General features: G+C 45.2%; 1 protein-coding gene across 1 annotated transcript; it reads left to right on the forward strand.

Moving 5' to 3' along the window:
• Positions 1 to 27,061: 27,061 nt before the first annotated feature.
• Positions 27,062 to 58,666, forward strand: LOC107540843 (myosin-16-like). Its single transcript, XM_016217692.2, is given in 28 exon segments — positions 27,062 to 27,224; positions 27,227 to 27,270; positions 30,296 to 30,439; positions 32,719 to 32,875; positions 33,506 to 33,533; positions 33,815 to 33,911; positions 34,505 to 34,531; positions 34,533 to 34,598; positions 35,139 to 35,202; positions 35,592 to 35,690; positions 37,134 to 37,237; positions 37,987 to 38,125; positions 38,495 to 38,614; positions 38,617 to 38,762; positions 39,635 to 39,805; positions 41,242 to 41,421; positions 42,995 to 43,121; positions 43,862 to 43,920; positions 44,243 to 44,330; positions 44,703 to 44,820; positions 46,008 to 46,128; positions 49,468 to 49,604; positions 50,975 to 51,056; positions 53,097 to 53,270; positions 54,615 to 54,842; positions 56,430 to 56,600; positions 57,201 to 57,401; positions 58,466 to 58,666. Coding segments are annotated over 28 exon segments (3,456 nt in total).
• Positions 58,667 to 65,174: the final 6,508 nt, after the last annotated feature.

The raw sequence follows: 65,174 nt of genomic DNA on the forward strand, positions 1-65,174 counted from the left end.
GTAACCAAAAAACTCCCCCCAAAAAACAAAACTCCTGGGCCAGAAGGTTTCAGAGGTGAGTTTTACAAAACAAAGAAGAATTAATACCTGTCTTTCTCAAACTATTCCAAAAAACTGAAAAGGAGGGAAAGCTCTGAAACTCATTTTATGAGGCCAGCATTGCCCTGATAGCAAAACCAGACAAAAACACTACAATAAGAGAAAATAGGCCTGATGAACATAGATGCAAAAAGCCTCAACAAAATACCCTGTAAGAAGCAAACAAAATTCAGCAATACATTAAAAAGATAACGCCTTGTGACTCAGTAATTCCACTTCTGGGTATATATCCGAAGAAACCCAAAACACTAATTCAAAAAAATATATGCACACCTATGTTCATTGCAGCATTATTTACAATAGCCAAGGTATGGAAGGAACCCAAGTGCCATCAGTAGATGGCGTTGTTGATCATATCAATAGATGCAGAAAAAGTATTTGACAAGACCCACCACCCATTTATGATACAAATTCACAGTAAAGTAGGAAAAGAGGGAACATACCACAAGGTAATAAAGGCCACATATGACAAACCCACTCCTGACATCACACTCAACAGGGAAAAACTAAAAGCTTTTCCCTTAAGACATGGATATCCACTTTCACCACTCTTATTCAACCTAGTACTGAAAGTCCTAGCCACAGCAATCAGTCAATAAGAAGAAATAAAAGGCATCCAAATTGGAAAGAAAGAAGTAAAACTGTTATTATTTGCAGATGACAGGATACTGTATATAGAGAACCCTAAAGATTCCCTCCAGAAACTACTAGAACTGATAAATTCAATAAAGAAGCAGGATAAAAAAATAAATGTTCAGAAATAGGTTGCATTTTTGTACACCAATAATGAACTATCAGGCGGGGAAACTACAAAAACAATCCTATTCATAATTGCATTAAAAATACCTAGGAATAAATTTAATCAAAGATGTAAGAGACCTGTACTGGGAATATTATAAGACACTAAAGAAACAAACTGAAGAATATACAAATAAATGGAAGAATATACTATGCTCATAGATAGGAAGAATTAACATCATTAAAATGTCCATACTACCTAAAGCAATCTACAGATTCAATGCAATCCCTATCTAAATACTAATAGCATTTTTCACAGAACTAGAACAAATAACCTTAAAATTTATATAGAACCACAAAAGGCCCCAAATAGCCAAAGCATTCTTGAGAAAAAAGAACAAAGTTGGAAGTATCACACTACCTGATATCAAACTATACTACAAGGCTATAGCAATCAAAGCAGCACAGTACCAGCATAAAAACAGGTTAAGGGAACTCAACAGAAAGCCCTAAAATAAACCCACATTCATGTAGTCAATTAATCTTTGACCAAGGAGGCAAGAATATACCATGGTGTAAAAACAGTCCCTTCAATAAGTGGTTTTGGGAAAATTAGAGAGATACATGCAAAAAGAGAAGAGGAGAGGAGAGGAGAGGAGAGGGGAGAGAGGAGGGAGGGGGGAGGGGAGGGGAGGGGAGGGGAGGGGAGGGGAGGGGAGGGGAGGGGAGGGGAGGGGAGGGGAGGGGAGGGGAGGGGAGGGGAGGGGAGGGGAGGGGAGGGGAGGGGAGGGGAGGGGAGGGGAGGGGAGGGGAGGAGAGGGGAGGAGAGGAGAGGAGAGGAGAGGAGAGGAGAGGAGAGGAGAGGAGAGGAGAGGAGAGGAGAGGAGAGGAGAGGAGAGGAGAGGAGAGGAGAGGAGAGGAGAGGAGAGGAGAGGAGAGGAGAGGAGAGGAGAGGAGAGGAGAGGAGAGGAGAGGGAAAAGAAACTAGACCACTTTTTTACACCATATATAAAAATAAACTCAAACTTGATTAAAGACTTAAATATAAGACCTGAAAATATAAAACGCCTAGAGAAAAACATAGGCAGCGAACACTTTGACTTCACGCTTAGCAACAGTTATTTTTTTATTGATTTTAGAGAGAAAGGAAGGGAGAGGGAGAGAGAGAAACGTCGATGTGAGAGTGATACATCTACATCAATTGGTTGCCTTTCGTATGCACTCTGACTGGGGATTGAACCCACAATCTGGGTATGTGCCCTGTTGGGGAATCAGTGCATGGAACAACACTCAACCAACTGAGCCACACCAGCCAGGGCTCTTAGCAATAGTTTTTATGGATATGTCTCGTCAGGCAAGGAAAACCAAAGGAAAAAAATGAACAAATGGGACTATGTACATCAAACTAAAAAGGTTTTCATAGCAAATAAAACCATCAAGAAAATGACAAGACAGCTCACTAAATGTGAGAAGATGTTCACCAAAGACACATCTGATAAAGGATTTGTATCCTAATCTACAAAGAACTCATACAACACCAAAAAAAAAACAACAATACAGTTTTAAAAATGGACAGAGGACCTTAACAGATATTTCTCCAAAGATACACAGATGACCAACAGAAATAAAAAGATGCTCAACATCACTAATATTCAGGGAAATGCAGGTTAAAACCACAATGACATATCACCTCATACCTGTCAGAATGGCTGTCATCAATAAATCAACAAAGTGTTGGCAAGGATGTAGAAAAAAGGTAACTCTTGTGCACTGTTAGTAGGATTGTAAATTAGTGCAGCCTCCAGGGGAAACAGTATGGCAGTTCTTTAAAAAGATAAAAATAAAACTGCCATATGACCCAGCAGTCGCACTTGGATAAATACCAAAGTGCAACTTTGGTATTTATCCAAAGAAATCTCAAATACTAATTTGAAGATATATACTCACTGTGTTCATCACAGCATTATTTACAATAGCCAAATTACAGAAGCAACCTAAGTGTCCATCAACAGACAATTTGATAAAGAAGTGTGGTACATGCCCGGCCGGGCGTGGCTCAGCGGTTGAGTGTCGACCTAGGATCCAGGCGATCGGGGTTCGATTCCCGGTCAGGGTACATGCCCGGTTGCGGGCTCGATCAATGACTCTCTCACCATTGGCGTTTCTATCTCTCTCTCTCTCTCCTTTCCTCACTCTGAAATCAATAAAGATATATTTAAAAAAAAAAAAAGAAGCATGGTACATATATACAACAGAGTACTACTGAGCCCCAAAAAAGGATGAAATCTTGCAATTTAAAACAACATGGATGGACCTCAAGGATATTATACTAAGTGAAATAAGTCAGAGAAAGGCAAACACCATATGATTCCACCTATATATGGAATCTAAAAAATAAAATAGAAACAAACTCATAGATACAGGAAACAAATTAATAGTTGCCAAACAGCAGCGAGTTTGGGGAGATGAGTGAAAAAGGTGAGGGGATTAAGAAGTACAAATTGCCAGCTATAAAAATAGTTACAAGTATGTAAAGTTCAGCATAGGAAATAGTCAATAATATTGCAAAAATGATGTGTGGTGTCAGATGAGCACTAGACTTATCAGGGTGATCACTTTATAAGTTATATAAATGTCTAATCACTATGTTGTACACCTAAAACTAATATTATATGTCAACTGTAATTAAAAAATAAAATTTTAAATATATATACAAATGTTTTATTGTAACTTTCTTACATCTGATTTAAAAGACAATGGCATAAAGCAATAATTATAAATTTTATATAGATGGGCACACAATTTATAAAGGGGTAGCTTGTCTGAAAATAAGAGCAAAAGGAAGTGGTAAGGAAACAAAGCTATGCAGCATGGACAAACGATAGCATGGGGAAGGCTTGGGGAGGGGGCTGGAGCAGGTTGCAGGGGGGTCAAGGGGAGCGGGGAAAGGGGGACATCTGTAATACTTTCAACAATAAAGACTGAACCTATTTCAAAAACTGCAAAAAAACAACAACAAAGCTATGCAGGAGCAAAGTTTTGTGTACCTTTTATTGTATATATTGAAATTAGGTTATTATTACTCCAAACTAATTTGTTATTAGATATTAACTATCCCCAAAACAAAAACTAAGAAAGTAATTAAAAATATATGGTAAAAGAAACAAGAAAATTAGAATATTAAACTAGAAAATATCCATTTAATACAAAAGAAGATAGTAATGGAGGAACAGAGGCACAAAAAGGACATCAAACATGTAGGTAACAAGTAGCAAAATGGCCAACGTAAATCGTATTTTATTAGTAATTATAGTAAATGTAAATACATTAAATACTCCCCATAAAAAGCAAGGATTGGCAGGATGGATTCTGAAAACATGATCCAACCATATGCAGTCTACAAGAGACACACTTTAGATTCAAAGGCACAAATGAAGTGAAAATAAAACAGTAATCAAAGAAACCTGGAGTATTCTAATATTAGACAAAACAAACTTTAAGACAAAAGTTGTTACTAAAGACAAAGAAAGGCATTTTATAATACAGTCAATTTATCCACCAAAAAAATATAATTATAAACATATACGCACCTAACAGCCACCCCCAAAATACATGCAGCAAAGTTGACAGAGTTTAACATTAACAGTTGGAGATATTAAACCCCACACTCAGTAATGATGGAACAATTATATAGAATGTCAACAAGGTAATAGAAGACTTGAAAACACTAAAATAAAATCAACCAGATCTAACAGACATTTACACAAAGCAACAGCAGAATACTACACATTCTTTTCAAGAGCACATGGAATGTTCTCCATGACAGACCATATGTTAGGCCATAAAACATGTCTCAACAAATTTAAAAGGACTGAAATTATTAGTGTTCCAAACCAGTTTGTTATTAGATATTAACTATCCCGGGACAAAAAACTAAGAAAGTAATTTTAAAATATAGAGAGTAAAAGAAAAAACAAGGAAATTAAAATATTAAAGTAAAAAAATATCCATTTAACACAAAAGAAGATAGTAGTGGAGGAGTAGAGGCAAAGTATGTTCTTCAACCACAATTGAATGAAATTAGAAACTAATAAGAGGAGAAAATTTGGGAAATGCACAAATGTGTAGAAATTAAATAACACACTCTTGAATAACCAATGGGTCAAAGAAGAAATCGCAAGGGAAATTAGAAAATACTTTGAGATGAGTGAAAAAAACCACAACATACCAAAACATGAGATGAAGCTTAAGCAGAGCTTAGAGGGAAATATAAAGCCTTAAATGCATACATTAGAAAAGTAGAAATATCTCAACTTCATAATCTAACTTTACTTCATCTAGTCTCTAATCGTTTTTATCTCTGTAAGCTTAGTAGTCACGCTCCCACTTTCATTCCTAGTTTTAATACCTTTAGTCTTCTCTTTTTCTCTGTGTTAGCCTAGCTAAAGATTTGTTATTTTTGTTGATCTTTAGAACTACTTTTTGGTGTCGTTGATTCTCCCCGCTGTATTTTTCCATTCTCTGTTTTATTTATTTCCGCTCTATTATTTAATATTTCCTTTCTTGTCCTTGTTTTGGGTTTAGTTTGCTCTTATATTTCTGACTCCCGCTGCACCTCCCCTCCACGCAGCAGGTCCTGCAGCACAATGGCCATCCCCAGCGGGACACTGCCCTCGCCCTGAAAGGCCGGCAAGTCCTGCAGACACAGGCTCACCACCCGCTGGTGGGGGCTGTGGCTTGGCATCAATGGTGCCCAGAGGCCCATTCTGCAGTCCCAGTCGGTGCTGTTCACCTTGCAACTCCTTTGAAGGCGGAGAACAGGAAGAACACGCGCTCCTCACCCTCCTCCTCCTTGGGGACAGTAGGCCCCCAGGGCCTCCCCAGCCCCAGTCTAGGCCTTCCACTCCATGGGCCACATCAGAACCCCAGCCCCTCCACAGCTTCTAACACAACCCTGGCCCCTTATCTATGATCTTTTAAAGAATAGAACCTGATTTTGTGATTTCCCCCACTTAAAAACCTTCCACTGGCTGCCCATTGATCTTAGAAGTCCCTGTGATGCCCTGAGTGAGCCCACCCCAGCCCACTTCATCTCCAACAACTCTTTCCTAAGAATATCTTTACAATCATCTTTGTAAATTGTAAATATCTTTACAATCATCTGTTTTATTTTCTCCATAGCTTTTACCACCACCCAATACTTTCTTGTTTGTGCCTCCTACTCCCATTGACAATGGGTCCATGTTTGTCTTAGGTGTGATTCCTCAGCCTTCACAATGCGTGGAGTATATAGTAAGTACTCAAATATTTGTTGCATGTGGGTGGTGGGTAATAATAAAAAAGGGAGTTGGCTCTCAACTAGAAAAGGTTATTCAAATCAGGCTGTTTGAACTTTCTACAAGACAGCAGATAATGATATTTCTTACAAGTCTTCAATGAATATCCATCTGTTTCCAAGTACACAGGATGGAGCCAAGTAGGGGAAAGCTGGATAAAGAAGACCAAGGTCTACTGACTCTATTCTTAAGTGTATAAGAGATGGAAATAATTTTGGTAGGAAAGACTAATTTAGACATATCAATTTGGGAGGAATAGTGTAGAGAAGTGTAGTGTAGAGGGATAGTGTAAAGTTGGAGAATTCCTATTTTACCATTTACCATTGCAGTCCATTTACCATTGCAAATCAATCCCATTTACCATTGCAAGATATAAATTAGTAGCAAGCTAAGACTGATGTCTTAAGAAGAGAGATAAACTGCCCTGGCCAGGTAGCTCAGTTGGTTCGAGTGTCATCCTGATATACCAAGGTTGCAAGTTCAATCCCCAGTCTGGACACATACAAGAATCAACCAATGAATACATAAATAAGTGGAACAACAAATTGATGTGTGTCTCTCCCCCCCTTTCCAAAATCTATAAATTAAAAAATAAGTTTAAAAAAAGAGAGATGAACTTTATGTGAGAACAGAGTAAGAACTGAATCTTGGTAACGTATTAGGGCCCAAGAGAAGGAGGAACCAGCAGGAAACCAGGAAAAAGAAGGGAACTTGAGACAAAACAGAGTGATAGAGTCAGAGGCACTCACCTAACAGCAGCTACCAGGCCAAGGACAAGTTCCTAACCCAAAGTGCTACCAGCTGACCACAGCAAGACAGGAGAACAAGTCAGCTGAGGCTCAGAGCACAGGCTTCATTACGGTGACTCTAAAGTATTTCAAAGTATTAGTTTCCTTAGGAGCTTGGGCAAGAATAGCCTACAACTTATCTGCAATTCTGAGAATGGGAAATGCAAATTACTTCTGGGCATTGACCAAACTGCCCTATCACCCTCAGGGCAGCCAGAGGTGGAGAGGTGGAGAGTGACACCCAGAAATCAATGGCATTTTTACACACCAATAGTGATTTCACAGAAAGGGAAACTAAAAATCAATCCCATTTACCATTACAACAAAACAATTAAGATACTTAGGAATAAACCTAACCAAGGAGGTAAAAGACCTGTACCCAGAAAACTACAGGACAATGAAAAAAGAGATAGAGGAAGATATAAACAACTGGAAGAATATACTGTGTTTGTGGATTGGTAGAATCAACATCATTAAAATGTCCATACTACCCAAAGCAATCTATACATTCAATACAAACCCTATTAAAATACCAACAGCATATTTCACAGATCTAGAACAAACACTCCAAAAATTTACATGGACCACAAAAGACCCCGAATAGCCACTGCAATCTTGAGAAAGAAGAACAAAATTGGAGGGATCACAATACCAGATATCAAGTTATATTACAAAGCCACTGTAATCAAAACAGCCTGGTACCGGCACAAGAACAGGCATATAGATCAATGGAACAGAACAGAGAACCCAGAAATAGAACCAAGCCGTTACGCTCAATTACTATTTGACAAAGGAGGCAAGAGCATACCATGGAATAAAGACAGTCTCTTCAATAAATGGCATTAGAAAAACTGGACAGGTACATACAAAAAAAAGAAGTTAGCCTGGCCAGGCGTGGCTCAGTGGCTGAGCACCAACCTAGGATCCAGGAGATCACAGTTCAATTCCCAGTCAGGGCACATGCCCGGGTCGCAGGCTCGATCCCCAGTCGGGGCCATGCAGGAGGCAGTTGATCAATGGCTCTCTCATCTTTGATGTTTCTCTCTCTCCCCCTCTCCCTTCCTCTCTCTGAAATCAATAAAGATACATTAAAAAAAAAAAAAAAAAAGCTAAACCATCAACTCACACCATACACAAGAATAAAATGGATAAAAGACTTAAATGTAAGTCATGAAACCATAATAATCCTAGAAGAAAACATACGCAGCAACATCTCAGACATCTCTCATAGCAATATATTTGCCGATACATCGCCTAGAGCAAGAGAAACAGGATAAAATAAACAAGTGGGACTACATCAAAAGCTCTTGCACAGCAAAAGAAACCATCAACAAAATGAAAAGAGAGCCCACTGTATGGGAGAAATTATTTGCCAATGACACATCTGATAAAGGGTTAATATCCAAAAAATATAAAAAACTCACACAACTTAACAAAAAGATGACAAACAATCCAATTTAAAAATGGGCAAAGGACCTGCATAGACACTTCTCCAAAGTGGAAATACAGATGACCAAGAGATATATGAAAAAATGCTCAAAGTCACTAATCATCAGAGAGATGCAAATTAAAACCACAATGAGGTCTCACCTCACACCTGTCAGAATGGCTCCATCAACAATTCAACGAATGGCAAGTGCTGGCGAGGGTGTGGAGAAAGGGGAGCCCTAGTACTGCTGGTGGGGATGCAGATTGGTGCAGCCACTGTGGAAAATAGTGTGGAATTTCCTCAAAAAATTAAAAATGGAACTGCCATTTGACCCAGTGATCCCATTTCTAGATATATCCTAAGAATTCCAAAACACCAATCAGAAAGAATCTATGCATCCCTATGTTCATAGCAGCACAGTTTACAATAGCTAAGATCTGGAAACAGCCCAAGGACACATCAGTAGATGAGTGGATAAAAAAGCGGTGGGACATTTACACCATGGAACACTATGCAGCTGTAAAGAAGAAGGATCTCGTACCCTTTGGGATAGCATGGATGGATCTGGAGAGTATTATGCTAAGCGAAATAAGCCAGGCAGAGAAAGACAAGTATCATATGATCTCACTCATATGTAGAATCTAATAAACAAAATAAACGAACAAAATAGATCTAGAGACGTAGAAGCATGGAGCAGTCTGAGGAATTTCAGAGAGAAGGTGGGGGTGGGGAGTGGGTGGGGAGAGATAAATCAAAGAATGTATATGCGCCCAGCTGGGCGTGGCTCAGCGGTTGAGCGTTGACCTAGGATCCAGGAGATCACGGTTTGATTCCTGGTCAGGGCACATGCCCAGGTTGCGGGCCTGATCCCCAGTCGGGGGCGTGCAGGAGGCAGCCGGTCTATGACTCTCTTGTCATTGATGTTTCTATCTCTCTCTCCCTCTCCTTTCCTCTCTCTGAAATCAATAAAGATATATTTTTTTAAAAAAAGAATGTATATGCATATATGCATAACCTATGGACACAAACAATAGTGTGGAGAAGGCCTGGGGTATGGGGAGCAGGAGTGGATGCAGAGTGGAGGGGATGGGGGGGGGGGAGGGAAAATCTGTAATACTTTCAACAATAAAGATAAATTTAAAACATAAAAAATAATGAAGACACATGCTTACAGATAAACCTTGAAAACACTGCCCTAAGTGATAGAAACCAGGTGCAAAAGGTAACGCTTTGTATGATTCCATTTATATGAAACTCCAGAATAGAAAGAAATTAGTGGTTCCTAGTGACGGGAGGGAGGGTGGGACTGGTAATGATTACTAATGGGTACAGGGCTTCTTTATGGGGTGATGAAATGTTATAAAATTATGTAGTAGTGATGATGGCATAATTCTGTGAATATCCTACAAACTACTGAGTTGTACACTTTAAATGGGTGAATTATGTGAATTATATCTCCATAAAGCTGTTAAAAAAATTTTTTTTAAAGACACAATGGTTTAAAGGAACATTAAGAAGTTCCTAACCATTGTTAACAAAGTCCTGTTGGCCACCTTCCTCCCCGCCCCCACCCCCAGTGTAGAGGAGAGGGGGCCTCTGTGACATCCATAGTCCTTCAGTTACTGTGTATTTACCAGTGAGGAGAAGAACCTCACAGAAGTTGGCTTAAGACAACCACAGGCTTAGATTAATTCAGTTAAAAGTTCAAACTGGAGGTAACTTTACCTCCAGCAACACATCAGAAGCCAAGACATCAGGAAGAGGAGAGAATTGTATTGCAGGACAATCTCAGCCCTGAAAACTCTGGCCAGAGAATAACCATGTCCTATTCTTCCATCTACTTTTAAGAAACCTCATATTGTGCCCCATAAGAAAGAAAAAGAGTTGCTTTTTGTGACAGAAAGGTAAATCACGGCTATTAATTACAACAACCTTTAAAACACCTTCTCAAAAGAGTTTTCTAGTTGCTGTAATAACCAGAGTCAAGGGAACTATCAGTTGGATTCTGAGATTTGCATTTAAATAAGAAGCTATATCCTATATCTTAAGAGATAAGATGTAAGATATTTTATAAGTCTGGAATAAACTAGTATCATAGGCCTATTTCAGGAAGCAATGACCAAGACACTTTGATAATGTGACAAGAATATTAGACATTTAGGATTAAATGAAGCAACATTAATAACAAGGTAGAGTTTGCTACATTTTGCAGGTGGGGAAACCTCCTCAGGCATCATTTCCCACAGAAACCGAGAGTTCCCACAGTTGTTATATCAGAGCCAGGGCTTCAGTCTAGATCTGACTCCTGTGTCCATGCTTTGGATCACTAAGCTTTGCAACCAACAACCTATAACAAGATCTGATTAGGAAAACACCAAGTCACCACCATGAGTGGCACTTAACACATGGGGTGAGACGCTGGAAGCTAGGAGGCACATGTGTTAGGCGATGGAAACCGTGGAGTCCACCTCAAATACTCTGCTGTCTGTTGCCACCTCATTGTTGTCTCAGCCCCTGTTGTAAGTCGCCCAAGCAGCTGTTTGTGAGACTGTCTGAATGTATGTAAGAGGCCAGTTTGGCACCAAGGGATAAAACGATTTGCTTCTGGGGAGACCCAAGGCAGTGTCTAATTCTAGAAAACTGTTGCCATGGGAACCATACAGCCTTCTGCCACATCCCAAAAAGATAGCCATGAAGAGCCTTGGAAGTGGATCCAGCCAGGGGGTCAGAGGAGCACCTCTGTGGAAGGCCTGAGATGGTGTAAGCAGAGAAAGCTCAACTTCAGATGGGGCAAGGTCCTCCTCCCTCCCTGAGGTGTCTTGAGGGAGCAGTTTAAAAGTCACAGGCTTGGCCAAACCACTTCACTGGGGGACAGTCTGCAAAGCCAACTGCAAAGCAAATCCTCTGGCTTTCACAGGCTTCTCTTGTCACAGCTCAGAGCACATCCTTCCTCTCATGTTGCTATTGGTAGCACCCAGGAGAGCCGGCTGCCTGGTCATCCTGTACCAGGAGTTTCTCTGAGTTCAGAAAAAGCCAAACTGGGTCTTCAGACAAACGTCAACAACTTAGGGGCTTTACTGCACACACATGCACACAGGCTCAGGCCAGCTCTGCTGGGTCTCCACTCACAGTGAGACCTCTGCCCTGGTGTCAGGAGGCAGAGGCCCAGTCATGGGCCCCTGGCCCAGCCTTGCTAATGGCACTGAGTCACTTCCTCTGCCTAGGGCATCAAAGGCCATTTTGGTTTCTCTGTTTTTCCAGATCTATCAGATCTTTGTGTGCATCATTCATGAACTGTGTTAAATTAAGATATTTAAGATATATCTCAGCATCCCAGAGTTGCCTTCTCTAAAGCAGTATTTTCCTGATTTAAAAGGAACACATACAGCTTAAGAAAATTAAATCCTTCAGAAGTGTTTTGAGCATTAACTCTCAATAACCTCACCCCACCCTCCACTCGCCCTAGCCTCTCTGCACGTGTGCGAGGGGCTAATTACAGGAGAGGAGCTTGATACATGGTTTTGGGACATGTTTTTCAGCTACACCTATACTGTGGGCATCCTTTGATGTTAGTATGTTCAGACCTACATCACTAACCAGTCATTTCTTCAAACAAAGTGGGACTTGTTTTAAGTTACTTTAACTACACATGGAGTTGGAGTGAGCAAGGCTTACTCCAAGGGGCATAGGTCAGCAAGCAGGAGGCACCCCTGGGGCTAGGGTGGGACCCCAGGGAAGGGGGAGGAGTAGCAGACCCCAGGAATGGGGCCCCATCTCGGCATTCTTTGGCTCCCCAAAGGGTTTTACCACCATGGACAAGACATGTCCAGACACCACGTTTGATGCAGGGGGACACACAGCCAGGCCTCCCTTCAGGGCTCACGCTGGCCCAGAGGGGAGGCAGGTGTCACAGCAAAGAAGGAGGCAGGAGACCAGGCTTTGGGGGGGGGGGGGGGGGGCAGAATCGGCGGACAGTCCCACAGGTGAAAATGTCCGAAGGGATATTTCAGAGAGAGGGAACCCAAGTGGAGGCAGAGGGCACCCAGATCCACAGGCTGCTCCACACACCCTGCAAGGCCCCACCTGGGCTGTGCAGGGCAAACAGAGACACCCCAGGTCCGCCACATCCTCCTTACCCATCCGGAGACAAACCAAGGGCCACTGAGCACAGTTCCTGTGAACTAAGGCAGAGATCAACAGGAGAGGCCAGGCCCAGGCCCTCGGGGAGCCACCCCTCCTCACAGCCTGCCCCGCTTTCGGGGAGGGGAGGGGAAGACCACAGCAGCCTTCCCCGGCCCCCCAACAGCTCTGTGGCTCACTACCTGAACAAGAGCAGGGTGCCTGGTCAATACCCAGACAGAGAGCTGGGGGAGGACACACCAGGGGTCCCCAGCACCCTCATACACAGGCCGCCGCCCTCTCCTCACTTACCTGGCAGGGAGCCATGGCCTCCAGCCCGAAGGTCGGCGTTAAGTGCCCCAGGGAGGTGCAGGTGTCTTAGGGCACTTGGCCCTTCCCCACAGGGCTGGTGTCGACCCAAATCAACCGCTCTTAGCCCGATGCCCACGGGAATCGCGTGAGGAGCTCTGAACACCCTGCACCTGAGCCCGGCCCAGGCACTGAGTAGGTCTAGGGGGAGGCCCAGGTCTGCAGGTGATTCTCATGCCCCAAAGCGGGAGCCTCAGAGGCACCACGTGCCTCCAGGCTCTGCAGCTGCAGCCTTTTGAGACTTTCAGATGAACCATTGGAAGGCGAGGGGCGGGGGCTTCTCCCTCCGGGGAAGGGTTTGCCTCCTGCGTGTGTACGGCTTCTGAGATCTGGCGAGATTGAGAGGCCTCATCCTAAAATGGAGTATTAAGCTTAAAGCTGCTGTTGAACAGTTAACAAAAGTCTATTCTCCAGGCAGGCAAGACAATGGGGTGGCGGTGAGAATGGGTCTGCTTCCTGTCGAAATGGGAATAGGAACAAAATTTCATGTATTCAACAAATATTTATTGAGTTCCCACCTCCACCTAGTCCCAGGCCCAATGGTGTCCTGCTCACCATGTCACAGCTATCCCCGCTTTGGCTCGAGGTCCTTCAGGACTTTCCCCACATACAGCTGGAGGGCTCTTTTTTTTTTTTTTTAATATATCTTTATTGATTTCAGAGAGACGAAAGGAGGGAAGAGAGACAGAAACATCAATAATGAGAGAGTCATTGATCGAGCCTGCAACCCGGGTATGTGCCCTGACCGGGAATTGAACCCCGATCACCTGGATCCTAGGTCGAAGCTCAACCGCTGAGCCCCGCCGGGCCGGGCTGGAGGGCTCCTTTAAATGCTTTGCTGCTCAAAAACTCCAGTGCTTCTCAACATCCCCACAACTGCCTGTGAGGCCCTTCATGCTCTGCCTCGCCCCAGCTCTGTTCCTTCTGGCCTCACCACTGCCGCCCTCCTGCTCAAGCCTCCTCACTATGCCTCAGACATATCAGGCCCATACTGGCCTCAGGACCTTTGCACCTGCTATTCCCTGTGCCTCTCTCCCTTCAGTCTCTGTTCTGAGAGACCATTCCTGGTCACTCCTAAAAGCGAGCTTCGCCCCAGTCGTGTACTCCCGTCTGGGTTACTTCACTTTATGCTGCTCCCAGCAGCACCTGTTAACGTGTAACATGCAGTACACTCACTCGCATATTTTCCAACACCCTCCCCCAACAAAAAGAACATAAGTTCCATGAGGGCAGGGGTTTCGCTCACACTCTATCCCCGGGAAGAGTCCTTGATGCAGAGTGGGCATGCTGGCACCAAAGCCAGGCCCTCCCCCTGCCCCTCACTGTGTTGAGGGTGTCCCTCCCGCATCACCCAGGATGTTCCCAGGACACACGGTGGGCAGTGCTCAGACCCTTCCCAAACCAAGCATCCAGCCAGCATCCTGTGAATAAATCTAATCAGCTCACCACAGTTGCTACACCAAGGTCATGGAAAAGCACTTTGGATGGAATCCGAGAAGTCAAATGGAAGTCACTGCGTCCTGCCCTGCTTCCAAGCCCAGTCATGCCTAAGGGCCCCACCACCCATCCAGGCTGGGAGCCTGACGTTGGCCTCCCCTTTCCCATCTCCTTCCTCCATCAGCCCTACCCTCCGCTGAGCTCTGCTCCTCCACCCTCCCAACCCCTGCTCGCGCTGATCCCTGGGGGCCACTGGCCCAGCTGCACTCTCCTATAATGACATTCCAACAAACTCTTAAATTCTTGTGATTGATTTACCTGGATGGGTTTATTACCCGATCTGTTTAAGCTGCCTTGACTCTTCTGATGCTGTAGTAGGAATTACCAATCCTATTTCACAGTTAGGGAAACTGAGGCTGACTTGCCCAAGGTTACATGACGGGGCAAGGCCAGGCCTGTTTAGCCCCGTCTTTGCCTCAGTGCTCTACTGCCTGTGCTGGGATCACACCTGACTTTTTTATATGGTGGTAAAATACACATAAAATTTACCGTTTTAACCATTTGTGAATGTACAGTTCAGTGGCATTAAGTGCATTAATATTAATGTGCAGCCATCACCACCATTCACCTCCAGAACTCATCTTGGAAAACAGAAACTCTGAGCCCATTAAACAATAATTCCCCACTCCACCCCCACCCCCAGCCCACCCCCAGCCCCCGGAACCCACCATTCTGCTTTCTGTCTCTATGAGTTTGACTCTCCAGGTACCTCATATAAGTGGAATCATAAAAAATTTGTGCTTTTGTGACTGGCTTATTTCACTTAGTATAATGACCTCAAGGTTCGTCCATGTTAAATAGAGTATATCAGGATTCCCTTCCTTCTGATTACTTTCTGTAAAACAAGAATATGTTTGCCATGTTTCTGTGGCATCCCTACTACTGTTATTTACAGTGGCATCCCAAGCACAGGGTGCAGGGTGGGCAGAGTGCCCCCCGGCAAGGGGCAGTATTTGTCATTGATATTATTGATAATGGCCAGTTCAGGACGTTAAAAAGCAGACTGATTTCTGCTTGGTTTTCATTATTGTTTTTAAATCTTCTACAGTCAATGGGCAACAAATCTTGTTGCCCATATCCCTGACCTACTGCTCTCACCATCCCCCCAACTTGGTACATCACTGGTTATTTTGAAATGTCTATTTGTTATATTATCAACATAAAAAGGGTTAAAAAAAGAACCCCAGAATTTGAGAGTTATTCTCACAGCTCCTCAGGGGATTCAGAGACGGTTTCATGTTTGAGGTCAGTCTTTGGGAATCCACTGGCTTCTGATGAATGCAGCTGTCAAAATCTTTGGCCTTTGCATGTGCGAGCTTGTGTGCGTGTGCGTGTGTGTGTGTCTGTCTGTCTGTCTGTGTGTGATCACATGTGTCAAAAAGTCCCCAGGATCTGGGGGGCTTTAACTTACCAGATGCTGACCTTTAAGGAGCTAATTTTAGACTCAGTCCTGAACCAGGAGATGAGAAGGAAAGATTTTAAAGAAAAAAAAAAGGCAAGTGGGCAGACAGCAAAGGAAGTCAAAGGCTGATTATTTGTCAGGTCTGGGGGCTTTCAGGTAAAATCAGAACCTGAATCCCACAGTATAGCAGCTATTTCCTAAACGTGTGCTCTGTTTTATGGGCCAATTCAGCACCATCACTTCCAAACTTTTCATCTACCTGATTGTCTTAAGGGCTTTCTTTTCTGGAGGTGTGGGAGCAGTCTTCTGTATTGTCTCCTCATTGGGGCCTCTGGATAGCAGAAGCACAGATTGTACCCAGAGTCCAGGGTCATGCCTGGCTTTCTCCTAATACCATCTGACCTCAAGAGCTGGGCTGTGGACAAGGCTCCATCCAGGAGAAGCTACTGGGCACCTACTCTCTGCTGGACTCTGCAACGTTCAGGAGTAAATCAGGCAGGGTCCCTGCTGCCAAGGAACTTGGAACTCACAGTTGTCATTACCTGAGCAACTAGGCTCTAATAACCACATAGGGCCTTTTTGTCCACTGTTAACACCTCACTGTGTAACAACCTGGTGAAATAGATGTTATTATTATCCCAAATAAAGAAGTGAGGTAGGTATTCAAAAATAGCACTGTGTGCCCACTATGATGCTCCCCCTCTCTGTGATGACTCCATGGGGGGACATGTTGTCCTTGTAGAGCGCACAAGAATAAGATCAAGGTTCATTCCAGCTGGGACCCTGGTCCAGAAGAAGCATCATAAATATATGCTTAATCGATGGATGGATGAGTGAGTGAATGAATGAATGAATGAATGAATGAATGAGTGAATGGATGGATGGGTGATGATGATGGATCACTGGTGGACAGATGGATGGATGAATAGATGATGGATAATGAAGGGATGGATGAGTGGATAATAGACGAATGGGTAGATATATGGATGGATAATGTATGGCTGATGGATGGATGGTATGGATGAATGAATGAGAGATTACACAGCTGAGTTGGGTTTGAATCCACCTGAGCTTTTCAAATATCGGGTTTTATTTGACCTTGGGAGATTCACAGAAAGTAAAGAGACTCTCCTTTGGAAAAAAAATAAGAAGTATTTCTTGATCAAGAGGAATGATGCTGGGGGCGAGGGAGATGAAAGTTGGAAAGATTTTTAGATATTTTAAAGATAAAATAAAAACCGGCACTTTAGTGCCAAGTAATATTAAATTGAAATATAAGTCTAAATGCAGTATAAAAAAGAAAGAAATGCAGCTGGAGAAATATCTATCTTCATCAGTCGTGACCAACAATATTTCTGAGATCCCATAGAATTCATGATTAATTAGGAAATCTCCAGTTGGCTTGGAATCAGACACTTCAAGCTGGGCTGAGTTTGGAGAACTCCTTGTCTAGGCCCCATATTTTCTCTGCCCCAGTTCCAGAATATGTGCTCAGAGGAGCCTGTCCTAGTTCCCATCTTCCATTTCAGAGCCTATGAGGAAGCTTCCTGCGGTGGCTGCTCAGGCTCTCCACTCCCTGAGATGACCCTGCAGAATTCCAAGGGTCTCTGGAGTAAGGGGCTATTTCTGGGCTCCAGCTCCATGTCCATGTTTGGTCTTCAAGGAGTACACTGTGTACTTTCTTTCACCTGCCAAGGCTTCACCCCGAAATCCTCCTGGGAGGGCACTGATCTCCACCTCCTTATTCCACGGCTGCAAACAACAGCTGGGAATGCAGCTTCTGGAACACACCAGGAAGGACCCTCCAGCCACCACCTTGGGTGAAAAACTGAAGGGAGCCTCTTGAGACACATTCAACTGACATTTGTTTCCTTTTTTTTCCTAAAAAATAATTTCAGATCCTAAAAATAGTTCTACTTATTGAAAAAACTTCAGGCAATAGTGACAAATTTAAAGAAAGGATTTAACCAAAATAATCACCTAAAATCCCACCACCCAGAACTAATGGGTACGGTCACCTGGATGAACACCCTTTCAGATAAGCTCTTGGTACATCTCTTCACAAAGATGCCATTTTGCAAAAGTGGGCTTGAGCTGTTCTATAACCTTTTTTTTTTTTAACTCAACAGTGTGCTATGGGCCTTGCTCCATGCCAAGGAATATGAATTTCCAGTTTAATAATATTCATGTACATTTATTTAACTGTATTTATATTCCACTTTATTAACTAATCCCCTATGGATGGACATTCAGGTTGTTTCCAACTTTTTATTCTCTTAATTTGTTTTACCACCTCAACAGCAGTTTCCTGCAGAATTTCCCCTTCTGCTCCCTTCTATGGAAAGCCAGCTCAGAGCTGCCTGAAGGAAGGAGGGAGAGAGAGGGGAGGGGTAGGGAGGACAGGAGGAAGGAAAGGCAACCTTTAGGCTTCTAAAAAACTCCCGCAAGGAGCTGAGGCAGGCGCCTGGGATGGGAGTGTCTGGTGAGGGGTTGCTCCAGGCACAAGGTGGAGGTAGGGGCCAGAAGCCTCAGGCTTATCTCAGAGGCCCTTCTTCAGATGAGAGGGTGCCAGAGCCTGAATAGCCTAGAGGCATGGGTCCCGCTTGTCCCTGCCCCAGCAGCCTAACAATAACCTACAATGTGGAATGTGGAGCTGAAATAGTCAGAAGGGCAGCAATGAGATGCTCCCATGGGGAGGGCCAGGGATCAGGCTCCTGAGGACACAACCTTGCAGACACCTGCAAAAACCAGCCGAGGAACACCAAGGCCTGGTAAATATATTTGGATTCTGTTCCCTCCCCTCTCGCCACCAGCCCTGAGCCAATTTATCAGAACTCATGGCCCCAACCCTTGACCTTGCTCAGAGGAGCCCCAAATGCTCCAGGGAAGCAGCCCAGGAGATAAGCACAAGTAGATAGAAGTGAAATTTCTTGGTGACTCCATTATGAGTCATTCGGGGAGACCCTTAATATAGAAGCAGCATATTACCACTTAAAAGCATTTTCAAGACAAGCCACAGACTAAGAGAAAATATTTACAAAGCACATACCCAACAAGAGCCTTGTATCTAGAATACAGTGTGTCCCAAAAAAATATATACACACTTTTTTCTGATAGCTCAATTGATGTTTCTTTCTTTTCAGATTTAACCGATTGGAATTAATAATTATTCAAAGTATGTATACTTTTTTGGGACACCCTGTACATAAAGAACTCTCAAAAATTAATAATAAGAAAACAAACCACCTGATAAAAAAAAAAAAAAAAAAATGGGCAAAAAGAACTGAACAGACATTTCACCAAAGAAGATATGTGGGTGGCAAATAAGCATGTGAAAAGATGCTCAACATCATTCGTTGATGGTGATTAGTCAAAAATTTAAAAAGTAATTTTCAAGTCCATAATCCCACTTGATCATTTCATCAATTCTGTGAGGTTAGTTGTTGTTGCCATAGTTATTATTATTATTATTATTATTACCATTTTATAGTGAAAAAAATGAGGCTCATGGAGTTTAAGTGACTTGCCCAAGGTCAGAACAGAGACTCAAAACCAAGGAACTTCTTCCACTTGGGAGATTACTGCATTCTAAGAATATTCTAGAAGCCAACACTTAGTATCCAATTGGACAAGGCCACACATCTCATTTTATGAAAGGAAAGAAGACCACACCCCACACATGTAGCCCTCACCATCCCAACCAGCCTCACAGCAGTAGGACCTGGTGCAGGGCCTGCCCCTCTGGGGGCCCAGTTAAGTGTGGAATGAGTGACTACTGAGTGTCCAATTGCAGGAGCTCTCACAGGCTGGGAAAGGCCTGCCCTGTGGACCTTTCACAGCTGGTGTTCTGCTTCATAGGAAGGGGCCCTGTTCCATGAGCAGCTGGTTCAAGCTCAGGGCCCAGCACAGAGCAAGAAATCTGCGACTTTGGCTTCCTGGCCCTGGATCTGGAAAGGGTACCTTGATTGAGAACTTGATTCAATCTGAGGTTATGGGCCCTGGTCCTGGTACTTGGGGACTCTCCAAGGGCACTGAGTGTGGGGGTCCTCAGGCTGGTAGGATGAACAGAGAGCACAGGGTTGTTCATGGTGCCACCCCTCCACCTTTATCTCCCATATCCCCTCTGCCCTCCCCAGTCCATCTCCCATAATAGTGCTCAGCACACTGTTTCCCCACCAGAGACCACAACTCTACCAAGTCCTTGAAGGCAGAGAAAGTGTCTAGTTAATTGCATATCTTTGCTACAGCCTAACAAAGACCTTGACACAGAATTCAAGGAACTGGGGAAAGGAAGGAAGAGGGGGAGGCACAGAGAGAGACTGACACACACATAGGTCTAGCAGGCCTATTTCCTAAACCAGCTTTTGGGGCAGAGCCCAGCCCTCTGTATATATATGCCCAGTCCAGGGGTTTCTCAGTATAAATGCTGAGAATAATTCCCATCTCAACTACCACTTGAACAGAGCATTGTGCTTGGAGTCATTGTTCCCATCACAGGGCTCTGGCTTTCATTCCCTCAACAAATATGTATTGATCATCTAATAATGCCAGGCACTTTATATATATGAACTCATTTAATGCTCATAACTAGCCTATTTGGTAAGTACCACTATTGTCCCCATTTACAAACAAGAAAATTGAGGCATTGAAGAGGCCACAGTGCTAGTAAGGGGCAAACCCAGAATTTCTGGTCTCAGAGCTCAAGTTCTTGACCACCACACTCTACTGCCTCCCAGTAAAGAGATTGGGCCAAGCCCCTACCCTCATCATGTTTACATTCTATGAGAAAAAGAACCCAAAAATCATCTAGTAGACCTATAATGCAGTGTTGGATAGTGACAAGTGCTAGAAAGAAAAACAAAGCTGTCTCAGATGTTGACTCGTTGTGTGTCTTTGGGCAAATTGCTTCACTCCTCTGAGCCTGTTTTCTCATCTTCTTAAAGCAGGTCAGTACTTATCTGACCCACTCACCCACCCAGATTGTTGGAAGGATCAAAATGAGCTAATGAACACGAATCCTTTATTTTTATTTTTTGTACCAACACCAACCTATGACTCCAGGGAATTTTTCCCCCTAGGGGATTTAAATCAGCTTGCTTTCTATAGAAACACATAACTAAACTTCCCCCAAACATCTTCGAGCCAGGTGACTCCAAGCCCAGTGTGAGTCTTATTGCATTTTTAAAGGCAGAGAGCAATGCATGCACCCACCTACTCTTGGGAAGCAGTAGTCACCTGACAGTTACTTGCAGGGCCTTCCCCAAACCAAGCACACTTACTGAAATGGAACTTTCTGGAAAGCTGACCATTAAAATTCCCTGTGAGAAGTTCAAACCACAAAAGACCAAGGGGCAGGTGCTGGATTTAAACATTTGCTCGAATCATTTGCTGCCCTTCAACACCTTGTCCCATGTTCCAGGATGCTGACCTCCATGGGCTACTTTCCCAGATCCCTGCTCTCTTGCTTCTGGTCGGGTCTGGCCAAAGGAGATATGGGAAGGAGATGGGTGAGGTGAACAGGAAGGAGGGGCAATTGAGCCTTTACTGGGCCTGGTTGGACAACAGCTGCGCCATGCCCCTGAGGGCCACACTTTGCCTACAGCCATATCTGAGATGTGGTGTCTTTCCCGTCACCTCTCCAGGGGTGGGGGAGCCTCACCATCTCCTGTTGGTTTCCCTTAACCCTGCCCCATTAAACATTAGGCAGGCAGTGACCCCACTGGAGCATGTTCTTTCCTGCTGGGGCCCAGACGGAAAACATGCTGCAGGGAACTATCCCCTCCCAGAATCACGGTGGGGCAGGGCCCTGCTCTTCCCACTGACCCCTGCTCTCATTAGCCAGAGGGTTAAGACCATGTGAGAGTAAGCTGGAGCGCCCCAGTGCCCAGGCTCTGGGTGAGGCATTCCGAGGATGGACTCAAGGCCTGGCTGCCAGGGAGGGCTCCCCCCACACCCCTCCTGGATATCTGCTCACTGTTCTCAAAGGCCTCTTCCCCTGTTCTACCCAGAGAAGCTCCACTTTTATCTGTTTACAACCCAGACTTCTGCACAAGGATCTGCCCATTAAAAGTTCTGCTTGGGGGGGGGAGGGGTTCTGCTGTTAAAGAAAATAAAAACAACTCCATCAGATGGTCAGAATTTGGGGAGCAGCAGGCTGGTGAGAATGGCACCTCAGCAGCATTTGACAACAGCCATGCTTGGAGGCATCTCAGCCAAAATCTTATTTTACCTTTGGGGAAACTGATGTCCAACATGGGAGAAGCAAGGTTCATCCTCAGGTATGACGTATTCAGGCAGACCAGGTTCTAATAAAGGTCAATGACATAATTGCTTATTAATATGATTCTTCATTGCCAATTCCAGTTGTCAGAATACAATCGTGCTGTAGGGATCAGATGGTAATAAAAAGCATCTGCAAAACATTAATATGTACTAAACAGAAGGTTCTTTGGGTTTAAAGTAGCTGCTTTCCAGGCCTAAACCCAGAGAGACATAAAAGGAAATCAGCTCTGTGCTAAGGAGTGTCCCTTTTCCTTTAAGAGTGAATTGAGGCCTCAACGACTTAAATATAGAAGCTAAAGCCATACAACTCTTAGAAGAAAACACAGGGCAAATCTTCATGACCTTGAATTTGGTAGTGGTTTCTTAAATCTTACACAGGCAACAACAGAAAAACATAGGTAAATTGGACTTCATTTAAATTAATTTGTGTATCAAAGGACATTATCAAGAAACTGAAAAAGTACAAGAGGGGAGAAAATATTTGAAAGTCATATATTTCATGAGGGTCTAGTATCTAAAATATATAAAGAACTCTTACAACTCAAATATAGAAAGACAACCCAATTAAAATGGGCAAAAGACTTGAAAAGACATATTTCCAAAGATACACAAATGACCAAAAAGCACATGGAAAGATGCTCAATATCATTAGCTATTAGGGAAATGTAAATTAAAACCACAGTGAGATGCCACTTCACACCACCAGGATGGCCATGATAAAAAAAGAAAAAAATAGCAAGTGTCAAGAATATGGGGAAATTGAAATTGTGAATTGCTGGTGGGAACGTAAAATCTCTGTGAAAACAGTTTAGAGGTTTCTCAAAAAACTAAACATAGAATTAACAAATGATCTAGCAATTCTATTCCTAGATAAATATCCAAAAGAATCAAAAACAGGTGCCCAAGCAAATACATGCACACGTAGGTCCATAGAAGCACTACTCATAACAGCTAAAAGGTGGGAACGACCCAAATGTTCATCAGTGAATGACTAGATAAAGAAATTGTGTATATACATGCAATGGAACATTATTCAGCAGTAAAAAGAAATGAACCGCTGATACATCTACAATGTGGATGAATTTTGGAAACATACTAAATGAAAGAGCCAGGCACAAAAGGTAATATGTTGTCTGATTCCGTTCATATGAAATACATAGAATAGGTAAAATCATGGAGACAGAAAGCAGACTGTTGGTTGCCAGGGACTGGGGGAGACATTGCTTAATGAATAGTAGGTTTCCTTTTGGACTGATGAAAATGTTTGAACCTAGATAGAGGTGGTAATTGCACAACACTGTGAATATACTAAATGCCATTGAGTTATTTACTTAAAATGGTTAATTTTGTTATGTTTTTTCTCAATTAAAAAAAAGTGAATTAAGGACCTAGGAGTGGAGATAGGAGTGATGGCCGATGCCAGGAAGAAAGTCCCCCAAGTAGTTTCTCCCTACAGACCCAAAGGCTATCTCTCAGATTGATAAGGGCATCTTAGATTCCTTTCATCCCATTTTATAGATGGGAAAGGCAAGGACTTGCTCAAGGCCACAAAATGCAAGGGAAGCATTTTGAACTCAAAGCTGGCTTTAGAACTCAGAACTGGCACTGCACCATGATGCCACATGACCCCTGCTGGCCATGACAGGCTGAAGGTGGCCATGACTAGATGAGTAAAGTCCAAGCTCACATGGGCCTTCCAGCCTGAGCATGTGAAAGGGACAAAATCATCACCAAGTGGCTGGGCTCATCCATGCCAAAGGCTTTGGGTGATTCAACCTGGGTCTTCCTCCTTGAGAGTCAGCCCCCTCTATGAGTGCAGTTACAGCTTTAAGAGGAAAACTCATTAGCTAGCTGTTCTATTTCTACCCACAGCCTGCACCCCTGGACTGAGGTCATCAGTTTCCCCAGAGGGACAATGGGAGGAAGGCAAATGTCCTAGAATAAGGGCATTCACTGATCCCCCCTGAGGGACCTGGGAACATCCAGTCAGGCCCTGGGAGGCGAAGCCAGCTGACCCAGTGGAGCCCTGAGGGGTTCTTTTCTTTTTTAAGGTTTTGCTGGCTCAGACCTGTTGGGCAGGTATAAAAGGGAATGGCCAACCTCTGCTGGGCACCCAGTCCCTTCCAGCGTGGTCGCAGGTGGGTACCATAGGGGACGCTGGGGGAGATGGGAAATGGGGAGGGAGTTCGTGGAGGAGTCACCTGAGGTAAGTAGATGTAATGAAGAAAGAAGTGCAAGCGGGAGCAGAGGATGAGCATTTCTTGAGCACCTGCCTGACCCAGGGGCTGCAGAGTGAGCATCTCAGTCAATGTTCCAAGGGGCCTGGACCTATGGGACTTGTGGTGCATTCCACAGTGAGGCAGGGGCATCTGGGATTCAAACCCAGATCAGCCCCACCTCACTGCACCACCCTTGGGGCGGAGGGCAAGGATAGAGGGGGTGCTCATTCATGCTGGTTTCAATCCCAGCCCTGCCTTTTCTGTACTTTGTAATACATCTCTTCCCCTTGAAGACCCTTTTAGCTTTTGCTTTCAATGAACTAAATTTTTATATGTTTTATGGTTCTTGAATTTAAAAAATGGGTCTTGGTTATCAAAGATGCCTGAGAAGAACCTTTGTCTGGGAGCAGGGAGGACAGGAGTGGTTGGGATGCAGGGGGGCCTTGGAGTTCAGGTCATAACTGAGGGGGCTGGTGGCCACCGAGGGGTGGAACCTGATGTCAGAGGCCTGTACAGCCCTTGGGTCTGTGCCCCAGGCCACCAGCCAGGACAACAGCAATAAGACCTTAGCTGGTGGTTCACAGCAAAACTATCATTAGAAAAGTACAAGCAGCCATACTGGACTAAACAAAGGAGAATTTCTGGCCCATCCTCCTCCACTAGAACAATGGAAAAGGAACCCAGCCCTAACACATTTTAATCTGACCTGGCTGATACCTGGGTTTTCTTTTCATATGGATTTTGGTCTCATCTCCCCAGTGACTTCCATCTTTGTTAAACAGAACCAGGAAACTGAGAGCAAAAAGACAATGCAAAGAGCGGGCAGGGACAACCAATGACAGAAGGTTTATACTGAACAATCATATCTTCCATAAACGGGGCAGGGGAGGCCCAAGGAGGCCACTGAGCTCCAAGGTGACCTGTGGCACGGCTGAGTGAGATACAAGTCTCCTGGGTGCTGGATGAAGATTGCTCAAAGCTACTGGCAGGAACCAAGGGCTCCCAGCCCCGCGCTCCTCAGCAGGACTCAGGAGGGGTTAGGCAGGGTTCTTACCCTGGGCTCAGGATCTTCCACAGGAAAACAATCCCATTGTGATGTTCATTACCTTTAACTAAAATGTACCATTTTCTCCCCTTTTAACACAGGCAACAAATCAGTCATATTAGCAGTACCTGTGACTGTCAGCAATGGAAGTCACCGATATTTTCATATCATGTTACATATGTTGCAGAAAGCTCAAAAGATTGTCCATTCCCACTGCTGCTTCAGAACAGTGGTTATGAGGGCTGCTGTTAGACTGTGTTATTTGATGTGTTGGTAAAGAAGCATCATGCATGTTTAATATTTTGTTAATTATATTTTAATGCCATTTGTTTTCTTAGTGACCCTATACATTTTATTACCTGAATTTAAAACATTTTACCCAATGGGAGTACAGATATCACCAGATGGCACAAGGCCCCCACTGTCCTCTTTCCATTTGTAGTTTCTATGAAATGGACCAACTCCGGGGCTGGGGAACCCAGGCTCCAGCCAGGACTCTCTAAGCAGGACCCCACAGGGAGATGAGAAGAGAAGAAGGTGTCTGTCTGGCTTTGCCTCCACTGCTTGCCTGTCCTGCCTCAGCCTCTTTTGGAAACACCAGGGCCCCTCCCAAAACAGGTGCTCTTCTGAGGACAGCTCGGTGCAGCAGGGGTCCAGGAGCACAGTAGTGAGACCCGCCATCTCCAACTGGTTTATTTAAAGGTGGAAGCTGAACTCTTGGCCTCTAGAACAGCACTGCTAGCAAAGGGGCTCAGAATCACACCCTCCCCAAAACTTCAAGAAGTTTCTTCACTCCCAAGACAATCTGGGACACCCTGACTTCCCTCTTTACCCCTTGAGTCCCCAGTTCTCCTTCTTTCTGGTGGTTTGGTGAAACTGTCTGGGATTGGAAAGTAAGAGGCCCAGGCTTGACCTCAGGCTGGCCTCCTCTTAAGAGAGGTAATTACTGAACCTGGGCAATTATTCGTAGCCGGGTCTCACTTAGCATCTGGTAAAGCCTATGGACCTCGGATTAGAGTAGTGGTTTTAAATGTATAAAATAAACTACATAGGGTTACAAAGAAAACTGATGGTATAAAATACAGTTATCAAAATATTAAGAAGTCAATTTGTGATATAGTAATTAAAAGTGTACTTCTTTGTTAGCAGATTTAAATAACCTCCAACTGAGGGTCTAATAAGACCATAATTTCAAAACTGAGATGAGGATAAATACTGTTTTGAGGTGTCTGCAACCACACTAAAATAAAAGGAGACTAGCTGTGAGTTCTGCTGGGGACAAGTCACAGCAGTTCTGGTACTACCGTGGCCTGTGGCCTCTGTTCATATCTTAAGGTAAAGTGAAAACCAAGTGGTAATTGTTTTCCCATCCCATTTCATAGTTCCAGTCCTTACTTGACCCTCTCTTGGCTCTCATCTTCTCCTGCATAAAATGATCCAGCCTGACCTCGCAGCCTTAGTGTGAGGGGTGTATTAGACAAAAGATGCAGAAGTGTCCTATGGTTGGCGGGGGTACACAACTCCAAGGAGTTATCAGCTTATTCTATGTTAATAAGACCTAATGTTACCAAGACATCCAAAGTGACATGAGAGAAGCAACCCCATCCCTCTCGGGCGTTCACCTCCGCCCACACACCAGCCTTGACACGCCATCCTTACTTTCTTTCCTCCGCAGCACCCGGGGAAGTCCTGGTTCCCACCCTTGGGTCCTTCTTGCTCCTTCCTCAGCCAAGCCACAATGCCTGGTGGATACAAAGGCGAATGTGGGGACGATGTCGACCCGATGCCCTTCCTGGCACCTCCCGAAAAGGAGAGGATCGAAGCCATGAACAAGCCCTACGACATCAAGAGGTCCTGCTGGGTCAAAGACGAGAAGGAGGGCTTCGTCGCTGGAGAGATCCAGTTGAGCAGGGCGACCAAGTCACTGTGAAGACGGTCACCAACCAGGTGAGTGGGAAACAATCCCCAGGATGAAACTGAGCTTTGAGTGTGGCAGACACTCAGGCTCTGTTGTCCACGCTTCTGCTCAAGACGCAGGGTGGCAAGAAGAGCAGATGCCCCTGAGTCCCATGTGCTGGGTTCAAGTTCAGACTCAACGATACTCAAGCTGTGCGGCCCCGGGAAAGATACTTTTCCTCTCTGAGCTCTGGCTCTCCCACAGTAGAAATTCCAACTTAATAGGACATAGAATAGTGCTTTGTATACTCTAAAACAGTGTATGTGTATAAGAGAATATCATGAGAGCTTCTTATCTTTAAAGCCCCAAACAGCTCTCATGTGGAATCTGTTTTCTAAGAGTGAGAGTGAGTAGCCCAGCCATCGCTATGTGCCTGTGATGGCATGAGGAATGTGAGACAGGGCCTGGAACACTTTGGCCAACCTGGGTGAGCTCTTCAGCTGCATGAGCAACAGATGGAGGCTCCTGAGCCCCTTACCGCCTGACAGTGGTGTGCTGGAGCTGGCTTGTCCCAAGGCTAAACATTCAGGATTTGCAGCCAGTTGTTAAAGCTTTAGCAGCCTGATGTCAGCCATGGTGGAAGTAGTTACATGAGAATTGACAAATGGTACAAATCAGAGATTTCCCCCCCACACACACACACACTGATGGTTTACCAGCACACCAGTCTCTGCCAGTCCACGCTGTCTGACTGTGAGGGATGACTTGAAAAAGTGAATAGAAAGTTTTTCATTAAATCCCTACCCTGCTGCAAACTTCTGGTGAGGCGCTGAACTTTTTTTTTTAATCTTCACCCAAGGATATGTTTTGTTGATTTTTAGAGAGAGAGGAAGGGAGGGAAAGAGAGAGAAAGAAACATCCATGTGAGAGAGAAACACTGATTGCTTGCCTTCTGTACGTGCCCCAACTGGGGAACAAACCTGCAACCTAGGTATGTGCCCTGACCCGGAATCAAATCTGCAACCTTGCCCTAGCCAGTTTTGCTCAGTGGTTAGAGCATCGACCCGTGGACTAAAAGGTCTTGGGTTCAATTCTGGCCAAGGGCACATACCTCGAATGCAGGCTCAATCCTGGGCCCAGCCCCAGTCCAGGCAAGTGCGGGAGGCAAACAATTGATGTGTCTCTCACATTAATGTTTCCCCCTCTCTCTCTCTCTCTTTCACCCCCTTCCACTCTCTCTGAAAAAGCAATGGGAGAAAAAACCCACAACTATCCTTGTGTGAGGATTAAAAAAAACACTAAAAACCCCCACAACCTTTTGGTGCACAAAACACTCCAACAATAAGCCACCCAGCCAGGGCAGACACTAAACATTTTATTTAATCCTTTCAATAACCTTATGGGTCAATAAGATTTACTGACCCTATTTTGCAGTAGGATCAAGGAGACTTTAGGTGACTTGCCCACAGTCACAATGATGAACTCAGATTCAAAGCTAGAGCATCTGGCTCAAACCCCTGTGTCCCCTCTACATCACCATGCCATCTCTCCATGGCGGGCTGCAAAGGGGGAGTGTGAGGTCAGTCCTTGGTTCATTTCATGCATAAGAGGAGCTAGATGAGAAATTGCAATAGCTGAGCTTCACTTTGTACCCCCCTTCCAAGGGAGTGACAGGAAAGAGTTGAGGCTATTGCCAGATTAAAGTGGATTTGAACATGAAAGTCAAGCCTAATTCTCAGAAGGAAGATACTTTTCAGAAGGGCTGAGCACTGCAGTGTTGTAAGAAATGATGGATAATAAGTGCAGAGCCCCAGAGGCCCCAGTTTGGATGCAATTTAAGGACAACACTTATTTAAGGACAACACTTCTGTGAGCATCTGCAGTGGACACACCATCCAGCCAGGTTTGGGACAGAAAAGACTGACTCACCTGGTTCTTAAGATAAAGGCAAAGGCCTTCATTCTGCTGCAGGAGCTGAGAGATTAAGTGTTCTCCTATAGGCAAAGCCCAGGGATCTGAAACTACTGGAAATGGACTCTGAATAAAACCCAGCTTGTCTGGGGCAAGAGCAGGAGGCAACCAATCTAAGTGTGTCTCTTTCATATGGAAGTTTTTCTCTCTCTCTCTCTTCCTTCCACTCTCTCTGAAAAGCAATGGAAAAAATATCCTCGGGTGAGGCTTAAAAAAAAAACCTAGCTTGATTTACTAGGGGTGTGGTGACCAAATTATCTGCCTATTGCACTCATAAATTATTAAAAGCCCTCAAAATTCAAGTATGTGTTCGAGCCTCACATCTCAGGCTGTAAGCAGCTCAAAGGTATTTTTTCTCTGGATCATGTCTTAAGGTTTGGTCCCAGATGATGAAACTTAAGAGTTGGTGTTAGTTTTCATTTACAGATGAAAAACAGGGGAGCAGAGAGGGACAGGACTTGTCCTCCATGCACAGGAACTCCAACTCTTAATGCTGTACATCTACTGCCCAACGTTCACCGTTGTCTTTTTCTTTATCTCATTTGCTTCTTGCTTTGAATTTTATCCTTTAAGGTGGTTTGTTGGGAGCACAGAATGTCTTTTTTTTTTTTTAACAAAAAAGTTCATTGCTATTTAGAAACCACCACTAATTCCCAAGTCAGGGAGCCAAGAGTCACATCTCTGCAAAGTGTGCCTGGGATCCATGAGGAAACTCTGATCAGCTACCAGAATGGACTTGGTGGGAAGAGAAGCATAGGCCAGAGGTGCTCTGAATGTAGGGAGGGAACTTCATAGCTTACAAGGTATTTTTCCACGTTCGCACTTAAGTTCATATAATTCTCCCAGAAGCCAGCCATGGAAGCTATTGTCATCCCTACGTCAGAGGGGAGGCAGTTAGGGCTCATATGGCCTCAGAAATTCCTCCCCATCCCAAGTTGCACAGAGAGGCATGGCTGGACCAGGAGTTGGGCCCACTGGATGCCTGGCTCCAGCTCTTTCCCCGACACCAGTTTTGTGTGTGGTAACCTGTGCCAGATGCTGCTGTGGCTGTGACAGTACTGTTCCCTAATTCATGTGCTGCTATGTCTTGACATCTCTCCCCAGACTGTCACTGTGAAGAAGGATGATATCCAGCAGATGAACCCGCCCAAATTCTACCAGGCTAGCGACATGGCGGACATGACCTTCTTGAATGAGGCCAGTGTCCTGGACAATCTGCGCCAACGCTACACCAACATGAGGATCTATGTGAGTGCCCGGGGCTGGGGGTGAGAAGGAAGTGGGCACTGCAGGTCTTCTACCCATCTCCTGATGGGAAGGGGCAACTACTCTACCTTCCCCAACAACCAATGCACATTATGACTCAGACAAGGGCACAGGGACTTCCACTCCAAGCTTTCAACATCTCAGTGATGGCACCATCTCCATAGGCAGCTGAAATACCTTTTCCTGAAGCTATCACCCAGAAGTCTTCCTCCCTACCCCACCACCCCTGCAGACTCTCCAAATAAACATCAATTTCCCCCTAGTGACTTTATATGGTTTGATTAGAAGTCCCTTCCTTTCTACCCATTCTATCCAACCATCCATTTCTATCCATCCATTTCTATCCAACCATCAATTTATCTATTCTTCTTTCTTTCCTTCTTTTCTTCCTTCCTTTCTTCCTTCCTTCCTTCCTTCTATCCATCCATCCAATCATTCACTCAATAAACATTGTGCACTATGCTAGGATGAGCAAGTGGGTTACCATCAGTCCCCTGACCATCTTGAAAATCCTAAGACAGAAATATGATTTCCTGAAAGTGCTGGTGGCTAGATTCAAAATGGGATGTAAGGAAGTTTTTGTGTTTGCCCCTCTAGATGTCTTTACTAAGACACAAAGATTCTTATCTGGTAGGAATACTTGAGGTGGGGCCTCTCTTCAAGGTCAGAGGCCCTTGGGGATTTCTGGGAATGTGTGGTGACAGCCAGGATGGCTGCTGCATGCTTCCTTCCCTCAGCTTGCTTCAGTCCCCAGCAACACCATAGCCCCAGGCCGTGCTGAAAGATCTCTAGAAAGCTCTTGGGGATATCTGCTGGGCCTGGACACTAGTGATGGCATCATTGGACCTCAGGTCTGTAAAGAACCGTACTCTCCTTGACTGAGCCTAGAGCTTGGGCTGAGAATGTCTGTGTGGGCTTGATGGCCAAGCTCAGGGCTGGGGCTTACTCAGGGTCATTCTGCAGCCAAGCCCTTGCTCTTCGTGGGTGGTCATACTATGTCTCTGGGCCAAGGGACTGTAGGCTCTGTGGAGTATGGGCTAAGGGGCCAGGTCAAGGAGTCTCCTCCTAATGCACCACAGTTGCTGGTTGAACAATTCTGACAGGCAGGGACAGTGCCACAGCTTCACCTGCTTCCCTCTCATGTCTCTCCTTCAAGGGAGGGTGGGGAACCTCTCCTCATTCTTACCAAAAAGGGCTATAACTGGTTTCCAGGCTGCTGTCTGCCCCCACCCCCACCCCCACCCCCACTGAGACAGGGCTGGAGGGAAAGAGTGATTCAATGGTTGGAGTCCCAGGATGAGACGCTGTGCATCATACTTTCAACTCTTAATAAGATTCCTTTTAATACTCAACATATCACATCTATGCTAAGGAGAAGCTGGGCCTGGAGGGGATGGGGAGGGGAATGGTATTCCCACTTGTACCAAAGCGGAAGGTCTTAAAGTTGAACTGTAAAGAATCACAGGGTGGGGACATCAGGTCAATACGGGCGTCCAGAGAGGAGAAGGGAACGTTTGGGGGTCACAGATGGGCAGTCACAGATTTGGCCATTTCTTCCTTCGCTTATTCCCCACTCAGGTCATTTCTTTTACTGCCTCATTTTGTTTTTCTGATTTTTTTTTTTTTAATGGGATGATTTTCTTACAAAATTGCCTTGGGATAAAAAGAGAGGCTGACGTCTCTTTTTAAGAGTAGGTCAAACCCAACTGCCCACCTGGTAGGGGATCGTGCCCAAACCATGAGCACTTGGGGCTGTTAAAACACCCCAGAAATCTCTCTGTGAACTCTCACGGAAAAGTCTCCCAGATATATTAAGTGGAGAAAGCAAGACATAAAACATTATTATGAAATACCATCTTTCATTTTCAAAACAAGGTGGGGCATAAGAATGTGTCTCTGAATTTGTTTATGCATCAGAAACCGTGGAAGGGGATATTAGCAAGTACTTACGTGTGGGGGAGGAGAGGGCAGGCACCAAGCAGTTGGGAGAACTTTTTGCAGCATATTTGTCCATACAGTGACTGTTATCTATTCAAATAACTAAACCAAAAGAAAATGGAACAAATACATATTAAAGAGAAGACTTGTTTTGCTTACTGAATAAAGACTCGCACATAGATTTTGCCCCCGGAGAGGAGACCAGGCCTCTCTCCAGGCTGGCCGTGACCTCCAGCCAGGCTGCTCTATGACAGGCTGGGGCCCAGAGCGAAGGGGGCAGCAAGAGGAAGGACCAGCTAACCATCTTCCGTCCCTCCCACCAGACCTACTCGGGCTTATTCTGCGTGACAGTCAACCCCTACAGGTGGCTGCCCATCTACGGGTCCCGAGTGGCCAACATGTACAAAGGCAAGAAGCACACAGAGATGCCACCCCACCTCTTCTCCATCTCAGACAATGCCTACCACGACATGCTCATGGGTGCGTAGGGTGGGGCCTGCTGGGGCTCTTGTAGTGGGTGACGGATACTCCTTTGCCACTGTTGCTCCAAATACATTAGAACCATATGCTATCCAATCTCAACTCTGAAGTTCTCTGTTAAATGCTGAGCAGCAACAGCATGTGATATCAATACCAGGTACCAGTGCTCAGTGAGTGCCCAGGGCGTTTGCTAAGTACCAGCCCTACCTCATGCCCTACCTCATTTAAGCATCATAAAAGCCAGGATGCCAAGTTAAGTAACTTGCCCAGAACTCAAGTCAACATTTAACCATTCCCTGTATGATCTCTTCCATACAGTACAGAGACCCATGAAGTGATTTTTATTATCCTTTCTCTTTATTTTGCTTATGACTAGGTAGCTTTATGGGATGGGGCTGGAAGAAACAGGGTGGCTGGTCAATTCTCGGCCCTTTCTACAAAAATGCTTGATGCAGAGGCAGGCGTGTCGCCATGGACCCCACAGGATCCTGGGTTTTCAGACTCAAGTGGCTTCTGTGGCCATTCTCCAAGTAGGGTGGGATGCAGGATGGGTGAAAAAGATGATGTTAAGTGTCTAGTTTCTAAGTGTTTCCTAATTACATATTCTGATTGCTGTTGTATTCCCTGCAGATCGTGAAAATCAGTCTATGCTAATCACGTAAGTTTCTCTTCTGTGTCTTACATATGTAATTAAGCCTTCTTAAATTAATTGGTGGAATCTTGTACAGAAATCTGTAGACAGCAAGTGGTCTTAGCAGGACTAGTAAATCTGCACCTGCTAAACCAAGGGGACCCTCCATGTCCCGAAGCCCCCCACCTGTCTATCAGGGCTAAGGGGTGAAATGTGATCACACTCAACCTGCACCTTTTATTGCTCTACTTCTCTGCTGCCACTCCCCTCTTCATGCTTCACTTGTCTGCTCCCCTTTCCACCCACAGTGGAGAATCTGGTGCTGGCAAGACTGAGAACACAAAGAAGGTCATCCAGTACTTTGCCAATATCGGAGGAACTGGCAAACAGTCCACGGATGGGAAGGTAGGGCTGACTGGGCAGACTCGGGATCTGCCATCCCCAGCCAGCACACATAGCAGTGTCTGCTCTGTGGGTTAGGGCCATTTTACAGACGAGAAAACTGAGACTTGGAGAGAAGTGACTTGGGTGGGGTCACACAGGGAAAAGTGGCTGCAGACCCGGGTATTCTCCCACAGGATGAATTCTGCTGCCCAGGCCACATCTTACACTCAGGTCCTGGGCTACAGAGGGCATTAGTTGTGCCAGTGGCAGCAGTCAAAAGCTGAGAAAGAAAAGGAGTGTTAGGAGGGTGACCAGGGATGCCCAAGGAAGGGTATTCAGCTCACTCAGGAGTCTCTCCATCATGAGCAGTGAGGAAACAACAGCTAAGAATGAAGTCCTGTCATCTGCCAGTTGCCCCTCCAACGGCAGGGGCTACTGGGGGATAGTCATCAGGCAGTGGCCCTCCTCCCAGGTCCCCTCCAGCCCCAATTTCCCAGCCTCCCAAACCTGTTTCCATCCTGATTCCTCGCACATAAGCCACAGTCATCTGAAAGCCCTGAGTCCCCAGGCAGTAGCCCACAGACCACCCCAGCTGGTGTTTCTCTCCGGGGCAGGGGTCCCTGGAGGACCAGATCATCCAGGAAAAACCCCGTGCTGGAGGCTTTCGGGAACGCCAAGACTACCAGGAACAACAACTCCTCTCGCTTCGTAAGTGCCAACAGCAGCCACGGTGGGCCCTTGGGCGGGGGGGGCAGGTTTCCCCACCCCAGGCCAGGTACGTAATTTGGGGCTGACTTAAACATACCAATGGGATTAGGCAAGTCACACCATCTTCTTCTCAGAGATTTTTCAAAGTCAGGGTCCATACCAAACAGATCCCATATCAGTACATAAATCAAGGGGCTTGAATGCAGAAACTTAGGAACATGGTGAGGTTGGGGCTACGAAGTCAGACAGGGGAGCCAGAGATTTGCAACATCTGGAAGCTGCAGACTCCCTCCCCAATCCTACAGCTATGGCTACACCACAGACCTGAGACTGAGCTCCAAAACCCACCCACCTCCTCTGCCCATCTGCATGGGACATCCATGACTCAGAACACAGTCATGTCTGGCCCAGTTGCATTCCCGAAGTGCCCTCTGAATTCAGGGGGCTGTCAATGAGTGAATGCAGCCAAACCTGGGCCACATATTGCTCTAGAACTACACACACCCTCTCTCACGACCCTCCCCTCTCCTCCCTGCTCAGGGCAAGTTCATCCGGATCCACTTCGGAACTACAGGCAAACTGGCTGGAGCTAACAGCGAGGGCTGTGAGTTAGGCCCTTTTGGCGGGTTCTTCTAGGCAGGACCAGCTCCATAATGCGTGGGGCTCAGTGCAAAGTGATAACGAGGGACCCCCTATTGAAAAAGTATTAAGAATTCCAAACGAGCGACAGAGGAAGGTTACATCAAGCGCGGCCCTTCTGAGCATAGCCTGCCTCATGCCCAGCCTGTCTGGCCTCCACCAGCAGTCAGGCCAAAGACCACAGTTAGCCCGGCCAGTGCTTACCTGCGCAACAACACCACGCTACCCCTGCGCTGTGTGTCTGGGGGAGAGGGAAGAATGAACCCATGACTGGCACTGGGCTTTACGGGAAGGAACCCTGCACCCCAGGCAGAATGGGATGAACTTACAGGCGTTTTGTCTCTTCTCTTCCAGATCTCTTAGAGAAATCTCGTGTCATCTCACAGCAAGCAGCTGAGAGGGGCTACCACATTTTCTACCAGATTCTCTCTAACAAGAAGCCTGAGCTTATTGGTAAAGATCTTTATGTCTGTCCGCCTTCCCCTTAACTCATTTCTCCTCTTTTTTCAATATTGAAAAAAATCCCATGTGCGGAGCCGTGGTTCTGTCTGAATCTCAATACTTTAGAATAATGTGAGTAGGTTACAGGAAACTTTCTCCAAGTTCCACTCACAGCTCATCTGCACAACAGCCTAATGAGGCTGAACTTCACTGTTGGCTCATTTCACAGATGGGGCTTTGGGATGCCTCAAAGTCATGGCTGAGACACAGACCTGGGACACAGACCCCTTGTATCTTGGACCGGCTGCCTCTGGGATCAATACTCAGACAGCAGCAGAGAGACCAGCCAAAGACCACAGTTAGCCCAGCCAGTGCTTACCTGAGCAATAACAACACGCTACCCTCTGGGGAGACACAGCTCACTCTGCGTGCACTGCTCACCAAGCAGGGTCCTTTCATCCACGCGGCCGGATGCCCTTGGACAGGCACCAGCATGCTTGGTTGTCCTTGGCAGACCTGCATGGGATGTAAAGGGTGGGACATAGGGATGAAGATTCAATCTTCCATATACACACTCCTGACCCAGCCGGAGACTAGGGCATTGGACACCATCCCCACCCACAGGTGGGCTTTATTTGTGTTCAACACAGTGTACTTTTAATTTATGGATGGCATTTTGATATTGCAGACTTCACATAAAAATCGAATTTCCTGGCTTCTCTGGAGTAGCAGAGGATCTGGTAGCTATGGGCCTGCTCTCCTTTGTGGTGCTAATCAAGACAGCTGAATAGTGGTGGCCTGGATGCAGCTCAGGCTCTCTTGTTTACCACACTCGCCACCAAGCCCTAGTGCCTCTCTGGTGCAGAGTAGTGCCTCCATTTATCTTCATTCTTGAGCTGTAGTTTTTCTTGATAGTAGAGATGAAAGAAAGGGCAACCATTCCTTACGAGTATGACTCTTCCAAAAGTGAAAAAACAAAGACCAAGAGGGACACACATTTGAAAAAAAATAAAAGAATATTTCTTTGTGAAAACAACAATGTCCCATACATATTATATGAAGTGATTATTACTGCCCAATGATGTGTTCCCTTTTGCCTTAGAGTCTGACCTCTTTATAGGAAAGAGGAAGGAGAAAAATATGAATTCATTTATTCCAAAAATATCTATTGGGTGCATACTAGGTTCCAGGTACCGGGCCAAGAGACAGAGGACATGACCAAGTCCTTGAAACACTCTTTCCACTCTCAAGCTCCTCATGTGACCCTGTTCAAGTCCCTCCATGACTCAGGGTGATCCCAGAGGGAAGGGATCATGTCTTATTCAGCTCTGCAGCCCCCATGATGCCCACCATCACACCTGGCACATGACAGGCATTTAGAGATATTGGTTTAAAATGAAAGAGAAGAAAGGCATGTGTCACCAAGCTATTAATTCACTTTCCTGCTCTTGGCAGAGACTTTGCTGCTGGTCCCTAACCCTAAGGAGTACCACTGGGTGAGCCAGGGCGTCACCATGGTAGAAAACATGGACGACGGGGAGGAGCTGCAGATCACAGATGTAAGTGGGTGGATGTGGCCGATGAAAGACAAAGAGACTCAAGATGGGTGGATGCTTTGGGGGCTTACATGCACTGCCATCAGAATTGGGGTGGGGGCCTAAGAGTTGTCAGGCAACCGCCCAGATTCTTCCTGGGAGATTTCTGGGGTGCAATTAGCATTCCTCCAAGGGTGTCCTAGCATGCAGAGTTTCTCTCTGCAGTATTGAACTAGAATTCCATAGGAACCTTAGGGGCCATGTGCTCCAGGCATTTGTTTTCCTTTTCTCAGTCCCTCTGGGTATTCCTACTACACCCTCTCTTTCTCCTGCTCTTATGGCACCTGTGACTTCTGTTAGTAGGATTTGTGTAATCTCTCCTGTTAGACAACACAATTGATTCCTGATGCATCTTCGCCTTCTCTTCTCCCAATACCTAACAATAATAATGATGGAAATACTACTACTACTACTTCCCAGTTATTGTTATATGTCAAGCACTGGACTAAACATTTATACATCATTCTGATTTATCCTTCTGATGACCTATCTACATTTTGTAGATGACTAAACTGAGACCAGAAAAGTTAAACGAATGCAGTGACTATATTGCAGAGCATCTGGTCTGGGTTCCTGGCAGAAAAACAGGCCTCCCTGCCAGGGTGTGTGTGACCTCCAGAATCCACACCACAGTGCGGTGGCAGTGTTGTGGCCTCCACTCTGGAATGAGAAGTCAGGAGGTTCTTGGCTTTCTCTTCCCTGTAGCCTTGCAGGTTGCCTTTGACGTGTTAGGCTTCAGCGCCGAAGAGAAGCTCGGCGTTTATAAGCTGACTGGGGGCATCATGCACTTTGGCAACATGAAGTTCAAGCAGAAGCCCAGAGAGGAGCAAGCTGAAGTGGACACCACAGAGGGTAGGTGTTGGGCTGGGGCCAACCTGGGAGAACACAGCCAGTGGCAGGGGTTCACTGCTCCCCAGGGCTTCATGCACATTTCAAATATAAGCTGTAAAGCAAGAATGTTCCTTGAATGTCCATACAATGATATTCTCAGAGAGAAATGACAGAGAATCAGAGATATGATTTTGGTCTCTATACTCTGCTTTGCCACTTGACCTTGAGGGAATGTGGAAACCATCTCAGACGTCTACTTTTTCATTGGCAACATGGGGTCTCCTCCACTCTCCCCTCACCCACTACTCCATCAAAATAGACCATACTAAGTTTTGCCATTCAGGGCACCATCTTTCTTTCACTCACCTGTTTTTTTCCATCCCTGCTCAGTGGCTGACAAAGTCGCCCATCTCATGGGTCTCAATTCCGGGGAACTCCAGAAGGGTATCACCAGGCCTCGGGTCAAAGTAGGCAACGAGTTTGTGCAAAAAGGCCAGAACATGGAACAATGCACAACTCCATTGGGGCGCTGGGCAAGGCTGTCTACGACAAGATGTTCAAGTGGCTGGTGGTCAGGATCAACAAGACCTTGGACACAAAGATGCAGAGGCAGTTCTTCATTGGGGTGCTGGACATTGCTGGCTTTGAGATCTTTGAGGTGCTTGACCTTACCTTTTGTCTCTCCTCTTACAAGCTACTTTTCACCACAGTTCTCGTTTCTCATCTTGAAGTGGGAATGAGCCAATCTCAGTTTGTTCCTGGGTCTCTGACTTTTGGCCTTCAGAAAATTTCACCTTCGTTTGCCTAGTCATAAAGAATGATAATGGATAGAATGAGTGGTGTGCTGGAGCTGGCCTGTACTGGCTTACAAGAACTGATTGTTAAATTTTATGGAATTTTGTGAGCCAGTTGACATCATGTTGATAAATGGCCCTGGTGTGAGTATTTTTACCATGGAAATTGGCCAACATTACAATTCTTTGGAGAGAGGGGAAAGAGTTGATTTACCAGTACAACGTTGGTGGCCTCCCACTTCTTGCCCACAGAAATGAGACTCAGTTCTCGTCAAAAGACTTGTGTTGCGGGGTCAAGAGGGGTTTGCCTTTATAATTGGAAGTGGCATGATTAGGAGCCAGTAGACTTCTTCTGGACTCGGGTTGGCCATCAACTAGTTTGTGTGGCCTTAAATAATTTCCATCCCTGGGAAGAAAATGGTTCTTTCCACAAAGATTTTTGTTAACTACACTGGGCCAGAGTCTGGCTGTCTAGGTTTTGGTCCTGGCAGCAGCACTGTGTGGCCAGGGGCACGTACTTAAGTTGCTCTGTCTTTGCAGGGAGGGTAACAGAGAAGGGCTTCTCACAAGACTGATGGGGCCACTGACGAGGTGGTCGGTGTTAAGGCATTTGGGACAGTGCTCAACACGGGTTGGCTGTTGGCAGATTTTAGCTGTTTGTGGCTCATCACTTGGCTCTGGGAAAGGCTCTGTCAGTGTCTGGGCTGAGACCCCTCTTTCTGTTCTCCTGCTGCAGTTCAACAGCTTCGAACAGCTGTGCATCAACTTCACCAATGAGAAGCTGCAACAGTTCTTCAACCACCACATGTTCGTGCTGGAGCAGGAGGAGTACAAGAGGGAGGGCATTGAATGGGTCTTCATAGACTTTGGCCTCGACCTGCAGGCCTGCATCAACCTCCTGGAAAAGGTAAACTGCTTCTCAAAGGAGGGGCTTGGAGAGAGACCGGGGCCCTAACAGGGGCTCACATCAGGAGGGAATTTCACTGGGGTCTGCAGGGAGGCAAAACCTAGATTCAGGGCGGTCAGCAACACTGCTGATGACCTTGGTCAGTCTGACCTTTAGATTCTTCCCTGCAAAATGGGTACAACAGTGACTGCAGTGACCACGGTTAGTTGGGCTGTTGTTTGCCTTAACCCATTAGATCATCACAAGCTACCATATATGCAGGATAAATTATTATAACCATTTCACAAATGACAACACTGAGGCACAGAGAAGGGAAGTCACTTGTCCAAGGTCATACAGCCTATGAGTGGCAAAGTCAGGCTCTCCCCCAGGCAATCTAATAATCTCTCCTGTAATCACACCATAGAGATTTTGGTGGTTTATCAAATGGCTTAGTTCAAGAATAGATACTGTTAGATTAAATTTGGAAAAGGGATAGAAAAAGAACATTAAGAGGACAGATGACCAAATTTGAACAAAGTCTGTTCATAGTATTACACCAATGTTAATTTCCAATGTTTTCATTATTGTACAAAGTAATAATGTTACTATTTGGGGAAGTTGAAGGAAGGGTGTATAGGAATGCTTTACATTGTTTTTGCAAGCCAAAATTATATCAAAGTGAAAAGTTAAAAAATGAAAAAAGAATGAACATACCTTGTCTCTTAGGCTCATCCTTAGGCCCATCATAGAGAACCTCTATCATCAAGATAGCCAGGGGTCTCTGGTATGGGCTCAGCATTAACCCTCCAGGAAAAGAGTCTCCAAAACCAGGCTGCATGCATGACTCACCCATCCCCCAGCACCTGCAAATATCTCCCTGTCCCTCTGCCACAAAGCTTGGGACGTTCTCATGCTTGAGCTTTGGGGTTAAGCACTACTGTCTTCCGAAGTCTTCTTTTAAAATCCAGACCTTCCATGGAAGGGGGAATATTAAAGCACTCATACATTTATGAGCTCCCCTTTTTTTGTGTGAGAAGAGACCTAGAACGACATGAGGCCCCTGAGTAACCAGGAATGTCACTGAGGGAGTGGAGGAGATAAAAGCAGATAAATTAAACCCAGAAAGGTCAGGCGTTATTGATCTCACCCTTTCTGAGGGCCAACCCTGCCTGGCACCAGTTTGGGAGGAGTTAACATGTGGAGAGCCATCTGCTCCCTTCAGACTTCAGTCTTCCCTTCTGTTGGGTTACATGAACTCTAGCCTCTTTCAAGTCTAAGAGGTCATGGCATTTGAAGACCAGACCGTGGAGAACCAGGCACCATTCCCAGAGTTCTGCTTCCTGGCCACATGGGTGTGTGGGGCAGCCCTCCCACCAACCCCAGGCCAACGCCAAAGTGTCCCCTTTGTGATCCTGTGGCCTCCTCTAATGCCATCTACTCCTCTTCTCTTCTAGCCCATGGGCATCTTCTCCATCTTGGAGGAGCAGTGCGTCTTCCCCAAGGCCACCGATGCTACATTCAAGGCAGCCCTCTACGACAATCACCTGGGCAAGTCCAATAACTTCCTCAAACCCAAGGGAGGAAAGGGCAAGGGGCCTGAGGCCCACTTTGAGCTCGTCCACTATGCAGGCACGGTAAGTATTACCCTGTGGCGACCTGCTGGCTGCTGTTCCCTCTTGTTATTACAGGTCCATTCTGACACACTCCTCCAGAGGCTTCCTGCCTCCAACTACTACAGCCACAATAGAATAGGGTGATCAGCTCATTGACATGAACTCCAGCTCATAGCCCCTCATCACTTCTTCAACTGAAAATTCAAAAAATATCCAGCCTAGGATGCCTGCTAGGGGGCAACCAACAGTTTTGCCCTTAGAACTGCCAGGGCCACACCATTGTCTACAGCCCTTGGTTTGACAGCTGAACTTCAGTCTTTGTCAGAAATGAGAACACTAGGGGGAAAAATTCCATGAGCCCATTAATTATTCCTCAAATGATTAACTTACCTCTCTGACAGCTTGTGGCTGCCAAACGTAGAAGATGACATTTACAGAGTGGCTTTTCACTCATGACAAACTCAGTCCTTGGGGAAGGGGGAAATTAGGTGCAAGTAGGACTCTATTTGATTCCATTTGATTAATTGATAGGAAAGACAACATTAGTCCATCCAGCTTGTAAGAATGTATTTGGCTTCCTTGATATTTCAGTATTGCCACAAATGCCAATGTTCCTGTTACCACAAGAGTTTATTGGCCCTCCTTGAGTTTAACTGCAGGGAAATAGCAGCCTGAGGACAGAGCCATCAGGAAAGCTGCTGTTGGATTGAGCATTGGTACCAAGATTTTATAATCTCATCAACCATAACAATGTCAATTACTGGAAAAATGAATAGTGCTGACACCTAGAACAAACAGTAGGGTTGGGGCCAAATGCAGTGCTCTACCCATCTCTCACACTGAAATGAGGAGTGATGTAATATTTATAGCAATGGAATATTCTAAGTCAAATGGGGGTGCTGTGCTTCCAAGAAGGCTTTAAAATAAAGCCCAGAGATTACAAACATCTATGCACTATGTAGGAGATGAAACGCCCAAAGGTTTGAGCTTCTCATCTGCTCCCTTGATTCTTGGCAATCAATGAAGGGATCTGAAAGGCTCCTTCCTCTTTGCCTTTCCAGTTGGTGCCACAGACAAATGGAAAACAGAAATTTGTGGGTGTCCAATTATCTGGACACATGGAGCCCCAAGTTCTGAATGAATGCCCCCCTCCCCCCAATTCCACCAGGCAATGGCCCAGGGGATATGTGCTCCTCAGCAAGGAGAGACCAAATGCCCTCGTAGGGAATTGTCCACTGGTCAAGGCCAGTCACTGACAGCAAGATTAGCTCACCTGAGTGGAAGAAGACCCAGGGGTCAGGGAGGCTCAGTGTGGTCAGCAAAGCAAGGCATGCAAGAGAAGGTCACAGCCCCATAGAGAGCAGCTGGGAGTTCTGGTTTGTGGGCAAAGCCCAGAGGTGGAGTGTCCTAGACAGGTAAACTCCAAATGCCCAAGAAACTAGATGATGGGGCCTTTACCTGGGACATCCCAGGACTCCAGGAAAGTCATCAGGACAAGAATGGAAGCACCAAAAGATGGGAGATTGGTCTTGTGAACTGAGAGCAGGTGAAGCTGTAGATAGAAATGTAACCACTGGCATTTACCCCTTCCCAGGTGGGTTACAACATCACGGGCTGGCTGGAAAAGAACAAAGACCCCCTGAATGAAACAGTGGTGGGTTTGTTCCAGAAATCAACACTGTTAATCCTGGCCCTTCTCTTCAAAGAGGAGGAGGCTCCAGGTATGGCTAAAGCCTTGTTGTGTCCAGTCTCCCTGTGCTGGTGAATTTTAGTGGCCAAAATGGAAAGAAAGAAACAAAACAATTTATTGAGCTCTTGTTGGATTGTTGGATGGGTGGATGGATGACATGTTGCTTGAGGTAGGCCATGGAGGACGCTGCCATAGAGGGATGCAGATGCATCCTGGGAGCCTCCATCAACTGAATTGATCACTGGGTCCATATCACCTCTAGACAGAACAATACTGCTTTGGAAAAGTTGATCCCCAAAAGCTCTGTGCTTATTTTCTGCTTCCTGCTCACCTTTGTCTGAGGCAAATGCCAAGCCCAGCCTTGCCTCCAACTCAGTCCAGGTTGTGTGACCCATAGGGGAATGCCCTGGGTGAGAGCTGCCCAATGGGGCTGCCACTCAGTGGGGCAAGAGCTGCAAATCTCCTCCAGCTCAGAGATATTTTCACCACAAACTCGCAATTCTCCAGATAGTCTGTGGGCTCTTCCTCCTCCCCAGTCAATGGAAGTAGTTTGTCTCCTTGTGCCAGCCTTAAATCAGGGAACAGAGCACTCCTTTTGGCAGTAATGCCACAGTCAGCCCATTAGCCCACTCCCTGGTAGGTCTTATTTTCCTGGGGGGAAGGCCTCACCTTACCTAGGCCCCCAAAAAACTTTTTAAAGCCAGAGAATGAATGTCCTTGAGGCAGCCCTCCATGCTGGGTGCTGATGTGAAACAAGTTTGTCTCTCTCAGCTGGAGGCAAGAAGCAGAAGAGAGGTTCCTCTTTCATGACAGTCTCCAACTTCTACAGGGTGAGTAGGGGCTGCCCCAGAGGACACCTTGCATTCAGTTCAGTGCACCTACCTCCCTCCTTTCAATGGTATGGTGGTCTGGCTGCCACCTCACAACCAAGGACAGGATGATTTCATTTCTATGACTATGGTTGCCTCTTGCATTCAAGGAGTCTGTTTCTTCTGAAAGGGTCACAGAATTAAAGGAATGTAGAGCAGAAAAGACCCTATCTCTAGGACACAAGAGCTTCCCACACTCAGGAGAGGTAGTTATTTAGAGTTGATGTCCTGCAGCACCAACACCAAGCTTTACTCACTGTTTTTCTTTTTCCTTCATCCCCAGGAGCAGTTGAACAAGCTGATGACCACCCTCCATAGCACTGCCCCTCATTTTGTCCGCTGTATTGTCCCCAATGAGTTTAAGCAATCAGGTACATCATGTGAACATGTCTCCCTGCTGGAAGTTCTCAGGGTCTGTGAATTTGGTGTTTGCTCCAAATTAAGTCCCCTTTCAATAACCAGGGATGATTGGGGCTAAATGGCACATGAATACATCTCCAACAATGGATCATTGTCTTCTAGCTGCTTTGTACAACAGAGTGGTGCCCACCCTGACAGAAGTTACACTCAGGAGAGCCTTTGGGTCTTTGCAGATTTGTGGGGGAGCAGGGATCCCTGGGCAGTGACAGGAGGAGACTGGGGTTGATGACATGGATACTCAGTTCAGCCTTCTTGAGTTCCAAAGAGTGGCCTGTCCCACCATAGGCTAGTGACTCCCCATCCTGTGCCCTCCCTCTTGGCAGGTGTGGTGGATGCCCACCTAATCATGCATCAGCTGGCTTGCAATGGAGTCCTGGAAGGTATCCGTATTTGCAGAAAGGGTTTCCCAAACAGGCTGCAATACCCAGAGTTCAAACAGAGGTGAGTGAGTGGTGTCTTCCTGAAACTTTAAATACAGTTCTTGATTTCCAGAGATTGATTATTGATAAATATAATCCTATTGTCACAGACACTATGAGTACAATGATATATACTGCCTCACTATCATTACTTCAGTACACATTGGCCCAATGTTCAACAGCCAACACCTGCATTTTTTTGCCTGAGAGAGCTTTCTCTGGCTGCTGGAGCCTGCTTTGCTACTTGGCAGGCTGAAAGTATCAGAAATGAATGCCTCCCCAGGAACAGCTTTCAACCAATGACTAAGGAGAGTTGGTGTATAAATATTTCAGCTCCCTTACATTTCTGGTGGGCTAAGTCTGAGGTGTGTCCTATACTGGCTGTCAGATCAGAAAGTAGCACCTGGTAAATGTTTAACAATGGGCTCTCCAGGTTTAAAAAAAAAAAAAGGAAACTCTGATCTGTAGTGTCTGCCTGTTTCCATGGTGTAAACACTCCCACCATGGCTGATTTTGAGCTACCAGTGTGGCATCACTGAATGTGGAGTTGAGAAAAGATGAACACTATTCCCTCTTGTGAGCCAGTAGGTGCAGGTTCCAGCTTACCAATGCTCCTACTGTCCCCAGCACAATTAAGACCCAGTTGCCTGTTGTTATCACTAGCTTGATAGTATGCCTTTTATTTGCTTCTCAACCCAATTCCCAACTCTGCCACTTCCCAGTTAACTACTTGCACTTGAATCCTGCTCTCGGGGTCTGCTTCTGGGGGGGCCCAAACCAAGATCCCATCTTTGGGATTATTTTACTCCTCCCTCTCTACTTGCTAGAACAGATTGATGGAGTAGGAAGGGTCACCTGAGGTCATCTTGTCCAAGTCATCTGAAGTCCCTAATTGGGGAAGGCCTTGTCCAAGATCACAAAGGGGGCTGCTTGCAGGTCAGGAAAAAAAGTTTCTGCCTGGAAGAAAAGAGTTTGGTATCCCCATTTCTACAAACACCTCCCCCTGAAACCCCAACCCATACTGACATTTAGTCCACAAAGTCTCCTGTCAGACCCATCCCTCTGCCTGCTGTGGCATCTGTAAAAGAAGTCTATTCCCTAACTCAAGGGCCATGTCATAGATCAAGGGATAGCTGCATGGACGAGCTTTCATGCTGCCAGCTTGGAGATGCTGATGCCTGGATTAATGTTGTCACCCTCTCCTGACAGGTACCAAGTGCTGAACCCCAATGTGATTCCTCAGGGATTTGTAGACAACAAGAAGGTCTCAGAGCTGATGCTTGGGTCCATTGACCTGGATGTAAATGAATACAAAATTGGACATACCAAGGTAGGGTCTCTCAGTGGTGCACCCTCCCTACCAACAATCAGCCTTGTTTTAAGAAGGTGAGCTTCAAGGTGTGAATTCCAGCTCTACCACTGGTCAGTTGCCTGTTTTGCACAAGTCTCTCAGCTAATGAGAGCCTCAGTTTCCTCCTCTGAAAAGTCAGGGCTCATAAGATCAGTCTCATGGGAGTTGGGGGTGATTAGAAGAAAAGTACATGAGGATCCAGGTCAGACAGAATGCTACTCAGTAAATGGTAGGATATTTCTTAGGATTGTATGAGCCCCAGATTTCTAAAAATAAAAGGAACCCGTCAGAATCAAGGTCCTGGATTTGACCAGGGCACAGCAGTACATGTGTGGCTGGGGTCTTCAGGTTAAGCACCATAATCCCAGCCCACCCACACCAAGAGGCCCAGCCCTGAGCTGTCAGGTAATTCAAGGTTGACTCAGATGGGGCAGCCACCTGATTCTGACTCACAGGGCCTGGGCTGTCCTTTGTCTGTCCCACTTCCTGGCCCCACAGGGTCCTGTCAGGATTGTTAGGGCCATCCAGGCTGACAGTGCAAGATGTCCATCTATAGCTATCCAACCAGGCTGTACCCAACATGACAGCCAGCGTGACATGGCACTGGCTTTACAGTCAAGAATGTCAGGCTCATAGTCTGCCTCTGTGCAGCATGGAGCAGGTGACTTACCTCTCCTGGTCTCATGGGTGGCACAGCTTCTCCACAGGCCTGGTGTGGCCTGATGCATGTGAAAGCTCCAGCACAGGTATGCATCCAATACATCTGGTCATTCGGCAAATGCTCAGGGAGTTCCTCCTGTGTACCGGGCATATTTCTCAGCTCTAAGGTTAAACCAATGAACAGAGGAGGCATCCTTAGCTCCCTGGAGCTTGCTTTGTAGCAGTGGATATTAGCAGAATTGTAATACTGCTCCAGAATCTGCCAGAACTGTTAGCTTTGGCCTCCTTCACAATTAATATGTGCTAGGTGTAGCTAAATTGACTTACAGGAACACTCCAGATTTTGTCATAGAATCATTAAATACTTGAGCTGGAGAGAGCCTCAAAGACAAGCTCCTTCCCCTACCCCACATTTGACAGATGGGAAACAAGAAAGCCTGGAGGTGGGGTGGAGATGACATACCCAATGTCATAGAACTAGGCAGGACAGAGCAGGCTTCAGGCCTTACAATTGTTGGTCGTGTGACCTGGAAAACTGGGGCTAACATCACCAGTATGACACAGTCTGACACAGCTGCCGCCTGAGCAAACATACTGCATCTTGCTATTATTCAAGGGTTGCACTGGACACTTCAGGTCCAGGTAAAGGCCCGGAGGTGCTGGGGACCGCTCTGCTCTCTGAGGATCAGGCAGACTCTGGTGGCTAGGGCAGAACAGAGAACAGGGTGATTCTGCCTATACACCCTTATCCCTAATGTTGGCCCATGTGGGCCCCATTTCCTAGCCATATGCTCACTCCACTGCCCCTCAAAGACCAAACTTCAGTGCCAATTAATTTTGAAATACGAAATATTTTACCCCGTGGTGTTCAGCTCCCTGGGGTTTTTTGGTGGGAGAGGGGGACAGTGGTAAAAGGGATTATTCTTTTCTATTCTTTTCTTGTCCGTGTCCATTGCCTCCACATAAAGGATTTAATTAGGGCTCTACTCCCTCCCCCCACATATAGAATCACAGACTCTCAGATCTGGGAGGCCTTTAGGGTCCTACACTACCACTGGGTGGGAGAAGAGACCGAGGCCCCTCCAAAGGAGAGTGACTTGACCAAAGTCACATGGATATCCAAGGCAGGCTAAGGCCAAATGCAGGTCTCCTGGCTTCTTCTATCCTTCCAGAAGTTTCTATCATGTCCTACTGGAAGCCTATTAAAAAAATATATTACATTATGAAACACACTAATAAAGCAACTACCCATAAGCCCACTTAAAAACCCAGAATTTAATCTTTACATCTCTTTCCTCTCCTTCCTTCCCACTCCCAGGAGTAGCCCTAGTCCTGAATGTTAACCATCCCTTTGCCTTTTTAAAAAGTTTTATAACATACCGGTTATGGCCCTGTTTTGCCTGGTTTCAGCTCCATAAAAGTATCATACTTGATATATTCTTCTGTGACATGCTTTTTATCACTTAATCATGTTTCTAAGATTCATCCTTGCTGGCCGGTACATGACACCCGCTCACTGTCACTGCCATATCGCACTGCCTCAGATGGCCACGCCACAATTATCCTTTCAGTGCTGCTGTACACATCCTTATTCATGGCTCTATGCAGGGTTTCACTAGAACAAATTCTCAAACTTGGCTGTACATTAGAATCATCTGGGGGATTTTCAAACACATCAGTGCCTGAGTCCTGCCCCAGAAATTGTTTGAAATCACCTCTGTCCAGGCATCTGCATCTTTCCAAAGCCCTCCAGGTGAGCCAGGGTCGATATAATATGCTAAAGAGGACAGTTGCCTATTGCAAGGTGTGCAAACGTCCAATTTGACAAGAGAATGCCAACCATTTTCCAAAACTGTTGAACCAACTCACCTTCCCCTTGACCCACATCCTTGCCAACACTTGTTTTATCGGAAGTCCTAAAAGGTTGAGGTGGGGGGAGAGGTGAATGGTATCTTGTGACCTAAGTTTGCATTTCCCTGGTCTTGTTTTCCTGGGGATGGGTCCCACTGACACACCAGAGCTGGATGCCTGAAATTGTGCAGCATTGGTACAACTCTGTCTCCTTTCTAGAAAGTCAACCCCCCCCCAATCACTACCCCCTCTTCCCACTCCCAGGTCCCATGAGACCGTGACTATCCATAGGCTGCTTTGCATGGTGGTATAAAAGGGAGGTCCCTTGACACCCCTGGCTGCTAGGCAATCACAGCGGTGGGGATTATAATGATCTCACATTTTACTCAGAGCTTCATAGTTTACGAAAGTACTTTTCTACCTGTTATCTCATTTAATCCTTAGAGTAATCCTCAAAGGAAGGGATCAACATTCCCATTTCACAGATAAGGAACTGATGCCCTAAGATGTGAGAAAATATGTTCAAGATGACCCAGCTAGTAAGTGCAAGACCAGGGCTGGAGCCTATAGGAGAATCCAAGGGCAAGAGGAACTAGACACTGAGCCTGGCAATGGCCCTGCTACTGGAGGTGTCCAGGCTGAAGCCAGCTGATTCTGAGGGGCCTCAAACACCAGCACCAGACTGTGTCTTTTAACTCTTAAAGACCCTTCTGAACCTCTGGTGCTTTGATTTTAACCACACACACCCCAAGTGGTTGCCACTGGTGACATCTGGGCTATTTTCAGATAAGTGTGACTTTCTTCCAGGTATTCTTCCGAGCAGGCATCCTGGCCACGCTTGAGGACATGCGGGATGAACGTCTAGCCAAGATCATGACGATGTTACAATGTCGGCTCCGGGGTTTCCTTATGAGGGTCGAGTTCAAGAAGATGCTGGAACGAAGGTAGCACACACAAACACCAATGGGGCAGGACCACTGAAGCCACACACATCCACAAGGAATGACCAGGGACCCCACCACACACACACTGGTCAGCTCCATTAGTGACATGGTGCAATGAAATGAGGGGAGGGTGCCGATGTCTTGGCTGGACCAAAGAACCCTGTTCGGGGGCTATATTTGTTTCCTAGGGCTGCCAGAACAAAACACCACAAACTGGGTGTCTTAAAACAACAGAAACTTATTTTCTCATAGTTATGGAGGTTAATAGTCTGAAATCAAGATGTTGGCAAGCCATCCTCCCTTTGAAGGCTCTAGAGGGGGTACCTTTCTTCTCTCTTCCAGTCCTGGTAGCCCCAGGCATTCCTTGATTGCGGCTGCATCACTCCAATCTCTGCCTCTGTCTTCATAAAGCCTTCCTCTCTGTGTCTGTCTTCAAATCATCTTCCTTCTTTTTATAAGGATACCAGTCATCTTGGGTCAGGGTCCCACTCTATTCTAATAATTCCAGTATAACTCTCCTTAACCTCAGTAATTTTACATCTGCAAAGACACTATTTCCAAATAAGGTCATATTCACAGACACTGGGGTTAGGACTTCTACATATTTTGGGGGAGGGGACACAATTGTACTCAGAACAGGGACCACCTAAAATAAACCCTTCTCCCTAAAGTGTGTAAGCTACTTTCACAGCCACCCCTTTACTTGATCCATATGATGATGATGCTGTGAGAGGGATGTGGGAGGGTCAGTACCCCCATTTTACAGATGTGGAAACTGAGGTCAGAGGGGCTACGGAACTGGACCAGGTTCATACAGAGTCAGGATAAGAACACAGAAATCCTCATTCCAAATCCCTGCCCTCAGAATCTTGGTTTTTAGCCATCTCCCTAAAACAGTAATTAGAAAATATCTCAAGCTGCCCTGCTTGACCTGTGGCTGACTCTGGCAATTTGTGGTCATGGAATTAGTAATAATAATAGTAATGGATAAATAATAACAATAATGAAGTCCTGATATCCAGCATCAGGCCCTCTGTGACCCCAGCTGAAGGCAGGAACATCAGTTAGGGGCTGAGTGGTAGAATGGCAGCCCAAGCCAGCCTAGGGCCTTGGTGCACAGGAAGTTGTTGGCAAATGACAATCAAATGAAAGTGCAAGGGACATGAAAGGGTGGATTCCAAAGACTGCTGATATATGGGATTTAGGGACTAATGGTTGATTTCCAGTGAGGGAGTAGAAGGAGAGGAAATGCAGGAAGAAATGAGTGGTCTCTCTTAGCTTTGTGCTGTCTAAGAGGAATGGTTCCATCAGGGAGGCCAGGTCCTAACACTTTCATTTTTACCCATGCAACCCTGAATTCTCTTTTGCAGAATTGGCTTGAAAGTCATCCAGCGGAACACACGCAAGTTCCTAGAGCTGCGTTTCTGGGGCTGGTGGAAGCTCTACAACAAGGTGAGGGCTGAGTGCCAGGCCAGTCAGAACTTTTGCTGTCTATGGGCTGGGAGCCTCAGTTCCAGACAGATAGAAGTGCCTTTTGGGGGTGGAAAGCCACAGGATGCTGCAAGGACAGTCTAAAAATGAAAGTGCCTTGGAGTTGGAGGAGTCTACCCTCCTTCCAGACAGGGGCTAATTCCTCCCTCAGAAAAATCATAGTGTCTTCCCACCTTTCATCTAATCTTTCAAAATAAAATACACTTAGAATGGAGAGGAACCCCCACACACACACTCCTCTGCAGAAAGTGGGCTTGGTTTGCAGTGCCTTGCCCCTGGGGGTTGAGGCATCTTCAACTCCTTTAGTGAAATCATTCTTGGCGTCAGAGCTTAGCGACAGCAGGAACTCATAAGATCTGATATCTCAGTTCCTAGGTTCTCCCAAGACAGCAGTGAGGGCAGTGTGAGACAGCCAGGTGATGGGGCTGCAGGTGCCCCAAGCAGCCAGGCACCCTCAGCCAATGCAAGAGGCCATGAACCATCCCATTGCATGCAGGTTGAATCACACCAGATTATGGTGTCACACCTGGGGCCCCCACTGAAAGGAAACAACACTGGGCACCAGAGGAGGCCAGATGCAGGGCTGCCACATCCAGGAAACAAGAGAATGGTTGTCTCAAGGGGCAGCCATGTGGAGAATTAGGACAGGCTCTGGGTCATCTCTGGTAGCCCTGAGTCCCCCACAGCTCACACAGAAACTTCTTTCCCCTCCTGTAGAAAAAGTACTTTCAAACAATTGGTGCTGACCACACATTTAAAGGGAGAATAGTATGTTCTGGATCACACAGGCCAGTTCTCAAGCATCTGAGATTGCAGAGGGTTCTAGATGAACATTTTCAAAGTCCAGTCATCACCAGTGGGGAACCACCTGTTCTATGACTGACCTTTTTTCTCTACATCAACTCATTTTTATTTTGAAATTTTTATTTTAAAAGGAAAGTTCATTTCCTTTACCTGCTTTAATCTCATCCTAAGCAAACGTTATCCATAAAAGTATGGATTTGACAAGTTCTTTTTCATTTTTCATTTTTTAAAATTATTTATTATGTTATTATTATTAAAAATTATTTTTTAAAGTAACTATGTAACTAATAATCAAAGGGTTTTGATGCAATGCTCGAATCCATCTCACCTGCTCCCTTTGCGTATATATTTCCATTTGGGAAGTGCCAGACCTACAGCCCTTTAAGGTCCTTTCAAGGAGAGCACAGGTGATCACAGATGACAAGAAGACAGAGCCTGGAAACTTCCCTGTTCTTTACTAGAAAGTAAAACTTCATTAATCAAACATGCAGGGCAAGGTCCTAGTCCAATGAGTAGAAACATGAAATAAAAATCCTTTACTCTTAGAATATTGACTAAATGCTAATTTTATTTAACTAAGCCAGGTAAGATGAGTCAAAGGAGAAAAATACTTTTTAGTAGAATTTCACTGAATAAAAAGTATGACAGAGCTGCAAGCTGTGGTGCTTACTATAACCTTTTTATGCAAACTTTGTCACTTTGGAGAACAGGCACAAGAGAGACAGCCAAAGAGACATAAAATGATAGAGAAACAAAGAGATGGAGACAGGGAGAGAAAAAGAGAGATAAATACAGAGACAGAGAGAGACAGAGATAGAGATAGGAAGAGAGAGAGTGCACGCCCAATAAGGCAGAAAGGCGATGGAAAGCAGAGTTGTGAATGTAGCCAGGGCTCCAAGCACACACAACTTACAGAACAGATGTAAACACTGAGTGCAGCTAGATGCTGAAGACCATCTAACTTCGTGTCTCTTGGGATCAAAGAGCATCCTGAGGATTGATCTTAAGCAAGGATGAGCCTTCCCTGTGAAGGCCAGAGAGGCTATGGCCTCTGAGGAAAAGGGCTCCTCCTCACAGCTGCAGCAAGAGTTGCTTTCCACCCCAGTGGGGATATGAGGCCCATCTGGCAGAGCCCACAGCCCACCTCCTAGCCCCCTGGGAAAGCCCATCTCCCTAACACTCTATGGTATTGCTCAGGTTAAGCCCCTCCTGAATGTGGCCCGGCAAGAGGAGGAAATGAAGGCCAAAGAGGAGGAACTGAGGAATGCCATGTCCAAGACACAGGAGCTGCTAAACAAGGTCAAAGATATGGAGGAGAAGGTGGCCACACTCAGCCAGGAGAAGAATGACCTCAACATCCAGCTACAGGCCGTACGTGGGGCCCTGAGGGAGGGACAGGAGCTGGGGGTCTTGGCAACTGCCCAGACCTCCAGGGTTGCTATGAGTCAGGCCCAGGGATGGAGGGAGGATGGGCCTTCTGAGAATCATGTGCCTCCAGACTACAGGGAATTTCCAGCCTTCTCTTTTGTTCACTGTAAAGTCAACCTTGACCCAACTACCAAAATGCCTCCATTAAATTCTTATTTGCCCACAGCAACAGGCTGGGCACGCACAGATATGCTGGGCCTGCGGGGATGGTTCAGACCTGGGACCACAAGATGTGGTGGGAGGAGACCCCACAGTGAGCCTGGTTCTGCTGTGGGACCTCAGAACTTGCCCTCTTTGCCTCCTTGCCTGTCAAGTGGAAACACAGCAGGGAGAACAAATGACCTAGTTTCCATGGGTGCCTAACTCAATGGTCCCCCTACCCCTGCACTCCAATATAATGACTACAGTCACTGCAGTGACCCTCCTGGTTTACCAAGGATCCTTCTCTGATTTGACCCTCACAACCACCCCTTAAGATGCCCAATTTTCACATGTATCCTACAGGGTAGAAAACTCAGCTTGACCAACATTTAGAGACTTCATCAAGGTCCCAAGCCCATCAGTAGAAAGCCCACAACTGGGAGGGGTTCGATTCTATCTTGGGTTCTTCCTGCTTAACATTGTTTCTTCATATCCTCTTAATACCCTGAGAAGTTTCTCAAGCTGAGAACCTTATTTTATGTTTGGGAAGACTGAGGCCGGTGAGACCATAGTAATAAAAAGATCTTTCATTTATGGAAGTACCTCATGTGTTTCATCCCTTTATGCCTCACAGTGACTGTTTCCCTTATTTTGCAGAAAAAAATCTGAATTTCAGTAAAGCTATGCCATGAACCAAAAGTCACATAGCTAAGCAGGTCTTCTGCTTCTGTGGCCAGTTGTCTTATACCATCGACCCCATCTTGGGGACACCCCAGTGGGTTCCCCAGGTTGTCCTTCCTCTTCCACTTATTGCCTGTGACTTTGACAGCTCCACCTCTGCTAAAACCTTAAGGTGCATCTGATCACCTGGAACCTCCTAAAAATGCAGATTCAGATGCAGCAGATCTCAGATGGGGCCTGAGATTTTGCATCCTAACAAACTCTCAGGTGCTGCAGTTGGTATGGGGACTACGGTCCTAGACTTCACTTTGTTATACACATCACAAAGGTGCTCAGAGCTAGCCCAGCCCCTGTTTAGCCCCAAGACATACTTTAGGGGCCCATCAGCCCAAGGATTGTCCTCCATCTTGGTCCCCTGTGGGTGCCTGGACCCCTGAGTTTGACAGGGGCTCTTTCTTCCATCAGGAACAAGAGAACCTAATGGATGCTGAAGAGCGCCTGACTCAGATGATGAAAACCAAAATGGAGCTGGAGAGCCAGATCGGGGACATGCGGGAGCAGCTGGAAGAAGAGGAGGGCACAGCTGCCTCCCTGAGTGCCCACAAGCGCAAGCTGGAGGGGGAGCTGAGCGACCTGAAGCGTGACCTGGAGGGCCTTGAGACCACGCTGGCCAAGACAGAGAAGGAGAAGCAGGTGAGGAGGCCTTGGGCTCAACCACGCTCCTCTCAGGGTCAGGGAACCCCCAGCCTGCTCACCCTGCAGGGTCACAGCTAGAACTGCACAGCAATGCTTTCCAGGACCCTAGCCACCAGCCACATAAGGTTATTTTTTTAATCTTCACCTAAGGATATGTTTATTGATTTTAGAGAGAGAGGAAGGGAGAGAGAGAGAAACATCAATGTGAGACAGAAACATCAATGCGAGAGAGGAACATCGATCGGTTGCCTCCCACATGCACCCCAAACAGGGATCAAACCCGAAACCTAAGTACGTTTCCTGACTGGGAGTTGAACCACAGGCTTTTGGTATACGGGATGACGCTCCAACCAACTGAGCCACCCAGCTGGGCCACATGGGGTTATTTTAACTTAATTCAATAAAATTTTAAATGTGGTTCCTCAGTCAACCTAGCCACATTTTGACTGCTCAATAGCCACACGTGGCCAGTCCTACCATGTTAGACAAAGCAATCTGAGAACATGCATTGTTACAGAAAGTTCTTTTGGATAGAGCAGCTGCATGAGAGGGCCAAGAAAGCCATGACTGATGTAAGTGTGTGTGCTGCCTGCTGCTGGTGGGAGGGGGCCTGGGCACCCAGGCCAGGCGACCTGCCGGGGACCTGGCTATCCTAGGCATAGAAGGCCACCCCCTCCCCTCATGAGTCACTATGGAGTCCTGGCACCCTGCCAGTGGGGATGTGGTCCTTGCTTTGAGGAGACTGGAGACCACAGGAATATTTATAACCTACAGATGATCATGTGAGAGATTAGAGTGTGTGGCCTGGGCATCAAAGGAGCCATCAATGTGGGCTCATCTGGGCAGGCTTTTGGGCAAGGAGGAACATCAAACCAGCCTTGAAGGGAGGGTTAGTAAAAGGAAAATGGATGCTGTGCCCAGGAGCTCAGTGGTGGATGTTGGCGAGATGGGCTGCCAAGTGTTTTTACCCCCAGTATCCCTTTGGGTGCTCACATGGACCTTGAGTGGTAGATACTATGTATCCCACTTTAGGGCTGAGAAAATACAGATTTTTCTTATCAGATTTTTCTTTTCTCACACTTGACTGAAGTTCCAGGAGCTTGGGAACATTGTCAGTATAATTTGGTGGTATGTCCCAAGAGACCCATACACAGCACACAGTAGGCCCTCCATGAATATCTGTGGAATGAATGTAAGAACAAGTGGGCAAAACGACTAACTGAAGGTCACACAGGGGCTGGGTACAGACCTTCCTCTTCCTACTCTAGATCTGTGCTTTTCCCACCCTCTGTGTTATGTCCCTCTTGGAGGAGACAGCAAAGAGTTTGGCTGGAGAGCATCAGGCTGGTGTTCACAGGCTTGGAAGGCCTGGTTGTGCATGAGCCTGCCTCCTCCCCTTATTCTTGGAAGGACATGGGAGCATGGAGACCCCTTCCACCAAACCCCAGCAGTGTGTCAGCGAGGTTCCTCAAGTCAACCACTTGGTCTTCAAGAGACTGGGAGACAAGGTTCCTCATCTTTCAAAGGTACTATGAGCCTGGATGCAGACCCAGCTCCAGCTCATGCTCTTCTGGTTTCTTACAGGCTGCCCGCATGGCAGAAGAGCTCTGACAAGAGCAGGACCACTGCATGCACCTGGAGAAGATCAAGAAGAACTATGAGATCACCATCAAAGACTTGCAGGCCAAGATGGAGGAGGCTGAGCAGCTTGCTCTGAAAGGAGGGAAGCGCACAATCATGAAGCTGGAAACCAGGGTGAGGGCAACATTGAGCTGAGCCAGGAAAGAGAAAATGGAGATATGGCCAGGCTGGAGGAGGGCGGGGGTCTTTTCCCAAAAAACATGCCCAGCATTTGATGAGGAATTGGGTTTTTCCAGAGCTAGGAAAGAAAAGGAAATTGAGGCAATAGCTCAATTTATTTATACAAATGTCTCTTCTACTCCTCATCTCCCTGTTATCTCCCTCAGAATGTCCTTAGCCTCCAAGCAGAGCAGTTTCCAAAATTCTTCCTCTTTCTTTGTTCCTAGTCTTGAGTTCCAACATTATTCCTCTCTTATCACTCACTTAAAACAAGCCTTAGTCTTTACTTCATGGAATGTTGGAGCTGGAAGGGCCCAGGAGGTTTGGTCACCTTTTCTGACCCCTAGTTCCCCCATTTCCCAAAGGAGGAAATTGAGGTTCAGGAAAAGTGACCATCTGACGACAGCAGGGCCTGACCCCTCCTGTCTAGGGCTCACCTGTTAACCTCTAGGTAGGAAGTGGACACTATAACCACGACACCCCTGTCCAAGGTCACTGAGCTCTGAAGTTCAAAACATACATTCCCTCAGCTGCATTCCTCTCTTCCTTCTTCAGATCAAGGAACTAGAGACAGAACTGGACGGTGAGCAGAAACAGCATGTGGAGACAGTCAAGACTCTGCGGAAGAATGAGCGTCGCCTGAAAGAGCTCGTCTTCCAGACAGAGGAGGACCACAAGACCAACCAGCGTATGCAGGAGCTGGTGGAGAAGCTGCAGAACAAGCTCAAGGTCTATAAGCGGCAGATTGACGAGGCGGTAGGTGTTCACCACACATCTCTAATTCTCCCTTTCTTCCCAACCCAGGTCTCAAGCCTTGGTTAGAATTAACCACAGAAAAGGAATAAAGTATTGGCCAAAAGACAACTTTCATGAGTCTTGTATCCGTGGCACTTCATCCTCACTATCATGTGAGAAGTGGACTGGACACTACACACTGACAATAAGAATTTGTAAAAACTAAACTTATTCTCTAAGAACACCTGTGTTAACTGAAGTACCCACTGCAGGGTATGCTCTAAAACTGGGGAAGGTCTTAGCTCCCTTCGTCTTTCTTCCACTACCCCTGTGGCCTCTGCCAGGATAACCTCTCCCTCCTGGTCATACTGTTAAACACAAGGACCCATCCTTACCTGATCCTCCTGATGCAAGGAGGAAAGCTAATGTTTTTAGTCCATTTCACAGCTGAGTAAATCAGCCAATGTCGAGTATTTATGTTAATGCTATTCAATGTTAAAGTCAAAGCCAAATGGTTAGCAAAAGTGACTTCAAGTCTCAATCCTACACCACATGTCCACCTACCACCATCATCCAAGACATAGATATTTGACTCTGCTATCATTTTCTGCCAGTTCTGGGGCCACCATGTTGAATCCAGCAGCCACCCACCCACCCAGTGCCCTTCCCCAAAGGCTCAATAAAGGCTAGGCATACAGTAAATATAGTCTAAACAAAACAAGTACAACTCTACTAGTAAGGCAAGAGGATGGGAAATGTGTGGCAGTGGGTAGGGGAAGCAAGAAATCCACAACTTCCAAGTGGGGCCCCAATAACTAATGCCTAAAACCACAAAGTATAGAAGTAGCAACAGAGCACATTTTATTTAGAAATATGGACATCAAGGTCAAAATTAATCATCTAAAAGTGTTGAAGATAGTTGTCCATGATGAGCTGGACAATGATCATGACCCAGAACAGCTTTGTTTTGTAACAAGCCTTACAGAACAATTCCACTCTTAGGTGACAGTGCAGAACAGACAACAAAACACATCTAACCAGAACAAGCCGGGTTCACACCCCATTTTCCACTGTCTTTATTGTAGGAGGAGCAGGCCAACCAGACCTTGGCTCGCTACAGGAAGACGATGCATGAGCTGGATGATGCTGAGGAGCGGGCTGGCATGGCTGAGACTGCTTTGAACAAGCTGCGCACCAGACACCGTGTGGCTGGCAAAGGCATCACCTCTGTGGAGATCATCCAGGTGTCCAAGTCAGCCTCCTCTAAAACCCTTTCTGAGGAGTGAAGTTCTCCATGTCCCAGTCCTCAGCCGGTAGGTGTGGATTCCACTCTCAACGGCTCGAAGTTCACCTTTCCTGCTCCTGTTTTGTTCCCTCAGACTTCTATGCTTCTTGGCTTCTATTCTGCCATGCCCTGATCTCACACACTGGGAACCCCAAAGCTTCCCCTATCCCTTCAGCTGCAACACTCCCACTCTAGAATCTGAAAGCTCTTGGGTATCTGTATCACAGGTGCTGGTAGTCATGATGCGTCCCCATCCGAGTGGAAGTTCATTGAAAGCAGGTTCCATATCTGGTGCCACTTGACAAATAGGTGCTAAGTACAAGCTTGTTTTCACTGGACAACCATACAGACATTTGCAAGCTTATAGGCAATATGTATTCATATTTCACATCCTCCGGAAAATCATTATTCTTGAGGATCTCATCAATACTGGTTGGATTTAGATATATAAATTAAGGAAATAATAATCACAGTACCATTTCTTGAGCACTGAGTGCAGGTGGAATTTTAGGGGGATAATTTAAAATACTCCTTTCTTCTTTTCCTTAATTTAGAATCAATTAGAAAGAATACAGGAGACAAATATATAAAAGCGTTATTATGCTATGATTCTAGATTGAGAATTTAATGAGTGTCCATCATGGGCATCCTTGTACTTCACCCCAGAATTAAAGGTACCTATAGAACTGGGGAGCAGCCCCTATTCCAAGGGGAGGAATGACCAGAAAGCATCAACCCTGCAGGTAGATCCAAAAGGAGAAACCAGATGGGATTCTTCTCTGCTTCCTGGTTCCTTCTTCCAAATCTAAGATAAATCATTCCTCTTCCCAGAAAAGAAGAAAGGGAAAGGCGGGGAGAGAGACAAAGAACATTATTCTAGAGTAATCATCCCCAAAACATGGTCCTTTGGACAAGCAGCAACATCAACATCACCTGGGAAGTTATTAAAAATGTAAATTCTTGGGCTTCACTCAGACCTACTGAATTAGAAGCTCTTGGAGGTAGGCCCAGTGTCTGAGTTTAATCAGCCCTCCAAGTGATTCAGATGTATGAACAAGTTTGAAAACCAAGTGCTATAGCAGAAATCACCCCTTAGAGAAACACAGAGCCAGGGAACAGAGGTTTCTCCTACTTTTACAGGAGCCAGGCACATGGAATATGTTTTTTACTCTTATGTATTCTGTGAAGTAGGCATAAATATCTCTTTTAGGTGAGGAAAAGAAGCTCAAAGAAATTCAGTGACTTGCCCATGGTCATCTAAGCCTCCTAAGACAACACAGGCAAGCTCATGGTGAGCACTGTATCCCAGACCACACTCTGGTCCTCTCAATGGCCTGTGTGGAGTTCAAGCCTTCTTGAGCATGCCAAGTCTAAGGAAGGTTTCTCTAAACCATCACAATCTTACACAGAATGAGCCAGGTATGACCCAATGGTGTCCATAATGAGGAAGGATGCCTGTGTAGAAGCAGCCCAGACATTTTTCTAGCAAAAAGGGGCAAATATGTCAGAACTCCCAGTTCTGTCCCACAAGGATTTTCTCATCCCCTCTCTTTCTTTTGTCTTCTAGGGTGATACAGATCTCAACAACAGACCACTGAGATGAAAAATATGTGAAAATGGAAAACTGGGTCTTTCTGAGAATGTTTACTATGCAAAGGAAAGTGCAAGCCAGAAAGAGACAGGTGCTAAAGAATAAAGACAGCTGTGGAGGAATATGGGTTTGGGAATGTAAATACCCAGCCATTAGAGGAATAACTAAAATTAGCAAGGCTTCCCTAAGACTGTATCAAGCTTATAATCACTTGGAAAAAGTAATATTGCGTCTGTTTCAGTTGAGATCCTACATGTTCATGTCAAGGACGGAATATGTAAAGTCTATGTGACCTGGCTGTTCTCTAGAAATAATTCCTCACGTGGACAATTTTAATGCCTTGTCCTAATGCAGTTTAAATAAAAGAAATATGAAAAATAAACTGACTGGAGGTTATTTTTAAGTGAAGAAATTTTATTTTTCTAAGACATCCAAATCCAAAGGCAATTTTTACAATATATCAAGAGTTCTGTTGTGTCCCTATATCCTAATTCACAGTCTGGTTTCTACTGAAACCATGAAAACTATGCAGTCTTAGTGATGTTCTTGAAAATCTTGAGAGGGTAGTCTCAGAGATATGAAGACAATCTAAGTTTCATAAAGTTCAGGAAGTTATGGGATCCACTGAAGGGATGTTAAGATCCATACTAGCTAATGATACATGGGGCCTCTGAGTGGTCTACCTCACCATCTTCCAAAATGTTCAGACATAGGCAGGTCAGCTCCATGAGGGCAGATAATGTTGTATGTTTTACTCACTGCTATATCCTCAGCAACTAGAGAGTGCCAGGCCTGAAGTAGGCACACAGTAAATATGTGTGGAGTGAATGAATGACGAAGAACGAGTTGCCTCCCAAGGTGTCCTTCTAGACATTGCCAGAAAATTCTTCCATAAATCAAGCTGAGATCTGCCTTCTGGTGGTATCCCCTTGCTAACCCTGGTTTTGATACCCAGGACCCTGCAGAGCAACCTTAATGAAAAATAGTTCTCATGGTCTCTCCAGGTTTTCTCTTCTCCAGGCTGAATACTCCTGGGTCCTTCAACCATTCCAAGTGTGGCAGGGTTTCTGCTGTCACCTTCTAACACTACTCGACCCTGTTCCTCTCCTCACTTTCCTAGTCTTCAGAGAGCAGGGGTGGAGGGGACAACACTATAAAGGCTCCTTGCCAGTTCACAGCCCTCAGAATGCACCTGGAAATGGTGTCTTCCCTTTGACTACTGGCACTCTGATGTCTCTCCAATTCATTGGCAGACAGAAATCATTGTTTGGGCTGATAGAGGAAGGGATAGTAATATTCCATTGGTGGATACCTCTCCATCTTCACACTGGCTCATATCACCCTTGTAATGGTTCTAAACTTGGTGCTCTCTAAGCAGTTACAGAGAAAACCACATTTGATTCCGTCTGTGAAAATGGAACAGTGTGAAGACACTGCCCTCTGGTGGTAGGGTCTCCAACTGCTGTATGTGAATTTCCTGGGAGACACCAACTCACAGAATCTTAGAATTATATTAGAATTTTAGGGTTCAAAGGGACATTCAGAGGGTGTCTAGTCCAACTCCCAGGCAATTGGGAATTCCCCTCCATAATATCTCCATAATAACATTTTAACATTACTTTAAATGAAAAAAATAAGAATGCATTCACCATCTGTCCAAAAACTCCAAACAATTTCACTAAAACCCTCTTAAACACCTATAAAACAATTCTCCAAACATTTCTGCATAGTATAAACATTTTAAACACTAACTACCTAATTATTTAACACTTAACTCCATAGTGATTACATTTACAAGCAGTACACGAGATAGGCACTAAACTGGATGAAAATTAAATATTCCCTTTAACCCGCAACAAACATGTACTACAAAGCAAATAAACACTATAATTATGTGTTAAAGACATACAATTAATGCAAGAGGACTTATCAAAATAAAATAGATAAACAGTAACTTTTAAAAATGGTTACTTACCACCCTGGCCAGGTAGCTCAGTTGGTTAAAGCGTCGTCCTGATACTCCAAGGTCGCAGGTTGGATCTCTGGTCCACGCATATACAAGCAGCAGCTAATGAATGCATAAATGAGTGGAACAACAAATTGATGATTCTCTTCCTCTCTTTCTCTCCCTTCCTTTCTCTCTCTCTCAAATCAAAAAAAAATTTTTTTAATGGTTATTTACCAAATGATTCTGGTAATCAAGGGCTAGGGTGATAGACAATTCTCTCACTAATGATAACTAGAAAAGTGGATAAAATACACAAAACATCTACTCAAAGATAAGAGAGAGCTAATAAGGTAGTGAATACCAGGTCAAAACCTAAGAGAAAAGAGAACATCAGAGAGTGAGCCCAGCACTTTAGGATTGCTTTACCCCAAGGGCTATTTGCTGATTCCAGAATAGATGGTTGAGAGCCTGAGCAGTGCTTTTAACAACCTAAACTACAGAGATAAAAGTTGCCCTGGGCCCTCCAAGGACAAGGGTCCTGTTAAATATCTGTTGTATTAGTCAGGGTTCTCCAGAGAAATAAAACCAACAGGAGATTAGAGAGATAGACAGAGACAGACAGAGATGATGATAGATGATAGATGATAGATTAGATGATAGATAGATAGATAGATAGATAGATAGATAGATAGATAGATAGATAGATAGATAGATAGATAGATAGATAGATAGTAGATAGATGATAGATAGAGATAGAGATATGCAAGTTGATATAAAGAGAGTTATAAGGAGTTGACTTACATGATTACAGAGGCTGGCAAGTAAAAATTCAGCAGAGCAAATGTCCCAGTTCAAGTCCAAAGGCCAGAAGCTGCTATAGAATCTGAAAGAGCCAATGTGCCAGTTCAAAGACAGGCAAGAGGAATTCTCTCTTACTTGAGGACATCAGCCTTTTGTACTATTCAGGTCTTCAACTGATTGGAAGAGGCCCACCCACATTATGGAGGGTAATCTGCTTTATTTAGTCTACCGATTAAAATGTCAATCTCATCTAAAAATACTCTCACAGAAACACCCAGAATAATGTTTGGCCAAATATCTGGGCATCCCCTGGCTCAGTCAAACTGACAAATAAAATTAACCATCACATCTGTGCTTTGGGTGGGGACACTAGGAGTAAGGATGAATTAGAAAATGAACATTCTTCCCAAGGACAGAAGTCCAGTTTTGAGTCATCTGGATGGCCTAGAAAAATCTTAAATCCTAAAATTAAATTAATGCGATCCCAGATTGCTGACACCCTCAGGCACCTGGAAAAATGAAAATGAAAATCTTATCTGGGCAAAGATACAATCATTTTAGATCTCAAATTATTCCTACACAATTTTTTAAATAAAATGTTTGCCACAACACTGATAAACATATGAGAGGACAAGAACATAAATGAGAACCAGTCATAGCAACATGTTGGTAATAGAAACAAACCTTCAGAAAAATGGCAAATATGTGATATTTACTATAGAGTTAAAATGCATGACAAGAATAGTATATAACTGTGGAGAAGGATAATAATGGAGTTAAGGTATTCTAAGACCTTAGCATTATTCATGAAAAGAAAGTACTTATCATTGCTGTGCTGGTAAATGTTTCTTCAAAGGACAAAAGCCCTGTTCTGTAGCCTTTGCTAATTTCTATCATGTAAATTCTCCAACCATGGCTGATTTCAAGTTACCAACAGGAGGCTACTGAACATGGAATTGTGAAGATATGGGCATAATCGGCTCTCCTGAGCCAGTGTGAGACAGCTCCAGCACACCTCTGAATTAGTCCTTGAAAATGAAATCATAAAAAATAATCAATCCAAAAGAAGGCAAGAAAGGAGAGAAAAAGAAACAGAATAGTCAGGACAAAAATAAAGCATATAATAAGGTGATAAGAGTTAAACTCAAATATATCAGTAATTAAATACAAGCAATCTGGATATTTCAGTCAAAAGATAAAGATACTACAAAAGTAAAATGCAACTATACATTTTTATGAACACATCTAAGAACATAAGTTAATATAAAAGTTGAAAGTAAAAAGAAAGAAAAAGATATAGTAGACAAACACTAACCAAAAGAAAGCTGGTACAGCTATATTAACATCAGAGAAGTAAACGTTAAGACAAAAAGCACTATTATAAAGGAACATTTCATAATAGTAAAACATTCAAGTCATCAGAAGACATATAATTCTACAATATAGAAACACTTATAATATAGCACCAAAATATATAAAGAAAAAAAATGACAGAATTAGAGTTGAAATAGACAAATCCACAATCCTTTGGGAGATATTAACACCTTTCTTAGTAACTGAAATAAGCAAGCAAAAACAAATCAGTAATTAAAATAGAAATTATGCAATTAAGGTAGAAATTAATAACAAAAATATAACTTAAAACTCCCAAGTTTAGAAATTGAGAAATACCAATTCTATATAAGCTCTTCCAGGAAACTGAAGAGAAAAGAATACTTCTGAACACATTTTATGAGGCAGGAATTACTGATAGCAAAACTAGAAATTACAAAAGAAGTGATTTTGTTAAATTCTTAACAAAATTTTAACCACTGGATACAATAATGTATAAAATGAATACATCAAGACCAAGTAGTCCTTCTCCCACCAATATAAATTTAGTTTAATACTCTAAAATCAGTCAATGTAAAAACTATAAAACTTTTAGGAAAAAAATAGAAGAAAATTTATATAACCTTGGATTAGGCAAATATTTCCTAGACATGACACCAGATAAATGTACTTCCTCAAAATTAAGAACTTCTACTCTTAAAAGAAATTAAGAGAATGAAGAGAAGCCACAGACTGGGAGAAAAACAACTGGGGAATACAGGTCTACTTTGGAGATATTGTAGGTTCGGTTCCAGACCACTGCAGTAAAGTGAATATTGCAATAAAGTGAGTAACACA

The sequence above is a fragment of the Miniopterus natalensis genome, chromosome 3 (assembly GCF_054644295.1).
Source record: "Miniopterus natalensis isolate mMinNat1 chromosome 3, mMinNat1.hap1, whole genome shotgun sequence".
Classification (NCBI taxonomy): domain Eukaryota; kingdom Metazoa; phylum Chordata; class Mammalia; order Chiroptera; family Miniopteridae; genus Miniopterus; species Miniopterus natalensis.